We start from the raw sequence: 72,089 nt of genomic DNA on the forward strand, positions 1-72,089 counted from the left end.
CTCTGTCGCTCTGTCTCTGTCTCTCCCTGTCTATGTCTCTTCCTGTCTCTCACTATCTCTGTCTCTCTCTCTCCCTGTCTCTCACTATCTCTGTCTCTCTCTCTCCCTGTCTCTCACTCTCTCTGTTGCACTGTTTCTCTCTCTCTCTCTCTCCCTGTCTCTCACTCTCTCTGTTGCACTGTTTCTCTCTGTCTCTCACTCTCTGTCTCTCACTGTATATCTGTCTCTCCCTGTCTCTTCCTGTCTCTCACTCTCTTTGTCTCTCTGTCACTTTGTCTCTCCCTGTTTCTCACTCTCTCTGTCTCTCTGTCTCTCCCTGTTTCTCACTCTCTCTGTCTCTCTGTTTCCCCCTCTCTCACTCTCTGTCCCACTCTCACTCTCTGTCCCACTCTCACTCTCTGTCGCTCTGTCTCTGTCTCTCCCTGTCTCTGTCTCTCTCTCCCTGTCTCTCACTCTCTGTCGCTCTGTTTCTCCCTGTCTCTCACTCTCTGTCTCTCACTGTATATCTGTCTCTCCCTGTCTCTTCCTGTCTCTCACTCTCTTTGTCTCTCTGTCACTTTGTCTCTCCCTGTTTCTCACTCTCTCTGTCTCTCTGTCTCTCTGTTTCCCCCTCTCTCACTCTCTGTCCCACTCTCACTCTCTGTCCCACTCTCACTCTCTGTCGCTCTGTCTCTGTCTCTCCCTGTCTCTGTTTCTCCCTGTCTCTCACTCTCTGTCTCTCACTGTATATCTGTCTCTCCCTGTCTCTGTCTCTTCCTGTCTCTCACTCTCTGTCTCTCACTGTATATCTGTCTCTCCCTGTCTCTCCCTGTCTCTCACTCTCTGTCTCTCACTGTATATCTGTCTCTCCCTGTTTATCTGTCTCTCCCTGTCTCTTCCTGTCTCTCACTCTCTTTGTCTCTCTGTCACTTTGTCTCTCCCTGTTTCTCACTCTCTCTGTCTCTCACTCTCTGTCTCTCACTCTCTGTCTCTCACTCTCTGTCTCTCACTGTATATCTGTCTCTCCCTGTCTCTCCCTGTCTCTCACTCTCTGTCTCTCACTGTATATCTGTCTCTCCCTGTTTATCTGTCTCTCCCTGTTTATCTGTCTCTCCCTGTCTCTTCCTGTCTCTCACTCTCTTTGTCTCTCTGTCACTTTGTCTCTCCCTGTCTCTCACTCTCTCTTGTGCATGCACACACAGACAGAAAACCAGGCCAGGCTCCTGAGCTCTGCCAAATATTATCTCTGCCAAATGCTGGGGTCCTGAATGGGAGTGTGCCTGACTTTGGCTGCCCTTGTGTGTGCCTGTCTCCAGCTGGGCATCCATTAGAGTTCTCCTCAGCAGACGCTGGCCTCCATTGAGAGGCAGGGGTCAGACAGCACACACATGCACCTTGCCTTACATCAGTCAGTTTGAACTACAGACGTATCGTTCAGAGTCATTCATTTCTTTGTTTCTGTCTCTTTTTCCTTTTCACCATATAATCACTGTGTGCATAAAACCATGATTGACCTTGACCATTGTTTAGAAGCAGCAAATTTATATTTTATTTGCTGAAAAATTAGATTTGGTTTTCTTTCCTTTGCTTAGTTTGATAGTTGCATTAGACTACTTTAAGAAGATGTGTGGGTAGACATGTGGAGAGAAATGCAACTATATACAGTATTTTCTTCACATACAGGGCTTCCACTTAGTCTACAGACAAACCGGCCTCTTTCTTTACTGAGAGATAATGGAAATTGAGAGGGAGGGACGATAGATAGATAGACAGACTGAGGGTGGCAGGGAGGATAGATAGATAGATATATGAATAGATGGAGGGAGGGAGGGAGGGAGGGAGGGAGGGAGGGAGGGAGGGAGGGAGGAGGGAGGGAGGATGGATGGATGGAGGGATGGAGGGAGGGAGGGAGGGAGGGATAGACAGAGGGAGGGAGGGAGGAGGAGGGATAGACAGAGGGGAGGGAGGGAGGATAGATAGACAGAGGGAGGGAGGGAGGAGAGGAGGATAGAAGACAGAGGGAGGGAAGGAGGATAGATAGACAGAGGGAGGGAGGGAGGGATAGATAGACAGAGGGAGGGAGGGAGGATAGATAGACAGAGGGAGGGAGGAGGGATAGATAGACAGAGGGAGGGAGGGAGGATAGATAGACAGAGGGAGGGAGGGTAGATAGACAGAGGGAGGGAGGGAGGATAGATAGACAGAGGGAGGGAGGATAGATAGACAGAGGGAGGGAGGGAGGATAGATAGACAGAGGGAGGGAGGGAGGGAGGGAGGATAGATAGACAGAGGGAGGGAGGGAGGATAGATAGACAGAGTGAGGGAGGGAGGGAGGGAGGATAGATAGACAGAGGGAGGGAGAGAGGATAGATAGACAGAGGGAGGGAGGATAGATAGACAGAGGGAGGAAGGATAGATAGACAGAGGGAGGGAGGGAGGGAGGATAGACAGAGAGGGAGGGAGGGTAGATAGACAGAGGGAGGGAGGGAGGATAGATAGACAGAGGGAGGGAGGGAGGGAGGATAGATAGACAAAGGGAGGGAGGGAAGGAGGATAGATAGACAGAGGGAGGGAGGGAAGGAGAATAGATAGACAGAGGGAGGGAGGATAGATAGACAGAGGGAGGGAGGGAGGATAGATAGATAGACAGAGGGAGGGAGGGAAGGAGGATAGATAGACAGAGGGAGGGAGGGAGGGAAGGAGGATAGATAGACAGAGGGAGGGAGGAGGATAGATAGACAGAGGGAGGGAGGGAGGGAGGATAGATAGATAGAGGGAGGGAGGAGGGAGGATAGATAGACAGAGGGAGGGAGGGAGGGAGGATAGATAGACAGAGGGAGGGAGGGAGGGAGAGGATAGATAGACAGAGGGAGGGGGAGGGAGGGAGGATAGAGGGAGGGAGAGGGAGGGAGGGAGGATAGATAGACAGAGGGAGGGAGGGAGGGAGGATAGATAGACAGAGGGAGGGGGAGGGAGGATAGATAGACAGAGGGAGGGAGGGAGGGAGGATAGATAGACAGAGGGAGGGAGGGAGGATAGATAGACAGAGGGAGGGAAGGAGGGAAGGAGAATAGATAGACAGAGGGAGGGAGGGACGATAGATAGACAGAGTGAGGGAGGGAGGGAGGATAGATAGACAGAGGGAGGGAGGGAATGAGGATAGATAGACAGAGGGAGGGAGGGAGGGAGAATAGATAGAGGGAGGGAGGGAGGGGGAGGATAGATAGACAGAGGGGGAGGGGGAGGGAGGATAGATAGACAGAGGAGGGAGGGGGAGGATAGATAGACAGAGGGAGGGAGGGAGGGAGGGATAGATAGAGGGAGGGAGGGAGGGAGGGAGGATAGACAGACAGAGGGAGGGAGGGAGGATAGATAGACAGAGGGAGGGAGGGAGGGAGGATAGATAGACAGAGGGAGGGAGGGACAGAGGGAGGGAGGGAGGGAGGATAGATAGACAGAGGGAGGGAGGGAGGATAGATAGACAGAGGGAGGAGGAGATAGACAGAGGGAGGGAGGGAGGGAGGATAGATAGACAGAGGGAGGGAGGGAGGGAGGGAGGATAGATAGACAGAGGGAGGGAGGGAGGATAGATAGACAGAGGGAGGGAGGGAGGAAGATAGATAGACAGAGGGAGGGAGGGAAGGAGGATAGATAGACAGAGGGAGGGAGGGAGGATAGATAGACAGAGGGAGGGAGGGAGGGAGGATAGATAGACAGAGGGAGGGAGGGAGGATAGATAGACAGAGGGAGGGAGGGAGGATAGATAGACAGAGGGAGGGAGGGAGGATAGATAGACAGAGGGAGGGAGGGAGGATAGATAGACAGAGGGAGGGAGGGAGGATAGGATAGATAGACAGAGGGAGGGAGGGAGGATAGATAGACAGAGGGAGGGAGGGAGGATAGATAGACAGAGGGAGGGAGAGAGGGAGGGAGGATAGATAGACAGAGGGAGGGAGGGAGGATAGATAGACAGAGGGAGGGAGGGAGGGAGGGAGGATAGACAGAGGAGGGAGGGAGGAGGATAGATAGACAGAGGGAGGGAGGGAGGAGATAGATAGACAGAGGGAGGGAGGGAGGGAGGATAGATAGACAGAGGGAGGGAGGGAGGGAGGATAGATAGACAGAGGGAGGGAGGGAGGGGAGGATAGATAGATAGAGAGGGAGGGAGGGAGGATAGATAGACAGAGGGAGGGAGGGAGGGAGGATAGATAGAGGGAGGGAGGGAGGGAGGATAGATAGACAGAGGGAGGGAGGGAGGATAGATAGACAGAGAGGGAGGGAGGGAGGAGGATAGATAGACAGAGGGAGGGAGGGAGGAGGGAGGGGAGGGAGGGAGGGAGGATAGATAGACAGAGGGAGGGAGGGAGGGAGGATAGATAGACAGAGGGAGGGAGGGAGGGAGGATAGATAGACAGAGGGAGGGAGGGAGGATAGATAGACAGAGGAGGGAGGGAGGGAGGGAGGATAGATAGACAGAGGGAGGGAGGGAGGGAGGATAGATAGACAGAGGGAGGGAGGGAGGGAGGGATAGATAGACAGAGGGAGGGAGGGAGGATAGGATATAGACAGAGGGAGGGGGAGGGAGGGAGGGAGGATAGATAGATAGACAGAGGGAGGGAGGGAGGGAGGATAGATAGACAGAGGGGGAGGGAGGGAGGGAGGGAGGATAGGATAGATAGACAGGGAGGGAGGGAGGGATAGATAGATAGACAGAGGGAGGAGGGAGGAGGATAGATAGACAGAGGGAGGGAGGGAGGATAGATAGACAGAGGGAGGGAGGGAGGGAGGATAGATAGACAGAGGGAGGGAGGGAGGATAGATAGACAGAGGGAGGGAGGGAGGATAGACAGATAGACAGAGGGAGGGAGGGAGGAGGATAGATAGACAGAGGGGGAGGGAGGGATAGATAGACAGAGGGAGGGAGGGAGGGAGATAGATAGAGGAGGGAGGGAGGGAGGATAGATAGACAGAGGGAGGGAGGATAGATAGACAGAGGGAGGGAGGGAGGATAGATAGACAGAGGGAGGGATAGAGATAGGGATAGATAGACAGAGGGAGGGAGGGAGGGAGAATAGATAGACAGAGGGAGGGATAGACAGAGGGATAGATAGACAGAGGCAGGGAGGGATGGGAGGATAGATAGACAGAGGGAGGGAGGGAGGATAGATAGACAGAGGGAGGGAGGGAGGGGAGGAATAGATAGACAGAGGGAGGGAGGAGGATAGATAGACAGAGGGAGGGAGGAGGGAGGATAGATAGACAGAGGGAGGGAGGGAGGATAGATAGACAGAGGGAGGGAGGATAGAGGAGGGAGATAGACAGAGGAGGGAGGGGAGGATAGATAGACAGAGGGAGGGAGGGAGGATAGATAGACAGAGGGGAGGGAGGGAGGGAGGAGATAGACAGAGGGAGGGAGGGGGGGAGGATAGATAGACAGAGGGGAGGGAGGATAGATAGACAGAGGGAGGGAGGATAGATAGACAGAGGGAGGGAGGATAGATAGACAGAGGGAGGGAGGATAGATAGACAGAGGGAGGGAGGATAGATAGACAGAGGGAGGGAGGGAAGGAGGGAGGATAGATAGACAGAGGGAGGGAGGATAGATAGACAGATGGAGGGAGGGAGGGAGGATAGACAGAGGGAGGGAGGAGGATAGATAGACAGAGGAGGGAGGATTGGATAGACAGAGGAGGGAGGGAGGGAGGAGGGATAGACAGAGGGAGGAGGAGGACAGATAGACAGAGGGAGGGAGGGAGGATAGATAGACAGAGGGAGGGAGGGAGGATAGATAGACAGAGGGAGGGAGGGAGATAGACAGAGGGAGGGAGGGAGGAGGATAGATAGACAGAGGAGGGAGGAGGATAGATAGACAGAGGGAGGGAGGGGAGGAGATAGATAGACAGAGGGAGGGGAGGGAGGATAGATAGACAGAGGGAGGGAGGGAGGATAGATAGACAGAGGGAGGGAGGGAGGGAGGATAGATAGACAGAGGGAGGGAGGGAGGGAGGATAGATAGACAGAGGGAGGGAGGATAGATAGACAGAGGGAGGGAGGGAGGATAGATAGACAGAGGGAGGGAGGAGGATAGATAGACAGAGGAGGGAGGGAGGGACAGAGGAGGGAGGAGATAGACAGAGGGAGGGAGGGAGGAGGATAGATAGACAGAGGGAGGGAGGGAGGATAGATAGACAGAGGGAGGGAGGGAGATAGATAGACAGAGGGAGGGAGGGAGATAGACAGAGGGAGGGAGGGAGGATAGAGAGGGAGGGAGGATAGATAGACAGAGGGAGGGAGGGAGGGAGGATAGATAGACAGAGGGAGGGAGGGAGGATATAGATAGACAGAGGGAGGGAGGGAGGGAGGATAGATAGATAGAGGAGGGAGGGAGGGAGGATAGATAGACAGAGGGGGAGGGAGATAGGGAGGGAGGATAGATAGACAGAGGGAGGGAGGGAGGAGGATAGATAGACAGAGGGAGGGAGGGAGGATAGATAGACAGAGGGAGGGAGGGAAGGGAGATAGATAGACAGAGGGAGGGAGGGGAGGATAGATAGACAGAGGGAGGGAGGGAGGATAGATAGACAGAGGGAGGGAGGGAGGGAGGATAGATAGACAGAGGGAGGGAGGGAGGATAGATAGACAGAGGGAGGGAGGGAGGATAGATAGACAGAGGGAGGGAGGGAGGAGGGAGGATAGACAGAGGGAGGGAGGGAGGGAGGATAGACAGACAGAGGGAGGGAGGGAGGATAGATAGACAGAGGGAGGGAGGGAGGGAGGATAGATAGACAGAGGGAGGGAGGGAGGATAGATAGACAGAGGGAGGGAGGGAGGGGAGGGAGGGAGGGGGAGATAGACAGAGAGGGAGGGAGGGAGGGAGGAGATAGACAGAGGGAGGGAGGGAGGGAGGATAGATAGACAGAGGGAGGGAGGGAGGAGGGAGGATAGACAGAGGGAGGGAGGGAGGAGATAGACAGAGGGAGGGAGGGAGGAGGATAGACAGAGGGAGGGAGGGAGGGAGGGAGATAGACAGAGGGAGGGAGGGAGGGGGAGGGAGGATAGATAGACAGAGGGGAGGGGAGGAAGGGAGGATAGATAGACAGAGGGAGGGAGGGAGGGAGGATAGATAGACAGAGGGAGGGAGGAGGGAGGGGAGGAGATAGACAGAGGGAGGGAGGGAGGATAGATAGACAGGGAGGGAGGGAGGGAGGAAGGAGGATAGATAGACAGAGGGAGGGAGGGAGGATAGATAGACAGAGGGATGGAGGGGAGGGAGGATAGATAGACAGAGGGAGGGAGGGATAGGATAGACAGAGGGGGAGGGAGGGGAGGATAGATAGACAGAGGGAGGGAGGGAGGGAGGATAGATAGACAGAGGGAGGGAGGGAGGGAGGATAGATAGACAGAGGGAGGGAGGGAGGGATAGGATAGACAGAGGGAGGGAGGGAGGATAGATAGACAGACAGAGGGGAGGGAGGATAGATAGACAGAGGGAGGGAGGGAGGAGGATAGATAGACAGAGGGAGGGAGGGAGGATAGATAGACAGAGGGAGGGAGGGAGGGAGGGAGGATAGATAGACAGAGGGAGAGAGGGAGGGAGGAGGAGATAGACAGACAGAGGGAGGGAGGGAGGGAGGGAGGGAGATAGACAGAGGGGAGGGAGGGAGGAGGGAGATAGATAGATAGACAGAGGGAGGGAGGGAGGATAGATAGACAGAGGGAGGGAGGGAGGGAGGATAGATAGACAGAGGGAGGGAGGGAGGGAGGAGATAGACAGAGGGAGGGAGGGAGGAGGATAGATAGACAGAGGGAGGGAGGATGGAGATAGATAGACAGAGGGAGGGAGGAGGGAGGGAGGGAGGGATAGATAGACAGAGGGAGGGAGGGAGGGAGGAGAGGGAGGACAGAGGGAGGGAGGGAGGATAGGATAGACAGAGGGAGGGAGGGAGGGAGGGATAGATAGACAGAGGGAGGGAGGGAGGATAGATAGACAGAGGGAGGGAGGGAGGATAGACAGAGGGAGGGAGGGAGGGAGGAGGATAGATAGATAGACAGAGGGAGGGAGGGAGGGAGGATAGATAGACAGAGGGAGGGAGGAGGAGGAGGATAGACAGAGGGAGGGAGGGAGGGGAGGATAGATAGACAGAGGGAGGGAGGGAGGGAGGATAGATAGACAGAGGGAGGGAGGGAGGAGGAGATAGACAGAGGGGAGGGAGGGATAGGATAGATAGACAGAGGGAGGGAGGGAGGATAGATAGACAGACAGAGGGAGGGAGGGAGGATAGATAGACAGAGGGAGGGAGGGAGGAGAGATAGACAGAGGGAGGGAGGAGGATAGATAGACAGAGGGAGGGAGGGAGGAGGATAGATAGACAGAGGGAGGGAGGGAGGATAGATAGACAGAGGGAGGGAGGGAGGGAGGGAGGGAGGGACAGATAGGGAGGAGGGAGACAGAGGGAGGGAGGATAGATAGACAGAGGGAGGGAGGGAGGAGGGAGGATAGATAGACAGAGGGAGGGAGGGAGGGAGGGAGATAGATAGACAGAGGGAGGGAGGGAGGGGAGGATAGATAGACAGAGGGAGGGAGGGAGGGAGGATAGATAGACAGAGGGAGGGAGGGAGGAGATAGATAGACAGAGGGAGGGAGGGAGGATAGATAGACAGAGGGAGGGAGGGAGGGAGGGAGGATAGATAGACAGAGGGAGGGAGGGAGGGAGGGAGGATAGATAGACAGAGGGAGGGAGGGAGGATAGATAGACAGAGGGAGGGAGGGAGGAGGATAGATAGACAGAGGGAGGGAGGGAATGGAGGATAGATAGACAGAGGGAGGGAGGAGGAGGATAGATAGACAGAGGGAGGGAGGATAGATAGACAGAGGGAGGAGGATAGATAGACAGAGGGAGGGAGAAGGAGGATAGATAGACAGAGGAGGGAGAATAGATAGATAGAGGGAGGGAGGGAGGATAGATAGACAGAGGGAGGGAGGGAGGATGATAGACAGAGGAGGGAGGAGGATAGAGAGATAGACAGAGGAGGGGAGGATAGATAGACAGAGGGAGGGAGGGAGGATAGATAGACAGAGGAGGGAGGGGAGAGGATAGATAGACAGAGGAGGGGGGAGGGAGGATAGATAGACAGAGGGAGGGAGGGAGGATAGATAGACAGAGGGAGGGGGAGGGAGGATAGATAGATAGACAGAGGGAGGGAGGGAGGGAGGAGAGGATAGATAGACAGAGGGAGGGAGGGAGGATAGATAGACAGAGGGAGGGAGGGATTAGATAGATAGAGGAGGGAGGGAGGGAAGGAGGATAGATAGACAGAGGAGGGAGGGAGGATAGATAGACAGAGGGAGGGAGGGAGGATAGATAGACAGAGGAGGGAGGGAGGAGGATAGATAGACAGAGGAGGGGGAGGATAGATAGATAGAGGGAGGGAGGGAGGAGGATAGATAGACAGAGGGAGGAGGGAGGGAGGATAGATAGACAGAGGGGAGGGAGGGAGGATAGATAGACAGAGGGAGGAGGATAGATAGATAGACAGAGGAGGGAGGGAGGGAGGATAGATAGACAGAGGGAGGGAGGATAGATAGACAGAGGGAGGAGAGGATAGATAGACAGAGGGAGGGAGGGAGGATAGATAGATAGACAGAGGGAGGGAGGAGGGAGGATAGATAGAAGGAGAGGAGGGAGGATAGATAGACAGAGGGAGGGAGGAGGAGACAGGAGGATAGATAGACAGAGGGAGGGAGGGGGATAGATAGACAGAGGGAGGGAGGATAGATAGACAGAGGGAGGATAGAGGACAGGGGAGGATAGATAGACAGAGGGAGGGAGGAGGAGGATAGATAGACAGAGGGAGGGAGGGAGGGAGGATAGACAGAGGGGGAGGGAGACAGAGGAGGAGGATAGATAGACAGAGGGAGGGACAGAGGATAGATAGACAGAGGGAGGGAGGGAGGATAGATAGACAGAGGGAGGGAGGGAGGAGGGAGGATAGATAGACAGAGGGAGGGAGGAGGATAGATAGATAGACAGAGGGAGGAGGAGGGAGGGAGGATAGATAGACAGAGGAGGAGGGAGGATAGATAGACAGAGGGAGGGAGGAGGAGGGAGGATAGATAGATAGACAGAGGGAGGGAGGGAGGATAGATAGACAGAGGGAGGGAGGGAGGATAGATAGACAGAGGGAGGGAGGGAGATGACAGAGGGAGGATAGATAGACAGACAGGAGGGAGGGAGGAGGAGATAGACAGAGGGAGAGGAGGGAGGAGGGAGGACAGAGGACAGAGGGGAGGGAGATAGATAGATAGATAGACAGAGGGAGAGGGAGGGAGGATAGATAGACAGAGGGAGGGAGGAGAGATAGACAGAGGGAGAGGAGGGAGAGGATAGATAGAGGAGGGAGGGAGGGAGGAGGAGATAGACAGAGGAGGGAGGGAGGGAGGATAGATAGACAGAGGGAGGGAGGAGGATAGATAGACAGAGGGAGGGAGGGAGGGAGGGAGGATAGATAGACAGAGGAGGGAGGGAGGGGGAGGATAGACAGAGGGAGGGGAGGGAGGATATAGATAGACAGAGGAGGGAGGAGGATAGATAGACAGAGGGAGGGAGGAGGAGGATAGATAGACAGAGGGAGGAGGAGGATAGATAGAGATAGATAGGGAGGATAGAGACAGAGGGAGGGAGGAGGAGGAGATAGACAGAGGAGGAGGGAGGGAGGAGGATAGATAGATAGACAGAGGGAGGGAGGGAGGGAGGATAGATAGACAGAGGAGGGAGGGAGGAGGATAGATAGACAGAGGGAGGGAGGAGATAGATAGACAGAGGGAGGGAGGGAGGGAGGATAGATAGACAGAGGGAGGGAGGGAGGATAGATAGACAGAGGGAGGGAGGGAGATAGGAGGAGATAGACAGAGGGAGGGAGGGAGGGAGGATAGATAGATAGACAGAGGGAGGGAGGGAGGATAGATAGATAGACAGAGGGAGGGAGGGAGGGAGGATAGATAGACAGAGGAGGGAGGGAGGATAGATAGACAGAGGGAGAGGGAGGAGGAGGATAGATAGACAGAGGGAGGGAGGAGGAGGGAGGGAGGATAGATAGACAGAGGGAGGGAGGATAGATAGATAGAGGGAGGGAGGGAGGGATAGATAGACAGAGGGAGGGAGGGAGGATAGACAGAGGGAGGGAGGGAAGGAGGATAGATAGACAGAGGGAGGGAGGAGGGGAGGAGATAGACAGAGGGAGGGAGGGAGGATAGAGAGACAGAGGGAGGGAGGGAGGGGGATAGATAGACAGAGGGAGGAGGGAGGAGATAGACAGAGGGAGGGAGGGGAGGATAGATAGACAGGGAGGGAGGGAGGATAGATAGACAGAGGGAGGAGGGAGGATAGACAGAGGGAGGGAGGGAGGATATAGACAGAGGGAGGGAGGGAGGATAGATAGACAGAGGGGGGGGAGGGAGGGAGGAGATAGACAGAGGGAGGGAGGAGGAGATAGATAGACAGAGGAGGGAGGGAGGATAGATAGACAGAGGGGGAGGGAGACAGAGGGAGGATAGATAGACAGAGGGAGAGGAGGGAGGACAGGGAGGGAGGAGGGAGGATAGGGAGGGAGGGAGGAGGATAGACAGAGGGAGGGAGGGAGGGAGGGAGGAGTTAGATAGACAGAGGGAGGGATAGAGGATAGATAGACAGAGGAGGGAGGGAGGGAGGATAGATAGACAGAGGGGAGGATAAATAGACAGAGGAGAGGGAGGAGATAGGGAGGATAGATAGACAGATAGATGAGGAGGAGGAGGGAGGATAGATAGACAGAGGGAGGGAGGATAGATAGACAGAGAGGGAGGGAGGAGGATAGATAGACAGAGGGAGGGAGGACAGAGGAGGGAAGATAGATAGACAGAGGGAGGGAGGAGGAGGATAGATAGACAGAGGGAGGGAGGGAGGGAGGGAGATAGACAGAGGGAGGGAGGATAGATAGACAGAGGGAGGAGGGAGGATAGATAGACAGAGGGAGGGAGGGAGGAGGGAGGATAGATAGACAGAGGGAGGGAGGGAGGATAGATAGGATAGATAGACAGAGGAGGGAGGATGATAGATAGACAGAGGGAGAGGGAGGATAGATAGACAGAGGGAGGGAGGAGATAGATAGACAGAGGGGGAGGACAGATAGACAGGGAGGGAGGATGTAGATAGACAGAGGGAGGGAGGGAGGATAGATAGACAGAGGGAGGGAGGGAGGGAGGAATAGATAGACAGAGGGAGGGAGGGAGGATAGATAGACAGACAGGGAGGGAGGGAGGATAGATAGACAGAGGGAGGGAGGCAGGAGAGGAGGGAGGTAGATAGACAGGATAGGAGGGAGGGATGGAGGGAGGATAGGGATAGACAGAGGAGGGAGGATAGAGGAGAGGAGGATAGATAGACAGGAGGGAGGGAGGCAGATAGACAGAGGGGGAGGGAGGGAGGATAGATACAGACAGAGGGAGGAGGGGCAGGGATAGATAGACAGAGGGAGGGGAGGGAGGATAGATAGACAGAGGAGGAGGATAGATAGACAGAGGGAGGGAGGAGGAGGATAGACAGAGGGAGGGAGGGAGGATAGATAGACAGAGGGGAGGGAGGAGGAGATAGACAGAGGAGGAGGGAGGGATAGATAGACAGAGGGGGAGGAGGGATAGATAAATAGACAGAGGGAGGGAGGGAGGGAGGATAGATAGACAGAGGGAGGAGGGATAGAGATAGACAGAGGGAGGAGGGAGGATAGATAGACAGAGGGAGGGAGGAGGATAGATAGACAGAGGGAGGGAGAGGGAGGAGGATAGATAGACAGAGGGAGGGAGGGAAGGAGATAGACAGAGGGAGGGAAGGAGGATAGATAGACAGAGGGAGAGGGAGGGAGGATAGAAAGACAGAGGGAGGGAGGATAGATAGACAGAGGGAGGGAGGATAGATAGACAGAGGGAGGGAGGATAGATAGACAGAGGGAGGATAGATAGACAGACAGAGGGAGGGAGGATAGATAGACAGAGGGAGGATAGATAGACAGAGGGAGGGAGGATAGATAGACAGAGGGAGGGAGGATAGATAGACAGAGGGAGGGAGGATAGATAGACAGAGGGAGGGAGGATAGATAGACAGAGGGAGGAGGATAGATAGACAGATAGGGATAGACAGATAGACAGAGGGAGGGAGGGAGGGAGGGAGATAGACAGAGGGAGGGAGGGAGGATAGACAGAGAGGGAGATAGACAGAGAGGATAGATAGATAGACAGAGGGAGGGGAGGATAGATAGACAGAGGGAGGAGGGAGGATAGATAGACAGAGGGAGGGAGGGAGGATAGATAGACAGAGGGAGGGAGGAGATAGATAGACAGAGGGAGGAGGGAGGGAATAGATAGATAGACAGAGGGAGGGAGGAGGATAGACAGAGGGAGGGAGGAGGAGGGAGGAGGGGAGATAGACAGAGGGAGGGAGGGAGGAGGATAGACAGGGAGGGAGGGAGGGGAGAGATAGACAGAGGGAGGATAGATAGACAGAGGGAGACAGAGGGAGGAGGATAGATAGACAGAGGGAGGGAGGATAGATAGACAGAGGGAGGGAGGATAGATAGACAGAGGGAGGGAGGATAGACAGATAGAGGGAGGGAGGGAGACAGGAGGGTAGATAGACAGAGGGAGGGAGGATAGAAGATAGATAGACAGATAGACAGGGGAGGATAGATAGATAGATAGACAGAGGAGGGAGGATAGATAGACAGAGGGAGGAGGGAGGGAGATAGATAGACAGAGGGAGGGAGGAGGATAGACAGATGGAGGGAGGGAGGAGGATAGATAGAGGGAGGGAGAGAGAGGGAGAGGGATAGACAGATAGGAGGGATAGATAGAGGGAGGGAGGGAGGATAGATAGATAGAGGAGGGAGGGATAGATAGGATAGATAGGAGGGAGATAGATAGACAGAGGGAGGGAGGATAGATAGACAGAGGAGGAGGATAGGGAGGGAGGATAGATAGACAGAGGGAGGGAGGAGGAGGAGATAGACAGAGGGGGAGGGAGGAGGATAGATAGACAGAGGAGGAGGATAGATAGACAGAGGAGGGAGAGGAGAGGAGGAGACAACAGAGGGAGGAATAGATAGACAGAGGGAGGACAGGGAGGGAGGAGAACAGACAGAGAGGAGGGAGGATAGATAGACAGAGGGAGGGAGGATAGAGGGAGGGAGGAGGAAGACAGAGGGAGGATGACAGATAGACAGACAGATGGATGGATAGATAGATAGATAGATAGATAGGATAGAGATAGATAGATAGATGAGGAGGAGGAGATAGACAGACAGATCAGAGGAACAGAGGAGGATAGACAGGGGAGGAGAGGATAGATAGACAGAGGGAGAGGATAGATAGGAGGATTGGATAGATGACAGAGGGAGGGAGGGAGGATAGATAGACAGAGGGAGGGAGGAGGAAGAGGATAGATAGACAGAGGAGGAGGAGGATAGATAGACAGAGAGGGAGGATAGATAGACAGGAGGGAGGGATGGATAGACAGACAGAGGAGGGAGGATAGATAGACAGAGGAGGGAGGATAGACAGAGGAGGATAGATAGATAGACAGAGGGAGGAGAGGATAGGGGAGATAGACAGAGGAGGGATAGACAGAGGGAGGAGGATAGATAGGGAGATAGACAGACAGAGGGAGGAGGAAGGATAGATAGACAGAGGGAGGGAGGATAGATAGACAGAGGAGGAGGAGGGACAGAGGGAGGGAGGAGATAGACAGAGGGAGGAGAGAGGGACAGAGGGAGGATAGATAGACAGAGGGAGGGAGGAGGAGATAGATAGAGGAGAGGGAGGGAGGAGGGAGGATAGATAGACAGAGGGAGGGATGGAGGATAGATAGACAGAGGGAGGAGAGGGAGGAGGAGGGAGATATAGACAGAGGGGAGGGAGAGGGAGGAGATAGACAGAGGGAGGGAGGATAGATAGACAGAGATAGGATAGATAGACAGAGGATGGAGGGAGGGAGGATAGATAGACAGAGGGAGGAGGGAGAGGATAGACAGAGGGAGGGAGGGTAGGAGGAGGAGATAGATAGACAGAGGAGGAGGGAAGGAGGATAGATAGACAGAGGGAGGGAGGATAGATAGACGGATAGATGAGGAGGGAGAGGGGAGGGAAGGAGGGAGATAGATAGATAGACAGAGGAGGAGGATAGATAGACAGATGGAGGATAGATAGACAGACAGAGGAGGGAGGAGGAGGATAGATAGACAGAGGAGGAGGGAGGATAGATAGAGGAGGGAGATAGAGGGAAGGAGAAGATAGACAGAGGAGGGAGGGACGATAGACAGACAGAGGAGGGAGGATAGATAGACAGAGGAGGATGGAATGATAGACAGAGGGAAGGAGGAGGATATAGACAGAGAGGGAGGAGGGAGGGAGGATAGATGATAGATAGACAGAGGGAGGGAGATAGATAGACAGAGGGAGAGGGAGATGGAGGGAGGAAGGATAGATAGACAGAGAGGAGGGAGGAGGGAGGGAGGAGGAGAGGAGGGAGGATAGATAGAGGAGGAGGGAGGAGGGAGGAAGGATTGATAGACAGAGGGAGGAGGGAGGAGATAGACAGAGGAGGAGGAGATAGAGGATAGATAGACAGAGGGGAGGGAGGGATAGATAGGAGGAGGAAGGAGAGGGAGGAGGGAGGATAGATAGACAGAGGGAGGAGGGAGGATAGATAGACAGGGGGAGGGAGGGTAGGAGGGAGGGAGGTAGATAGATAGACAGAGGAGGAGGGAGGAGATAGATAGACAGAGGGAGGGAGGAGGAGGATAGGGATAGACAGAGGGAGGGAGGATAGATAGACAGAGGGAGAGGGAGGATAGACAGAGGGAGGATAGAGTATAGATAGACAGATAGATGATAGATAGATAGGATAGATAGGATAGATAGACAGAGAGGAGGGATAGACACAGGGAGATAGATAGACAGATAGAGGATAGATAGATAGACAGATGGAGAGATAGACAGAGGGGAGGGAGGATAGATAGACAGGGAGAGGAGAGGAGGATAGATAGACAGATAAAGGGAGGAGAGATAGACAGAATAAGGAGGGATAGATAAGAGGGAGGGAGGGAGGAGGAGGATAGATAGATAGAGGATAGATAGACAGAGGGATGGATGGATGACAGATGGATGGAGGGATAGATAGACAGAGGAGGAGGGAGGAATAGATAGATAGATAGACAGAGGGAGGGAGGGAGGATAGATAGACAGACAGGGAGGAGGGAAGGGAGGAGGGAGGAGATAGACAGATAGACAGATAGATAGACGACAGGAGGGAGGGAGAGGGAGGATAGATAGACAGAGGGAGGGAAGGAGGAGATGACAGAGGGAGGGGTTTAGACAGACAGAGGGAGAGAGGGAGGATAGATAGATAGACAGAGGGAGGGGAGGTGAGGTTAGGAGGATAGATAGACAGAGGGAGGAGGGAGGATAGATAGACAGAGGGACACATGAGGAGGATAGATAGACAGAGGAGACAGAGAGGAGGGAGGGAGGAGGAGGATAGATAGACAGAGGAGGAGGGAGGATTGATAGACAGAGGGAGGAGGGAGGATAGATAGACAGAGGAGGAGGGAGATAGACAAATAAACAAGGAGGGAGAGATAGACAGAGGGAGGAGGAGGATAGATAGACAGAGGAGGGAGGATAGAGATAGACAGAGGAGGGAGGAAGGAAAGGGAGGGAGGATAGATAGATAGACAGAGGAGATAGATAGACGGATGAAGGAGAAGGAGGATAGATAGACAGAGGAGAGGGAAGGATAGATAGACAGAGGAGGGAAGGAGGATAGATAGACAGAGGAGGAGGATAGATAGACAGAGGGAGGAGGACAGATAGATTGATAGACAGAGGGAGGAGGAGGATAGATAGACAGAGGATGGAGGAGAAGGAGATAGATAGACAGAGGGAGGGAGGTAGATAGACAGAGGAGGGAGGGAGGATAGATAGACAGAGGAGGGAGGGAATGAAGGATAGATAGACAGAGGAGGACAGATAAGATAGAATAAATAGATAGACAGAGGATAAGATAATAAGGGATAGGATAAATAGATAAATAGAGGATAAATAAATAAGATAGATAGACAGAAGGGAGGATAGACAGACAGACGGAGGGAAGGATAGATAGACAGATTACCAGAATAAATAAATAAATGGGAGGAGGAAGGAACAGACAGGAGGATGATAGATAGACAGACAAAGATAGAACAGATAGGGACGGAGATGATGACAAACAGAGTGTGGAGGAGATAGACAGAGGGAGGGATGATAGATAGACAGAGGAGGGAGGAGGGTAGATAGACAGAGGGAGGGAGGAGGAGGAGGGAGATAGACAGAGGGAGGAGGAGGATGGATAGATAGACAGACAGACAGACAGACAGACAGATAGATAGATAGACAGATAGATAGATAGACAGAGGAGGAGGAGATAGATAGACAGAGGGAGATAGAGGAGGATAGATAGATAGATAGGAGGAGGATAGATAGATGAGGATGAGATGGATGGATAGACGATGGAGTGATTGATGAGGAGGGGGGAGGAGGAGGATAGATAGACAGAGGGATGGATGGATAGATAGATAGACAGACAGAGGGAGAGGATAACAGAGGGTAGGATAGACAGAGGGAGGGAGGAGGATAGATAGACAGAGGGAGGGATGGAATAGATAGACAGAGGGAGGGATGGAGGAGGAGGATAGATAGACAGAGGGAGGGAGGCATAGACTAGACAAGGGAGGACGGAGGATAGATAGATAGAGGGAAGGAGGGAGGGATAGACAGATAAATAGATAGATAGATGGAGATAGACGGAGGGAGGGAGATGGATAGACAGACAGAACGGACGAATAGATAGACAGACAGAGGGAGGGATGAAGATAGATAGACGGAGGATGGAGGATAGATAGAGAGGAGGGAGGAGGATAGATAGACAGAGGAGGAGATGATAGATAGACAGAGGAGGGAGATGACAGATAGACAGAGGGAGGATAGATAGACAGAGGGACAGAGGGAGGGAGGATAGATAGACAGAGGGGAGGGGAGGGGGAGGGACAGAGGGAGGAGAAGATAGACAGAGGAGGGAGGAAGGATAGATAGATAGACAGAGGAGGGAAGGAAGGAGGATAGATAGGAAAGGAGGAAGGAAGAGGAATGAGGATAGATAGACAAATAAATAAGGAATAAAGGGATAAATAGACAGAGGGAAATAGATAGACAGAGGGGAGGGAAATAGACAGAGGAAAGATAGACAGAGGGAGGGAGGGAGGATAGATAGACAGAGGGGAGGGAGGGATAGAGGAAAGGGAAGGACAGGAGAGGAGATAGACAGAGGAGGATAGATAGATAGAGATAGACAGAGGAGAGGATAGATAGACAGAGGAGGAGACAGATAGACAGACAGACAGAGGAGGGACAGAGGAAGGACAGATAGACAGACAGATGAGGAGGGATGATAGACAGAGGAGGAGGAGGATAGATAGACAGACAGAGGGAGGATAGATAGACAGGGGGAGGAGGAGGACAGACAGAGGGAGGGGAGGATAGGATATGATAGATAGACAGAGGAAGGGAGGGAGGATAGATAGACAGAGGAGGAGGATGATAGGAGGGATAAATAGACAGACAGGGAGGGAGGAATACAGATAGAGAGGAGGAGGAGATAGATGGATGATAGATAGATAGATAGATAGAGGGATGATAGAGGAGGAAAGATGGAGAGGGCAGATAGATAGATAGATAGATAGATAGATAGATAGATAGACAGAGGAGGGAGGATAGATAGACAGAGGAGGGAAGGAGGATAGATAGACAGAGGGAGGAGGGAAGGGAGGAGAGATAGACAGAGGGAGGGAGGAGAATAGATAGACAGAGGGAGGGAGGGAGGATAGATAGACAGAGGAGGGAGGGTAGGATAGATAGACAGAGGGAGGAGGATAGATAGACAGAGGGAGGGAGGATGATGAGGGAGGAAGGAGGAGTAGATAGACAGAGGAGGAGGAAGGAGGATAGATAGACAGAGGGATGGAGGAGGATAGAATGGACAGATAGATAGACAGAGGAAGACAGAGGGAGGATAGAAAGGAGGATAGATGGATAGACAGAGGAGAGGAGGAGGAGAGGATAGACAGAGGAGGGAAAGGAGGAATAGATAGACAGAGGAGGATAGGAGGAGATAGATAGACAGAGGAGGGAGGGGGGAGGATAGATAGACAGAGGGAGGAGGAGATAGATAGACAGAGGAGGGATAGATAGATAGATAGATAGACAGAGGGAGGGAGGAGGATAGATAGACAGAGGGAGGGAGGAGGATAGATAGATAGAGGAGGAGGAGGAGGGAGATAGACAGAGGAGGAGGATGAGGATAGACAGAGGGAGGGAGGATGGGAGGATAGATAGAGACAGAGGGAGGAGGGAGGGAGGATAGATAGACAGAGGAGGGAGGAGAGATGGATAGAGGAGGGAGGGAGGAGAGGATAGACAGAGGAGAGGGAGATAGAAGAGGAGGATAGATAGATAGACAGACAGAGGAAGGAGGATAGATAGACAGAGGAGAGGAGGATGAGATAGACAGAGGGAGGGATGGAGGATAGACAGACAGAGAGGGGAGGAGGATAGATAGACAGAGGAAGGAGAATAGATAGATAGACAGAGGAGGGAGGAGGATAGATAGACAGAGGGAGGGATGGAGGAGGATGGATAGATAGACAGAGAGGAGGAGGAAGATAGATAGACAGAGGAGGGAGGATAGATAGACAGAGGAGGACATGATAGAGACAGAGGATGGATGAGGATAGATAGACAGAGGGAGGAGGATATAGATAGACAGAGGAGGGAGAAGGAGATAGATAGACAGAGGAGGGAGGAGAAGACAGAGGGAGGGAGGGAGGAGGATAGATAGACAGAGGGAGGAGGATAGATAGACAGAGGGAGGAGGGAGGATAGATAGATAGACAGAGGGAGGGAGGGAGGAGGGAGGGAGGGAGGATAGATAGACAGAGGAGGAGGGAGATAGGAGGATAGATAGATAGACAGAGGGAGGGAGGAGATAGACAGAGGGAGGAGGGAGGATAGATAGACAGAGGAGGGAGGATAGAGGGAGGAGGAGGGAGAGATAGACAGAGGGAGGGAGTGAGGGAGACAGAGGAGGGAGGATAGATAGACAGAGGGAGGAGGGAGGATAGATAGACAGAGGAGGGAGGAGGATAGATAGACAGAGGGAGGATAGATAGACAGAGGAAGGAGGAAGGAGATAGATAGATAGAGGGAGGGAGGATAGATAGACAGAGGGAGGGAGGAGGAGATAGACAGAGGGAGGGAGGATAGATAGACAGAGGGAGGAGGATGAGATTAGACAGAGGATAGGAGGAGGACAGAGGAGGATGAGGATAGATAGACAGACAGAGGAATGATGATTAGATGAGAGACGGGAGGGAGGATAGATAGACAGAGGGAGGAGGATGATAGACAGAGGGAGGAGGGGATGATAAATAGACTGAGGAGGGGAACAGATAGACAGACAGAGGAGGAGGATAGATAGACAGACAGAGGAGGATAGATAGACAGAGGAGGGAGGAGGAAGGGAAGGAGGATAGATAGACAGATAGGGAGATAAATAGATAGAGGAGGATAGATAGACAGAGATGATGATAGATAGAGATAGGAGGGAGATAGATAGACAGAGGGAGTGAGGAGATTAGACAGACGGATGATGACAGACAGACAGAGGAGGAGGAGGATAGATAGATAGACAGAGACACAGGGAGGAGGGAGGATTAGAAGACAGATGATACAGAGGGAGGAGGAGGAGGAGACAGATAGACAGAGGAGGAGGATAGGAGGATAGATGAGGAGGATAGATAGACACAGGGATAGGAGAGGGAGGGAGGAGGGGGAGGATAGATGACAGATGGATAGATAGACGATAGATAGACAGAGGAGGATGATATAGATAGACAGGAGGGAGATGAGGACGAGGATAGATAGATAGACAGAGGGAGGAGATAGATAGACAGAGGAGGGAGGATAGATAGACAGACGGAGGAGGGATGATAGATAGATAGACAGAGGAGGAGGGAAGGAGATGATAGATAGACAGAGGAGGGAGGATAGATAGACAGATAGACAGACAGGACGGAGGATGAGGAGGGACAGGAGGAGAGACAGACAGAGGATAGAGGAGATAGATAGACAGACAGAGGAGGAGGATGGAGGAGATAGACAGAGAGAGGGAGGAGGAGGGGAGGGATAGGAGGAGATAGACAGAGGAGGAGGAGGATAGATAGACAGAGGAGGAGGGAGGATAGATAGACAGAGGGAGGGAGGATAGATAGACAGAGGGAGGGAGGATAGATAGACAGAGGAGGGAGGATAGATAGGAGAGGAGGGAGGGAGGGAGACTAGATAGACAGAGGAGGGAGGAGGCAGATAGACAGAGGGAGGAGGATAGATAGACAGAGGAGGGAGGAGGAGAGATAGACAGAAGGGAGGAGGATAGATAGACAGAGGGAGGGAGGGAGGATGGATAGACAGAGGACAGGAGGAGGGAGGAGAGGAGGATAGATAGACAGACAGAGGACAGGAGGATAGATAGATAGACAGAGGGAGGGAGGAGATAGATAGACAGAGGGAGGAGGAGGATAGACAGAGGGAGGGAGGAGAGGAAGATAGAGGAGGAGGATAGATAGACAGAGGGAGGGAAGGATAGATAGACAGAGGAGGAGGGATGGTAGATAGACAGATGGAGGAGGATAGATAGACAGAGGGAGGAGAGGTAGAAGACAGATAGATGGATAGATAGAGGGAGGAGGGATAGATAGATAGATAGACAGAGGATGGAGGGAGGATAGATAGACAGATAGACAGAGGATAGATAGATAGATAGATAGAGAGGAGGGAGGAGGAGGAGGAGGACAGAGGAGGAGGAGGATAGATAGATAGAGGGGAGGGAGGATAGATAGACAGAGGAGGAGGATCAGATAGATAGAGTGGAGGAGGAGGATAGACGAGGGATGGATGACCATGGAGACACGGACGGACGCAGATACGCAGATGAGGGGAATGACAGGAGGAGGGAGGATGAGGATAGATAGATAGATGGATGGGGATGGATGGATGGATAGACAGAGGGAGATAGGAGATAGATAGACAGACAGGGAGGGAGGACAGATGGAGGGATAGATAGATAGACAGAGGGAGGGAGGGGAGGATAGGAGGATAGGGATGAGGGAGGAGGAGGAGGGGAGGGAGGGAGGAGGAGAAAGACATAGGGAGGAGGGAGATGGAGGAGTGAGGAGGGGATAGACAGACGGGAGGATAGATAGACAGGAGGGAGGGAGGAAGGGAGGATGGATAGACAGAGACAGGAGGAGGAGAGAACAGATGACAGGAGGAGATAGACAGATAGGAGGAGGAGGAATGATGATAGACAGATAGACAGAGGGAGGAGGAGAGGATAGAAGAGGAGGAGGAATAGATAGACAGAGGGAGGATGGATAGATGGATAGACAGAGGGGGAGGAGGGAGGAGAGGACAGGAGGGACAGAGGGAGAGGAGGATAGATAGGAGGAGGGGGTAGATAGACAGAGGGAGGGAGATAGACAGAGGAGGGAGGAGGAGGGAGGATAGATAGACAGAGGGAGGGGGGGAAGGAGGATAGATAGACAGAGGGAGGAGGATAGACAGAGGAGGAGGAGGATAGACAGAGGGACGGAGGGTAGAGACAGAGGAGGGAGGGAGGAGGAGATAGACAGAGGGAGGGAGGAGGAGGACAGACAGAGGAGACACAGAGGGAATAGGAGGGAGGAGGAGGAGAGATAGACAGAGGGAGGAGGGACAGAGGGAGGATAGATAGATAGACAGAGGAGGGAGGGAAGGAGGATAGATAGACAGAGGGAGGAGGAAGGAGGATAGATAGACAGAGGAGGAAGGAGGGAGGAGAGGGAGGGAGGGAGGGATAGACAGAGGACAGATAGATAGATAGATAGTAGGATAGATAGATAGAGGACAGGGAGGGAGGATAGATAGATAGACAGAGGGAGGAGGAGGATAGATAGATAGATAGATAGGGAGGGATAGATAGGAGGAGGAGGGAGGATAGATAGACAGAGGGGAGGGAGGGGAGGGTAGAGGGAGGAGGGAGGAGAGATAGACAGAGGAGAGGAGGATAGAAGGAAGATGGAGATAGACAGAGGGGGAAGATGAGGATAGATAGACAGAGGGAGAGGATAGATAGATAGACAGAGGAGGATGGAGGGTAGACAAATAGATAGACAGAGGGAGGAGGAGATAGACAGACAGAGGGAGGAGGGATAGATAGACAGAGGGATAGATAGGATAGATGACAGACAGGAGGGAGGGATGGATAGACAGAGGGAGGGAGATAGATAGACAGAGGAGGGAGGGAGGGAGGAGGGAGGATAGATAGATAGACAGAGGGAGGAAGGAGGGTAGATATAGACAGAGGAGGGAGATGAGGATAGATAGACAGAGGAGATAGATAGATAGATAGATAGAGGGATAGGATGGATAGACAGACAGAGGGGAGGAGGATAGATAGATAGACAGAGGGAGGGATAGGAGAATAGATAGATAGAGGATTTAGGAGATAGATAGACAGAGGAGGAGGATAGATAGACAGAGGGAGGGAGGGAGGGAGGATAGACAGAGGAGGGAGGATAGATAGACAGATGGAGGAGGGAGACAGACAGAGGGAGGGAGGATAGATAGACAGAGGGAGGGAGGGATGATAGATAGACAGAGGGAGGGAGGGATAGACAGATTTTTAGGGAAGGATAGATAGATAGGGAGGGAGAGGATTTTATAGAGGATAGAGGAGGGAGGGAGGATAGATAGATAGACAGGATAGATAGACAGAGGGAGGGAGGATAGATAGACAGAGGAGGAGGGAGGGAGGGGAGGACAGAGGAGGAGGGAGGGAGGAGATGACAGAGGATAGATAGATAGACAGACAGAGGATAGGAGGGAAGAGAGGATAGATAGATAGATAGAGGGAGATAGATAGAAGATAGATAGATAGATAGAGGGATAAGAGGGATAGGAGGATGGATGGATGGATGGATAGACAGAGGGAGGAAGGAGGATAGATAGACAGAGGAGGAGGATAGATAGATGAGAGAGGGGAGGATAGATAGACAGAGGAGGAGGAGGAGGATAGATAGATAGACAGAGAGGAGGATAGATAGATAGACAGAGGGAGGAGGAGGAGGATAGATAGATAGAGGGAGGAGGGAGGATGGGATGAGACAGATAGGAGGATAGATAGATAGACAGAGGAGGAGGGAGGAGGATAGATAAGATAGACAGAGGGGAGGAGGATAGATAGATAGACAGAGGGAGGATAGATAGATAGATATAGATAGACAGGGAGGGAGGAGGGTAGAAAGAGACAGAGGGAGGGAGGAGAGGATAGATGGGGACAGATAGACAGAGGGAGGAGGATAGATAGACAGAGAGGAGGAAGGAGGATAGATAGACAGAGGAGGGAAGGAGGGAGGGAGGAGGATAGATAGACAGACAGGAGGGAGGAATGAGGATAGATAGACAGAGGAGGGAGGGAGGAGGATAGATAGACAGAGGGAGGGAGACAGATAGACAGAGGGAGGAGATAGATAGACAGACAGAGGGAGGAGGAGGATAGATAGACAGAGGGAGGGAGGAGAATAGATAGACAGAGGGAGGGAAGGATAGATAGACAGAGGGAGGGAGGAGGAGGATAGATAGACAGAGGGAGGGAGGAGGAAGATAGACAGAGGGAGGGAGGAGGAGATAGACAGAGGGAGGAGGGAGGGAGGATAGATAGACAGAGGGAGGGAGGAGGGAGGATAGATAGACAGAGGGAGGGAGGACACAGGGAGGAGGGAGATAGACAGAGGGGAGAGAGAGAGGAGAGGAGGGAAGGGAGATAGATAGATAGATAGGGAGGAGGAGATAGATAGACAGAGGGAGGAGATAGGATAGATAGAGGAGGGAGGAGGAGGATAGGTTAGACAGATAGATAGACAGACAGACAGATAGATAGATAGATAGATAGATAGATGGATAGATAGATAGAGGGAGGATAGATAGATAGAGATAGACAGGAGGGAGATAGACAGAGGAGGAGGAGGGAGGATGGATGGAGACGGATCTGGAGGGAGGGAGGGAAGGGATAGATGGAGGATGGATGGATGGATAGATAGACAGAGGACGATGGAGGGAGGGAGGAGGATAGATGGATGGATGGATGGATGGATGGATGGACGGATAGACAGAGGGATGGAGGGAGGAGGGAGGACACAGAGGAGGGAGGATGGAGGATGGATGGACAGAGGAGATGGAGGGTAGATAGACAGGGGAGGAGGATAGATAGATAGACGGATAGATAGACAGGAGGGATAGATAGATAGATAGAGGATAGGGATAGGGAGGATAGGATGGATAGATAGATAGATAGATAGATAGGAGATAGATAGATAGATAGAGGGATAGATAGATAGAGATAGATAGATAGATAGGATGGAGAGGATGATGGAGATAGACAGAGGGAGGGAGGATAGATAGGATGGAGGGAGGATAGACAGAGAGGGAGGGATAGATAGATAGACAGAGGGATGGGGAGGGAGGATAGATAGATGAGGGATGGAGGATAGATAGACAGAGGGAGGGAGGACAGAGGGAGGATAGAGGAGATAGACAGAGGGATGGAGGGAGATGGAGGGAGGATAGATAGACAGGGAGGGAGGAGGAGATAGACAGAGGGAGGATGGAGGATAGATAGACAGAGGGAGGGAGGGAGGAGAGGATAGATAGACAGAGAGGGAGGGAGGGAGGATAGAGGACAGGGAGGGAGGAAGGGAGGATAGATAGACAGAGGGAGGGAGGAGGGAGGATAGATAGACAGAGGAGGAGGGAGGAGGATAGATAGATAGAGAGATAGACAGATAGATAGATAGAGGAGATAGATAGATAGATAGAGAGGGAGGATAGATAGATAGACAGATAGATAGGATAGATAGATAGATGAGGAGGGAGGGAGGGATAGATAGACAGATGGAGGGAAGGAGAGGAGAGGAGGATAGATAGATAGACAGAGGGGAGGGAGGATAGGAGATAGATAGATGATGATAGAGGGATAGATAGATAGATGAGGATAGATAGATAGACAGAGATAGGATGATGAGGAGGAGATGATAGATGAGGAATGGAGGAGATAGATAGACAGAGAGGGGAGGGAGAAGGAGGATAGATAGACAGAGACAGAGGAGATAGATAGACAGATAGATAGGATAGATAGACAGAGGATAGATAGATAGATAGATAGATAGAGGAAGATAGATAGACAGAGGAGGGAGGATAGATAGAGGAGGGAGGAGATAGATAGATAGAGGGAGGATAGATAGATAGAGGGAGGGAGGAGATAGAGGATAGGGATAGATAGACAGAGGAGGGAGGATGATAGATAGACAGAGGAGGAGGGAGACAGACAGAGGATGGAGGAGGATAGATAGATAGACAGAGGGAGGAGGATAGAGATAGGAGGGAGAGATGGGAGGAGGAGGAGGATAGATAGACAGGGAGGGAGGGAGAGGGAGGAAGGGAGGAGGACAGGGAGGAGGAGGATAGACAGACAGAGGGAGGGGATAGATAGATAGACAGAGGGAGGAGGATAGATAGACAGATGGAGGGAGAGGATAGATAGACAGAGGACAGGATGGAGGATGATGATAGACAGAGGAGGATAGATAGACAGGGAGGGAGGAGGAAGGAGATAGATAGATAGAGGGAGGGAGATAGATAGATAGATAGACAGAGGAGGGAGGAGGAATAGATAGACAGAGGAGGGATAGATAGACAGAGGAGGGAGGGAGGATAGATAGACAGAGGGAGGGAGGAGATAGATAGAGGAGAGGGATGGACAGAGGAGGAGGAGGAGGGAGGGAGGATAGACAGGAGGAGGAGGATAGATACAGAGGGAGGATAGGGAGGGGAGGGAGGATAGATAGACAGAGGAGGAGGGAGGATAGATAGACAGAGGGAGGGAGATAGACAGAGGAGGGAGGACAGAGGAGATAAGATGATAGACAGAGGAGGAGGGAGGATAGGATAGATAGACAGAGGGAGGAGGATAGATAGATAGACAGAGGGAGGATAGGATAGATAGACAGAGGGAGGAGGAGGGAGGGTAGAGGAGGGAGGAGATAGATAGATAGATGAGGAGGAGGATAGACAGAGGGAGGGAGGGAGGGAGGATAGATAGACAGAGGAGGGAGGATGATAGATAGGGACAGGATAGAGGGAGGAGAAGGATAGATAGAGGGAGGGAGGAGGGAGGAGGGAGGAGGATAGATAGATAGACAAGGGAGAGGATAGATAGAGGGAGGATAGAAGATAGACAGATAGGAGATAGAGGATAGATAGATAGATAGATAGATGGAGGAGGAGGATAGATAGACAGAGGGAGGGAGGAAGGGATAGATAGACAGAGGAAGAGGGTAGATAGACAGAGGGAGGAGGAAGGAGGAGGATAGATAGACAGAGGGAGGAGGGAATAGATAGACAGGAGGGAGGGAGGGAGGAGGAGGAGGATAGATAGACAGAGGGAGGAGGGAGGATAGATAGACAGAGGAGGGAGGGAGGATAGATAGACACAGGGAGGAGGAGAAGGATAGATAGAGATAGACAGAGGAGGGAGGAGATAGATAGACAGGAGGAGGGAGGAGGATAGATAGGGAGGAGGGAGGAGGGGAGGAGGAGGAGACAGAGGAGGGGAGGGATAGATAGACAGAGGGAGGGAGGAGGAGGATAGATAGACAGAGGGATAGGACAGAGGAGGAAGGAGGATAGATAGACAGAGGGAGAGGGAGGATAGATAGACAGAGATGGAGGAGGATAGATAGAGAGGAGGAGGGATGGGAGGATGGAGACAGAGGAGGGAGGAGGGAGAGACAGAGGGAGGGAGGGGAGGGAGGATAGATAGACAGATAGATAGATGATAGACAGAGGAAGAGGAGGGAGATAGACAGAGGAGGGAGGGATAGAGGATAGATGACAGATAGAGATGATAGATAGATAGATATAGATAGATAGATAGATAGAGGATAGATAGATAGATAGACAGAGATCAGATGGAGGGAGGATAGATAGACAGAGGGAGGAGGGAGGGAGAGGGAGGGAGAGGAGATAGACAGAGGGAGTGGAGGATAGAGGATAGGATAGGAGGGAGAGACAGATAGACAGAGGGAGGGAGGAGGATAGACAGGGGATAGATAGATAGGGAGGATAGATAGATAGACAGAGGGAGGAGGATAGATAGACAGAGGAGGGAGGAGGAGGAGGATAGACAGAGAGGGAGGATAGATAGATAGATAGGATAGACATAGAGGGAGGGGAGAGGATAGATAGATAGACAGATAGAGGATAGATAGACAGATAGAGGAGGATAGATAGACAGAGGAGGGGAGGGAGGATAGATAGATAGACAGAGGGAGGAGGGAGGAGGATAGATAGACAGAGGGAGGAGGATAGATAGAGGGACAGGGAGGATCGAGGAGATAGACAGAGGGAGGGACAGGATAGATAGACAGAGGGAGGGAGATAGGATAGATAGATAGACAGAGGAGACGAGGAGAGGAGAGGAGGATAGATAGACAGAGGGAGGGAGGAGGAGGATAGATAGACAGAGGGAGGAGGAGGAGGGAGGAGGAGATAGACAGAGAGGGAGGAGGATAGATAGAGGAGGAGGGAGGGAGGATAGATAGACAGAGGGAGGGAGGAGGATAGGATAGACAGAGGGAGATAGGATAGATAGACAGAGGGAGGGAGGGAGATAGACAGAGGAGGGGAGGAGGATAGATAGATAGACAGAGGGAGGGGAGGAGGATAGATAGATAGACAGAGGGAGGGAGGATAGATAGATAGACAGAGGAGGGGGAGGAGGATAGATAGATAGACAGAGGAGGAGGGAGGAGATAGATAGACAGAGGAGGAGGGAGAGGATAGATAGACAGAGGAGAGAGGGAGGAGGATAGATAGGAGAGGAGAGGGGAGGAGGGAGGGATAGATAGACAGGAGGGAGGATAGATAGAGAAGGAGGGAGGGAGGATAGATAGACAGAGGGAGGGAGGGAAGGAGGATAGATAGACAGAGGAGGGGGAGGATAGATAGACAGAGGAGGGAGGAGGGAGGATAGATAGACAGAGGGAGGGAGGAAGGAGATAGATAGACAGAGGAGAGGAGGGAGATAGACAGAGGGGAGGAGGGAGGATAGATAGAGACAGAGAGGGAGGGTAAAGAGATAGACAGAGGGAGGGAAGGAGGATAGATAGACAGAGGGAGGAGGGAGGGAGGAAGATAGATAGACAGAGGAGGGAGGAGATAGATAGATAGACAGAGGAGGATAGGGAATAGATAGATAGACAGAGGGAGGAGGAGGATAGATAGACAGAGGGAGGAGGAGGAGGGAGGGAGGAGGGATAGATAGACAGAGGGAGGGAGGGATAGATAGACAGAGGGAGGGGAGGAGATAGATAGACAGAGGGAGGGAGGAGGATAGATAGACAGAGGGAGGGAGGGAAGGAAGGAGGATAGATAGACAGAGGGAGGGAGGAGAGGAGGATAGATAGACAGAGGAGACAGAGGGAGGAGGGATAGATAGACAGACAGGGAGGGAGGGAGGATAGATAGACAGAGGGGGAGGGAGGAGGATAGATAGACAGAGGGAGGAGGGAGGGAGGAGGGAGGAGGATAGATATAGATAGACAGAGGGAGGGAGAGAGGGAGGATAGATAGATAGACAGAGGGAGGGAGATAGATAGACAGACAGGGAGGGAGGGAGGGAGATAGACAGAGGAGAGGAGGATAGGAGGATAGATAGACAGAGGGAGGGAGGAGGATAGATAGACAGAGGGAGGGAGGATAGATAGACAGAGGGAGGGAGGGAGGAGATAGATAGACAGAGGAGGGGAGGGAGGGGAGGAGGAGGATAGATAGACAGACAGGGAGGGGAGGAGGATGATAGATAGATAGACAGAGGGAGGGAGGGAGGAGGATAGATAGACAGAGGGAGGGAGGATAGATAGAGGGGAGGATAGATAGAGAGAGGAGGGAGGATAGATAGATAGACAGATAGAGAGATGAGAATATAGATAGACAGAGGGAGGAGGGATAGGATAGAGGGAGGAGGAGATAGACAGAGGGAGGGAGGGAGGGAGGATAGAGATAGACAGAGGGAGGAGAGGGGATAGATAGACAGAGGGGAGGAAGGGAGGATAGATAGACAGAGGGGGGAGGAAGGAGGATAGATAGACAGAGGGAGGGGAGGAGGATAGATAGACAGAGGGAGGACAGAGGAGGGAGGATAGATAGACATAGAGGAGGGATAGATAGATAGATAGACAGATAGAGGATAGATAGATAGACAGAGGGATAGGAGGATAGATAGACAGAGGGAGGGGGAGGATAGATAGACAGAGGGAGGGAGGGACAGAGGGAGGGAGGGAGGATAGATAGACAGAGGGAGGGGAGGAGGATAGATAGACAGGGAGGGAGGATAGATAGATAGACAGAGGAGAAGGAGAATAGATAGACAGAGGGGAGGGAGGAGGGAGGGAGGGATAGATAGACAGAGGGAGGAAGGGAGACAGAGGAGAGGAGGATAGAGGAGGGAGGGAGGGAGGATAGATAGACAGAGGGAGGGAGAGGATAGATAGACAGAGGAGGGGAGGAGGATAGATAGAGGGAGATAGATAGAGACAGAGGAGGGAGGGAGGATAGATAGATAGACAGAGGGGAGGGGAGGAGGATAGATAGACAGAGGGAGGGAGGAGGGATAGATAGACAGAGGGGGAGGGAGGGAGGATAGATAGACAGAGGGAGGGGGAGGAGAATAGATAGACAGAGGGAGGGAGGAGGAGATAGATAGACAGAGGGAGGGAGGAGGATAGATAGACAGGGAGGGAGGGAGGAGGATAGATAGACAGAGGGAGGGAGGGAGGGAGGGAGGATAGATAGATAGACAGAGGGAGGGAGGGAAGGAGGATAGATAGACAGAGGGAGGGAGGGAGGGAGGATAGAGATAGACAGAGGGAGGGAGGGAGGGATAGATAGACAGAGACAGAGGGAGGGAGGGAGATAGACAGAGGGAGGGAGGGATAGATAGACAGAGGAGGGAGGGAAGGAGGATAGATAGACAGAGGGAGGGAGGGAGAGATAGATAGATAGACAGAGGGAAGGAGAATAGATAGACAGAGGGAGGGAGGAAGATAGACAGAGGGAGGAGGATAGATAGACAGAGGGAGGGAGGGAAGGAGATAGATAGACAGAGGGAGGGAGGAGGGAGATAGACAGAGGGAGGGAGGGAGGGAGGATAGATAGACAGAGGGAGGGAGGGAGGGAGGATAGATAGACAGAGGGAGGGAGGGAGGGAGATAGACAGAGGGAGGGAGGAGGATAGATAGACAGAGGGAGGGAGGAGGAGGGAGGACAGAGGGAGGGAGGATAGATAGATAGACAGATAGATAGATAGATAGATAGATAGAGGGAGGGAGGATAGATAGACAGAGGGAGGGAGGATAGATAGACAGAGGGGAGGAGGAGGGAGATAGATAGAGGGAGGGAGGGAGGGAATAGATAGACAGAGGGAGGAGGGAGGGAGATAGATAGACAGAGGGAGGGAGGGAGGGAGGATAGATAGACAGAGGGAGGGAGGGAGGGAGGATAGATAGACAGAGGGAGGGAGGGAGGATAGATAGACAGAGGGAGGGAGGGAGGATAGGATAGATAGACAGAGGGAGAGGGAGGGATAGATAGAGGATAGATAGATAGAGGGAGATATAGATAGATAGATAGATAGATAGAGGGAGGGATAGATAGATAGACAGATAGATAGATAGATAGATAGATAGAGATATAGACAGAGGGAGGGAGGAGGATAGATAGACAGAGGGAGGGAGGGAGGATAGATAGACAGAGGATAGAGGGATAGGGAGAGGGAGGGAGGGAGGATAGACAGACAGAGGGAGGGAGGGAGGATAGGGAGGGAGATAGAGGGAGGGAGATAGACAGAGGGAGGGAGGAGGATAGACAGAGGGAGGGAGGGAAGGAGATAGATAGACAGAGGGAGGGAGGGAGGGAGGATAGATAGACAGAGGGAGGGAGGAGATAGATAGACAGAGGGAGGGAGGGAGGAGGATAGATAGATAGACAGGAGGGAGGGAGGAGAGATAGACAGAGGGAGGAGGGAGGATAGATAGACAGGGAGGGAGGGAGGATAGATAGACAGAGGGAGGGAGGGATAGGAGGGAGGTTAGATAGACAGAGAGGAGGGAGGGAGGATAGACAGAGGGAGGGAGGGAGGGAGGGAGGGAGATAGACAGAGGGAGGGAGGAGGATAGATAGACAGAGGGAGGGGAGGATAGATAGAGAGGAGGGAGGGGAGGGAGGAGGGAGGATAGATAGATAGACAGAGGAGGGAGGGAGAGGGAGGATAGATAGATAGAGATAGACAGAGGGAGGGAGGGGAGGAGATAGACAGAGGGAGGGAGGAGGGAGGGAGGATAGATAGACAGAGGGAGGGAGGAGAGATAGATAGACATAGGGAGAGGGAGGGAGATAGATAGACAGAGGGAGGGAGGGAGGAGGGATAGATAGATAGATAGATAGAGGGAGGGAGGGATAGACAGAGAGGAGGATAGATAGATAGACAGAGGAGGAGGAGGAGGATAGATAGACAGAGGGAGGGAGGGATAGATAGAGGGAGGGGGAGGGAGGATAGATAGACAGAGGAGGGAGGGAGGAGGATAGATAGACAGAGGGAGGGAGGGAGGGAGGAAGATAGATAGACAGAGGAGGGAGGAGATAGATAGACAGAGGGAGGGAGGATAGATAGACAGAGGGAGGGAGGGAGGATAGATAGACAGAGGGAGGGAGGGGATAGACAGAGGGAGGGAGGGAGGATAGATAGACAGAGGGAGGGAGGGAAGGAGGGATAGATAGACAGAGGGAGGGAGATAGGATAGATAGACAGAGGGGAGGGAGGAGGATAGATAGACAGAGGGAGGGAGGGAGGATAGGAGGGAGGATAGAGACAGAGAGGGAGGGAGGGAGGAGGATAGATAGACAGAGGGAGGGAGGGAGGGAGGGAGGGATAGACGGAGGGAGGGAGGGAGGGTGGAGGGATGAGATAGATAGATAGATAGATAGATAGATAGATGAGGGGGGGATAGATAGACGGAGGGAGGGAGGAGGGAGGGAGGGAGGGATTGGTAGATAGACAGAGGGAAAGAGGGAGGGTAGATAGACAGAGGGATGGAGGGAGGGAGGGTAGATAGACAGAGGGAGGGAGGGAGGGAGGGAGGGAGGGAGGATAGATAGACAGAGGGAGAGGGGAGGGTAGATAGACAGAGGGAGGGAGGGAGGGAGGATAGATAGATAGATAGATAGATAGATAGATAGATAGATAGATAGATAGATAGATAGATAGATAGATAGATAGATAGATAGATAGATAGATAGTCAGAGGGAGGATAGACAGATAGACAGAGGGATGTAGGGTTACTGTACCTTATCTGCAGAGTAATTCAGTGAGCCACAACACCAGTGTTGTGCAGACATCACCTCACAGCACGCTCTCTACCTGTCGACTCAGACCAGTGAAGCGCCCGCCTGGCTGACCCGACCGCCACCATCATTAAACTGTTCTAGCTGATCAGATGCTTTAATTGGACCAGGCTGGAGGAGAGAGATGAGGTAAAATGACGCTTGTTAGAAAGAGACAAACAAACAAACAGCGAGACAAACAGACGGCAGGGAAGCAAACACAAACAATCAGTGAAAGACATTTACCACATCCATTCTTTTCAAAGCTCTGATGTTCCGATTAGAGTTTGTGTAGCATTGTGGTAGTAGAAATGTTGTACTTTTTCTTTGAACAAAATTTTGCCAAATCCTATTTCTGTAGCTACAGACCACTGAAAACATAAAGCTACACCTGTGTTACTACTATTCCTATTTCTGTAGCTACAGGCCACTGAAAACATAAAGCTACACCTGTGTTACTGCTATTCCTATTTCTGTAGCTACAGACCACTGAAAACATAAAGCTACACCTGTGTTACTGCTATTCCTATTTCTGTAGCTACAGACCACTGAAAACATAAAGCTACACCTGTGTTACTACTATTCCTATTTCTGTAGCTACAGGCCACTGAAAACATAAAGCTACACCTGTGTTACTGCTATTCCTATTTCTGTAGCTACAGACCACTGAAAACATAAAGCTACACCTGTGTTACTGCTATTCCTATTTCTGTAGCTACAGACCACTGAAAACATAAAGCTACACCTGTGTTACTGCTATTCCTATTTCTGTAGCTACAGGCCACTGAAAACATAAAGCTACACCTGTGTTACTGCTATTCCTATTTCTGTAGCTACAGACCACTGAAAACATAAAGCTACACCTGTGTTACTGCTATTCCTATTTCTGTAGCTACAGACCACTGAAAACATAAAGCTACACCTGTGTTACTGCTATTCCTATTTCTGTAGCTACAGGCCACTGAAAACATAAAGCTACACCTGTGTTACTGCTATTCCTATTTCTGTAGCTACAGACCACTGAAAACATAAAGCTACACCTGTGTTACTACTATTCCTATTTCTGTAGCTACAGACCACTGAAAACATAAAGCTACACCTGTGTTACTGCTATTCCTATTTCTGTAGCTACAGACCACTGAAAACATAAAGCTACACCTGTGTTACTGCTATTCCTATTTCTGTAGCTACAGACCACTGAAAACATAAAGCTACACCTGTGTTACTGCTATTCCTATTTCTGTAGCTACAGACCACTGAAAACATAAAGCTACACCTGTGTTACTGCTATTCCTATTTCTGTAGCTACAGACCACTGAAAACATAAAGCTACACCTGTGTTACTGCTATTCCTATTTCTGTAGCTACAGGCCACTGAAAACATAAAGCTACACCTGTGTTACTACTATTCCTATTTCTGTAGCTACAGACCACTGAAAACATAAAGCTACACCTGTGTTACTACTATTCCTATTTCTGTAGCTACAGACCACTGAAAACATAAAGCTACACCTGTGTTACTACTATTCCTATTTCTGTAGCTACATACCACTAAAAACATAAAGCTACACCTGTGTTACTGCTATTCCCATTTCTGTAGCTACAGACCACTGAAAACATAAAGCTACACCTGTGTTACTGCTATTCCTATTTCTGTAGCTACATACCACTAAAAACATAAAGCTACACCTGTGTTACTGCTATTCCCATTTCTGTAGCTACAGACCACTGAAAACATAAAGCTACACCTGTGTTACTGCTATTCCTATTTCTGTAGCTACAGACCACTGAAAACATAAAGCTACACCTGTGTTACTGCTATTCCTATTTCTGTAGCTACAGACCACTGAAAACATAAAGCTACACCTGTGTTACTGCTATTCCTATTTCTGTAGCTACAGACCACTGAAAACATAAAGCTACACCTGTGTTACTGCTATTCCTATTTCTGTAGCTACAGACCACTGAAAACATAAAGCTACACCTGTGTTACTGCTATTCCTATTTCTGTAGCTACAGACCACTGAAAACATAAAGCTACACCTGTGTTACTACTATTCCTATTTCTGTAGCTACAGACCACTGAAAACATAAAGCTACACCTGTGTTACTGCTATTCCTATTTCTGTAGCTACAGACCACTGAAAACATAAAGCTACACCTGTGTTACTGCTATTCCTATTTCTGTAGCTACAGACCACTGAAAACATAAAGCTACACCTGTGTTACTGCTATTCCTATTTCTGTAGCTACAGGCCACTGAAAACATAAAGCTACACCTGTGTTACTGCTATTCCTATTTCTGTAGCTACATACCACTGAAAACATAAAGCTACACCTGTGTTACTGCTATTCCTATTTCTGTAGCTACAGACCACTGAAAACATAAAGCTACACCTGTGTTACTGCTATTCCTATTTCTGTAGCTACAGACCACTGAAAACATAAACCTGTGTTACTACACCTGTAAAGCTACACCTGTGTTACTGCTATTCCTATTTCTGTAGCTACAGACCACTGAAAACATAAAGCTACACCTGTGTTACTGCTATTCCTATTTCTGTAGCTACAGACCACTGAAAACATAAAGCTACACCTGTGTTACTGCTATTCCTATTTCTGTAGCTACAGACCACTGAAAACATAAAGCTACACCTGTGTTACTGCTATTCCTATTTCTGTAGCTACAGACCACTGAAAACATAAAGCTACACCTGTAGCTTGAAAACATAAAGCTATTCCTATTCCTATTTCTGTAGCTACAGACCACTGAAAACATAAAGCTACACCTGTGTTACTGCTATTCCTATTTCTGTAGCTACAGACCACTGAAAACATAAAGCTACACCTGTGTTACTGCTATTCCTATTTCTGTAGCTACAGACCACTGAAAACATAAAGCTACACCTGTAGTACTGCTATTCCTATTTCTGTAGCTACAGACCACTGAAAACATAAAGCTACACCTGTGTTACTACTATTCCTATTTCTGTAGCTACAGACCACTGAAAACATAAAGCTACACCTGTGTTACTACTATTCCTATTTCTGTAGCTACAGACCACTGAAAACATAAACTGCATAAAGCACCTGTGTTACTACTATTCCTATTTCTGTAGCTACAGACCACTGAAAACATAAAGCTTTGTTACTGCTATTCCTATTTCTGTAGCTACAGACCACTGAAAACATAAAGCTACACCTGTGTTACTGCTATTCCTATTTCTGTAGCTACAGACCACTGAAAACATAAAGCTACACCTGTGTTACTGCTATTCCCATTTCTGTAGCTACAGACCACTGAAAACATAAAGCTACACCTGTGTTACTGCTATTCCTATTTCTGTAGCTACAGACCACTGAAAACATAAAGCTACACCTGTGTTACTGCTATTCCCATTTCTGTAGCTACAGACCACTGAAAACATAAAGCTACACCTGTGTTACTGCTATTCCTATTTCTGTAGCTACAGACCACTAAAAACATAAAGCTACACCTGTGTTACTGCTATTCCCATTTCTGTAGCTACAGACCACTGAAAACATAAAGCTACACCTGTGTTACTGCTATTCCTATTTCTGTAGCTACAGACCACTGAAAACATAAAGCTACACCTGTGTTACTGCTATTCCCATTTCTGTAGCTACAGACCACTGAAAACATAAAGCTACACCTGTGTTACTGCTATTCCTATTTCTGTAGCTACAGACCACTGAAAACATAAAGCTACACCTGTGTTACTGCTATTCCTATTTCTGTAGCTACAGACCACTGAAAACATAAAGCTACACCTGTGTTACTGCTATTCCTATTTCTGTAGCTACAGACCACTGAAAACATAAAGCTACACCTGTGTTACTGCTATTCCTATTTCTGTAGCTACAGACCACTGAAAACATAAAGCTACACCTGTGTTACTACTATTCCTATTTCTGTAGCTACAGACCACTGAAAACATAAAGCTACACCTGTGTTACTACTATTCCTATTTCTGTAGCTACATACCACTAAAAACATAAAGCTACACCTGTGTTACTGCTATTCCCATTTCTGTAGCTACAGACCACTGAAAACATAAAGCTACACCTGTGTTACTGCTATTCCTATTTCTGTAGCTACAGACCACTGAAAACATAAAGCTACACCTGTGTTACTGCTATTCCTATTTCTGTAGCTACATACCACTGAAAACATAAAGCTACACCTGTGTTACTACTATTCCTATTTCTGTAGCTACATACCACTGAAAACATAAAGCTACACCTGTGTTACTGCTATTCCTATTTCTGTAGCTACATACCACTGAAAACATAAAGCTACACCTGTGTTACTGCTATTCCTATTTCTGTAGCTACATACCACTGAAAACATAAAGCTACACCTGTGTTACTACTATTCCTATTTCTGTAGCTACAGACCACTGAAAACATAAAGCTACACCTGTGTTACTGCTATTCCTATTTCTGTAGCTACATACCACTAAAAACATAAAGCTACACCTGTGTTACTGCTATTCCTATTTCTGTAGCTACATACCACTAAAAACATAAAGCTACACCTGTGTTACTGCTATTCCTATTTCTGTAGCTACATACCACTAAAAACATAAAGCTACACCTGTGTTACTGCTATTCCTATTTCTGTAGCTACAGACCACTGAAAACATAAAGCTACACCTGTGTTACTGCTATTCCCATTTCAGCATTTGCTTTTGCTGCAGGACTGTGTATTTCTCTAGTTTCCATTTAGCATGCGTACTGGGAGAATTCAGCAGGTCGTTTAACTCACTTTCACGCTTTGCTGAACAAAACCAACAGCCATCTGACAATAGCAGCTACAAGTCACCTTGCCGTGGCTTTGTACTGCCTCAACCAGCAGTGCTGCAGACAGGCCTGTGAATTTACATCAGAAACACCCTAGAGAACACAGCACCGTATGCACAGTTACAGATCACCGGTTGTCCTTAACGGACCTACACAGAGGTTATGACACGTAGCACAGGAGAGAGCTGTGTTAACCACCAGTGGGTCGGGCTGACTCCATCAGGACTGTCAGGAGTCTGTTTGTTGTGCTTTCAGAGCTCACACATGTCAGAGCAGGGAGGAGTTTGATTTCTGTCCCTCTCTTCCCTCTCTTCCCAATATGTGAAGAGAGATGAGGAGAAGAGAGAAGACATCCATGGTGTGTCTCTGTGGAGTAGTGAGCTCAAGGTGGAGGGAGCTGGACCCCTGGACCAGCTGGAGCTCATCTGTCTGTCTGTGTGGGGGATGGAGACTGCCTCAAACCCCCCAAGATGGCTCTGCAGGCTTAAACACACACACACACACACACACACACACACACACACACACACACACACACACACACACACACACACACACACACACACACACACACACACACACACACACACACATGAACACACATGAACACACACACACACATGAACACACACACACACATGAACACACACACACACACACATGAACACACACACACACATGAACACACACACACACACACACACACACACACGAACACACACACACACATGAACACACACACACACACACACACACACACACTGCTTGGGGGAAAATAAGGAGGGTGGGGGATCAGAGGGGGTGACGGAAGGGGGACAAGCCTGGGTAAGCTCAACGCACTGAGTTATCAGGGTTTGGTGTCATTGCCAATCATCATGCATACTAATGAATGACATTCTATAATGTAAATGTTATGTCTCGGTGGCAGACTTTATGCTTGATTTCTTATGACCCATTATGTTATATTAATACATCGCCGTTATAAAACAACACACTGTATAATGCAGATGAATTGTTGACTATAGGATATCTACTGTGTGCTGCGGGATGGTTTGCTCTCCCTGCTGAACATAAACTAATAAACTCACCCAACTGGAACTCATGTATTGAGATTATACCGATTGGGTCTGTAACTCTACCGGATATGACTATTCAGTGAATGATGCTGTTCAATACATAACCCAAAAGGTTGTGAGAAGGTGAAAGGGAATAAATGGCCCCAATGATTTCCACAGTGTACCTTAATCTCCCCCTCAGATCTCAGTGAGCAGCCATCAGCAGGACTAATAAGAGAGGTGCTATGCAGCCAGACCGACAGACAGACAGACAGAGTGGTATTGAACCATGCAGACACTTTAATTAATAAACTGTAACTGCCATGTGACTCTCTCCCATTCACCGTCTCTCTCTCTCTCTCTCTCTCTCTCTCTCTCAATCCTTCAAAATCATCCTGCTGGGTTTGACACTTTGAGCATCCCCTAAATCCATAGCCATCACTTGGCTGGAGTGAGAGAAAACAATACTTGCCCCAGACGTGTATGTGAAATCATTACATGGTGAGCGATAATCCATGGTTTACTGGGACCTGTCTGGGTAATGCGTTGTAAGGGTCTGTGATCAGAGCATGGTTTACTGGGGCCTGTCTGGGTAATGCGTTGTAAGGGTCTGTGATCAGAGCATGGTTTACTGGGACCTGTCTGGGTAATGCGTTGTAAGGGTCTGTGATCAGAGCATGGTTTACTGGGGCCTGTCTGGGTAATGCATTGTAAGGGTCTGTGATCAGAGCATGGGAGCTGGGGCCTGTCTGGGTAATGCGTTGTAAGGGTCTGTGATCAGAGCATGGTTTACTGGGACCTGTCTGGGTAATGCGTTGTAAGGGTCTGTGATCAGAGCATGGGAGCTGGGGCCTGTCTGGGTAATGCGTTGTAAGGGTCTGTGATCAGAGCACGGGAGCTGGGGCCTGTCTGGGTAATGCGTTGTAAGGGTCTGTGATCAGAGCATGGGAGCTGGGGCCTGTCTGGGTAATGCGTTGTAAGGGTCTGCGATCAGAGCATGGGAGCTGGGGCCTGTCTGGGTAATGCGTTGTAAGGGTCTGTGATCAGAGCATGGGAGCTGGGGCCTGTCTGGGTAATGCGTTGTAAGGGTCTGTGATCAGAGCATGGGAGCTGGGACATGTCTGGGTAATGCGTTGTAAGGGTCTGTGATCAGAGCATGGGAGCTGGGACCTGTCTGGGTAATGCGTTGTAAGGGTCTGTGATCAGAGCATGGGAGCTGGGGCCTGTCTGGGTAATGCGTTGTAAGGGTCTGTGATCAGAGCATGGGAGCTGGGGCCTGTCTGGGTAATGCGTTGTAAGGGTCTGTGATCAGAGCATGGGAGCTGGGGCCTGTCTGGGTAATGCGTTGTAAGGGTCTGTGATCAGAGCATGGGAGCTGGGACCTGTCTGGGTAATGCGTTGTAAGGGTCTGTGATCAGAGCATGGGAGCTGGGGCCTGTCTGGGTAATGCGTTGTAAGGGTCTGTGATCAGAGCATGGGAGCTGGGGCCTGTCTGGGTAATGCGTTGTAAGGGTCTGTGATCAGAGCATGGGAGCTGGGGCCTGTCTGGGTAATGCGTTGTAAGGGTCTGTGATCAGAGCATGGGAGCTGGGGCCTGTCTGGGTAATGCGTTGTAAGGGTCTGTGATCAGAGCATGGGAGCTGGGACCTGTCTGGGTAATGCGTTGTAAGGGTCTGTGATCAGAGCATGGGAGCTGGGGCCTGTCTGGGTAATGCGTTGTAAGGGTCTGTGATCAGAGCATGGGAGCTGGGGCCTGTCTGGGTAATGCGTTGTAAGGGTCTGTGATCAGAGCATGGGAGCTGGGACCTGTCTGGGTAATGCGTTGTAAGGGTCTGTGATCAGAGCATGGGAGCTGGGGCCTGTCTGGGTAATGCGTTGTAAGGATCTGTGATCAGAGCATGGGAGCTGGGGCCTGTCTGGGTAATGTGTTGTAAGGGTCTGTGATCAGAGCATGGGAGCTGGGGCCTGTCTGGGTAATGCGTTGTAAGGGTCTGTGATCAGAGCATGGGAGCTGGGACCTGTCTGGGTAATGCGTTGTAAGGGTCTGTGATCAGAGCATGGGAGCTGGGGCCTGTCTGGGTAATGCGTTGTAAGGGTCTGTGATCAGAGCATGGGAGCTGGGGCCTGTCTGGGTAATGTGTTGTAAGGGTCTGTGATCAGAGCATGGGAGCTGGGGCCTGTCTGGGTAATGCGTTGTAAGGGTCTGTGATCAGAGCATGGGAGCTGGGACCTGTCTGGGTAATGCGTTGTAAGGGTCTGTGATCAGAGCATGGGAGCTGGGGCCTGTCTGGGTAATGCGTTGTAAGGGTCTGTGATCAGAGCATGGGAGCTGGGGCCTGTCTGGGTAATGCGTTGTAAGGGTCTGTGATCAGAGCATGGGAGCTGGGGCCTGTCTGGGTAATGCGTTGTAAGGGTCTGTGATCAGAGCATGGGAGCTGGGGCCTGTCTGGGTAATGCGTTGTAAGGGTCTGTGATCAGAGCATGGGAGCTGGGGCCTGTCTGGGTAATGCGTTGTAAGGGTCTGTGATCAGAGCATGGGAGCTGGGGCCTGGGGTTACAGCAAAGCTAGATTAGGTGTTTACTCGATCTGTACGAATATCTTTAACCTGGGTTGTTAGCCCTTGACTCTCCGGATCCAGTTGCTACTGCAGTTTGATGTGTGGTTTGGCTGCCCTTCAAGATGTCTGTGCATAGCCATGTCCTGCCTGGCCCGCTTATCTGCCCGGTGTGCATGTATGTGTGTGTGTGCGTGTGTGTGTGTGCAACGTGGTCTAAGGGCAATTCGTATTATTCTGTACGTAAATCTGTGACACTTTAGTTGATATACTACGATACCTTAGGTCACATTATGAATGGAATAGCGGTCATACAATATTATATGAATTAGAGGATATATAGTTTCTTACGTTTTACCCGGTCATATAATAGCATACAAATTGTTTGACGTAATCTGCTCTAATAATCCTGACAGGTCTCACTTCTGCTCACTGGAGATGCATTGTCCCAATCCTCATATCAGTATCAGAGGACTGCTGGATGGCCTGTTTCACACATAGGCTACTCACATGGCCAAAGCCTCACTGCCTAACCTAGTGTCACGTTCGTCATACGAATGAGACCAAGGCGCAGCGTGCTATGCGTATATTCTAATTTATTAAAGGAATGAACACTGAACAAACTAACAAAACAAACCGTGAAGCTAATATGAATAGTGAAAACAGGCAACTAAACATAGAACAAGATCCCACAAACACCAAAGGGAAATGGCTACCTAAATATGATCCCCAATCAGAGACAACGATAAACAGCTGCCTCTGATTGGGAACCATATCAGGCCACCATAAACATACAAATCACCTAGACCTACAAAACCCTAGACATACAAAAACCCTAGACAATACAAAACCCCTAGACAATACCAAAACTAGCGTAACCACCCTAGTCTCACCCTGACCTAACCAAAATATAAAGAAAACAGAGATATCTCAGGTCAGGGCGTGACACCTAGGTATAGAATGTATGAATGGCTCTATGTCCTCTCTGATCCACAACCCCCAGCACCATCATCCGGACAATTCTGGATCACAATGAAAATGAGAGTCTTAAACTTCTTAATAATATAACAATGGTGTTAGACTAAAAATATGTTAATGTTATTTATCTGCAATCGTTTCCCTCCAGAATTTCAGCAGTCTTTAGGAATAAGAAATAGGCCTTTTCTATGTATGTTGTATAATGTGATTATGTTATTTGTTATTGCATTTCCTGGGTAAGCAGAACCAATTAATGACTGTGCATTGTCCCTCAGCGCATTCATATTCTGAACACAGTGTCTGTGTGTGTTATCTGAGCTGCAGCACACCTCAGTGGAGCTCTGTTCTGTTCTGATATGCTCTACTCTGCTCTGCTCTTTTCTGTTCTGCTCTGCTCTGTTCTGTTCTGTTCTGCTCTGCTCTGCTCTGTTCTGCTCTGTTCTGCTAATCTCTGTTCTGTTCTGCTCTGCTTTGTTCTGTTCTGTTCTGTTCTGCTCTGATCTGGTCTATTCTGCTTTGCTCTGCTCTATTTTGTTCTACTCTGTTCTGCTCTGTTCTGCTCTGTTCTTTTCCTCTCTGTTCTGCTCTGTTATGTTCTCTTCTGCGCTGCTTTGTTCTGTTTTGTTCTGTTCTGCGCTGTTCTGCTTTGGTCTGTTCTGTTCTGCTGTGCTCTGTTCTGTTCTGCTCTGTTCTGCTGTGTTCTGCTTTGGTCTGTTCTGTTCTGTTCTGCTGTGCTCTGTTATGTTTTGCTCTGTTCTGTTCTACTCTGATCTATTCTGCTGTGCTCTGTTTTGCTGTGCTCTGTTCTGCTCTGTTCTTATTTGGTCTGTTCTGCTCTGTTCTGTTCTTATTTGGTCTGTTCTGCTCTGTTCTGTTCTTATTTGGTCTGTTCTGCTCTGTTCTTTTCTGCTCTGTTTTGCTCTGTTCTGTTCTACTCTTCTCTGTTCTGTTTTGCTCTGTTCTGCTGTGCTCTATTCTGCTGTGCTCTCTTTTGCTGTGCTCTCTTCTGCTCTGTCTATTCTGATATGTTCTGTTCTGTTCTGCTCTGTTCTGTTCTACTCTTCTCTGTTCTGTTTTGCTCTGTTCTGTTCTACTCTTCTCTGTTCTGTTTTGCTCTGTTCTGCTGTGCTCTATTCTGCTGTGCTCTATTCTGCTGTGCTCTCTTTTGCTGTGCTCTATTCTGCTGTGCTCTCTTTTGCTGTGCTCTGTTCTGCTGTGCTCTGTTCTGCTGTGCTCTGTTCTGCTGTGCTCTATTCTGCTGTGCTCTATTCTGCTGTGCTCTCTTTTGCTGTGCTCTGTTCTGCTGTGCTCTCTTTTGCTGTGCTCTATTCTGCTGTGCTCTCTTTTGCTGTGCTCTATTCTGCTGTGCTCTCTTTTGCTGTGCTCTGTGTGCTCTGTTCTGCTGTGCTCTGTTCTGCTGTGCTCTATTCTGCTGTGCTCTATTCTGCTGTGCTCTCTTTTGCTGTGCTCTGTTCTGCTCTGTCTATTCTGCTGTGCTCTGTTCTGCTCTGTCTATTCTGATATGTTCTGTTCTGCTCTGCTCTGTTCTGCTCTGTTCTGCTTGGTTCTATTCTGTTCTGTGTGTGAGGGATAATCTAGTCCCTGTTTTATGCTGAGGAAGGCAGCTGCAGCCAGCAGTACATCTATCTCGTATGGATGCTGTGGCATTGAGTCCTCCTGCACCCCTCCCTTCCTCACGGGCACCACCTTTGACTCTTGCATGGGGGGTAGAGGAGAGGCCAATATGAAGCTGTCCTGTTCAAATCCAGAGCCAATTCACTCTAAGAGATCTGTGTGTGTGTTTGTGAGTGAGTGTGTGTGTGTGTGTGTGTGTGTGCACATGTGTGTGTGTGCATTTCCTGTATTTCCAAACTCCTTTCCCCTTCCTGTGAGGAGGCTTGTTTTACAATTAGCTGTCCTCTCGTTTAGTGTTGGGGTTTGTTTTGACTAAGAGAGAGGGAGATGGAAAGAAAAACATAGAAAGGAGAGAGACAGACAAGGGTGAGAAGGACAGATAAAGATATAGGGATATAGAGAAAGCTCACGAGCAAAGAAATCCCCAATGTGAATGGTATCTGTCTGTGTGTGCTTGCGTTCATGCCCGTGTGTGTGTGTGGAATAGAAATCCCCAGTGCTGGTGACAGTGTCTCTCTCGTCTGTTGTCTGGCAGCCCTGCCACTGGCCTATGGTTGCCAAGATACAGGGTGTTTCTCCTGACATTTTGTGAACCGTTGAAATAAGACGAGAGGGGATGCTATTCACTCAACTACTGCTTAAATGCCCCATGGTGAACATTCACTATCACCCTACTCCTACTCAAAATGAACATTTCACACATGATTTTCAGAACAATTACAGTTACAAATGTGTACCAAAGTGATGATGTTATTGTTCTAATTTCTTCTATTCTATTTGTTTCTATTCTATTTGTTTCTATTCTATTCTATTTCTTTCTATTCTATTCTATTTATTTCTATTCTTTTCTATTCTATTTTTGCCTGCTGTGGGTCCTTACATAGGAGAGTTATATGAGAAGATAGTTGTAAAGGCTCCACTGGAGGAGACTTAGCAGAGATGCAACTCTGTTGGTGTACTGTACACTGTGTGTCCTGCCTCCACTGTCGACTGGAACGCCAAATTAACCAAGTCAGTTTGCAGTTGGTGAAATCTACATACTGTAACATGTAATAGTTCAGACAACCCAATGGTCTTGAGGTTTCATTGGAATAAGAACCCGTCCAATCCTACTCTCTTTATAAAAATCCCTGCCCTATCATACTCTATTCATAAAAATCCCTGCCCTATCATACTCTATTCATAAACATCCCTGGCCTATCCTACTCTCTTCAAAAACACCCCTGCCCTATCCTACTCTCTTCATAAACACCCCTGCCCTATCCTAATCTCTTCATAAACATCCCTGCCCTATCCTACTCTATTCATAAACATCCCTGCCCTATCCTACTCTCTTCATAAACATCCCTGCTCTATCATAATCTCTTTATAAAAATCCCTGCCCTATCATACTCTCTTCATAAACATCTCTGCCCTATCATACTCTCTTCATAAACATCCCTGCCCTATCCCACCCTCTTTATGAAAATCCCTGCCCTATCCTACTCTCTTCATAAACATCTCTGCCCTATCATACTCTCTTCATAAACATCCCTGCCCTAACCTACTCTCTTCATAAACATATCTGCCCTATCCTACTCTATTCATAAACATCCCTGCCCTATCCTACTCTCTTCATAAACATCTCTGCCCTATCATACTCTCTTCATAAACATCCCTGCCCTATCCTACTCTCTTCATAAACATCCCTGCCCTATCTGATCCTCTTTATGAAAATTCCTGCCCTATCCTACTCTCTTCATAAACATCCCTGCCCTATCCTGCTCTCTTCATAAACATCCCTGCCCTATCCAACGCTCTTCATAAACATCTCTGGCCTATCCTACTCTCTTCACAAACACCCCTCCCCTATCCTACTCTCTTCATACACATCCCTGCCCTATCCGATCCTCTTTATGAAAATCTCTGCCCTATCCTACTCTCTTCATAAACATCCCTGCCCTATCCTACTCTCTTCATAAACATCCATGCCCTATCCTACTCTCTTCATAAACATCACTGCACTATCCTACTCTCTTCACAAACATCTCTGCCCTATCCTACTCTCTTCACAAACATCCCTGCCCTATCCTACTCTCTTCATAAACATCTCTGCCCTATCCTACTCTCTTCATAAACATCTCTGCCCTATCCTACTCTCTTCATAAACATCCCTGCCCTATCCTACTCTCTTCATAAACATCCCTGCCATATCCTACTCTCTTCACAAACATCCCTGCCCTATCATACTCTCTTCATAAACATCTCTGCCCTATCCTACTCTCTTCATAAACATCTCTGCCCTATCCTACTCTCTTCATAAACATCCCTGCCCTATCCTATCCTCTTTATGAAAATCCCTGCCCTATCCTACTCTCTTCATAAACATCCCTGCCCTATCCTACTCTCTTCATAAACATCTCTGCCCTATCCTACTCTCTTCATAAACATCCCTGCCCTATCCTACTCTCTTCATAAACATCTCTGCCCTATCCTACTCTCTTCATAAACATCTCTGCCCTATCCTACTCTCTTCATAAACATCCCTGCCCTATCCTATCCTCTTTATGAAAATCCCTGCCATATCCTACTCTCTTCACAAACATCCCTGCCCTATCATACTCTCTTCATAAACATCTCTGCCCTATCCTACTCTCTTCATAAACATCCCTGCCCTATCCTACTCTCTTCATAAACACCCCTGCCCTATCCTACTCTCTTCATAAACATCTCTGCCCTATACTACTCTCTACACAAACATCCCTGCCCTAACCTGCTCTGTTCATGAACATCCCTGCCCTATCCTACTCTCTTAATAAACATCCCTGCCCTATCCTACTCTCTTCATAAACAACCCTGCCCTACCCAACCCTCTTCATAAACATCCCTGCCCTATCATACTCTCTTCATAAACATCCCTATCCTACTCTCTTCATAAACATCCCTTCCCTAACCTACTCTCTTTATGAAAATCCCTGCCCTATCCTACTCTCTTCATAAACATCCCTGCCCTATTCTACTCTCTTCATAAACATCTCTGCCCTATCCTACTCTCGTCACATACATCCCTGCCCTATCCTGCTCTCTTCATAAATATCCCTTCCCTATCCTACTCTCTTCATAAACATCCCTGCCCTATCCTACTCTCTCCATAAACATCCCTGCCCTATCCTACTCTCTTCACAAACATCCCTGCCCTATCCTACTCTCTTCATAAACATCCATGCCCTATCCTACTCTCTTCATGAACATCCCTGCCCTATCCTATCCTCTTTATGAAAATCCCTGCCCTATCCTACTCTCTTCATAAACATCCCTGCCCTATCATACTCTCTTCATAAACATCCCTATCCTACTCTCTTCATAAACATCCCTTCCCTAACCTACTCTCTTTATGAAAATCCCTGACCTATCCTACTCTCTTCATAAACATCCCTGACCTATCCTACTCTCTTCATAAACATCCCTGCCCTATCCTACTCTCTTCATAAACATCCCTGCCCTATCCTACTCTCTTCATAAACATCTCTGCCCTATCCTACTCTCTTCACATACATCCCTGCCCTATCCTGCTCTCTTCATAAACATCCCTGCCCTATCCTACTCTCTTCATAAACATCCCTGCCCTATCCTACTCTCTTCATAAACATCCCTGCCCTATCCTACTCTCTTCATAAACATCTCTGCCCTATCCTACTCTCTTCATAAACATCCCTGCCCTATCCTACTCTCTTCATAAACATCCCTGCCCTATCCTACTTCTTCATAAACATCTCTCCCTATCCTACTCTCTTCATAAACATCCCTGCCCTATCCTATCTTTCATAAACATCCCTGCCCTATCCTACTTCTTCATAAACATCCCTGCCCTATCCTACTCTCTTCATAAACATCCATGCCCTATCCTACTCTCTTCATAAACATCCCTGCCCTATCCTACTCTCTTCATAAACATCTCTGCCCTATCCTACTCTCTTCATAAACACCCCTGCCCTATCCTACACTCTTCATAAACATCTCTGCCCTATACTACTCTCTACACAAACATCCCTGCCCTAACCTGCTCTCTTCATGAACATCCCTGCCCTATCCTACTCTCTTCATAAACATCCATGCCCTATCCTACTCTCTTCATAAACATCCCTGTCCTATCCTATCCTCTTTATGAAAATCCCTGCCCAATCCTACTCTCTTCATAAACATCTCTGCCCTATCCTACTCTCTTCATAAACATCACTGCACTATCATACTCTCTTCACAAACATCTCTGCCCTATCCTACTCTCTTCACAAACATCCCTGCCCTATCCGACTCTCTTCATAAACATCTCTGCCCTATCCTACTCTCTTCATAAACATCCCTGCCCTATCCTACTCTCTTCATAAACATCCCTGCCCTATCCTACTCTCTTCACAAACATCCCTGCCCTATCCTACTCTCTTCATAAACATCTCTGCCCTATCCTACCTTCTTCATAAACATCCCTGCCCTATCCTACTCTCTTCATAAACATCCCTGCCCTATCCTATCCTCTTTTCATAAAATCCCTGCCCTATCCTACTTCTTCATAAACATCCCTGCCCTATCCTACTCTCTTCATAAACATCCCTGCCCTATCCTACCCTCTTCATAAACATCCCTGCCCTATACTACTCTCTTCATAAACATCCCTTCCCTATCCTACTCTCTTCATAAACATCTCTGCCCTATCCTACTCTCTTCATAAACATCCCTGCCCTATCCTACTCTCTTCATAAACATCCCTATCCTACTCTCTTCATAAACATCCCTTCCCTAACCTACTCTCTTTATGAACATCCCTGCCCTATCCTATCCTTCATAAACATCCCCTCTTCATAAACATCCCTGCCCTATCCTACTCTCTTCATAAACATCCCTGCCCTATCCTACTCTCTTCATAAACATCCCTGCCCTATCCTACTCTCTTTATAAACATCCCTGCCCTATCCTACTCTCTTCATAAACATCCCTGCCCTATCCTACTCTCTTCATAAACATCCTGCCCTATCCTACTCTCTTCATAAACATCCCTGCCCTATCCTACTCTCTTCATAAACATCCCTGCCCTATCCTACTCTCTTCATAAACATCCCTGCCCTATCCTACTCTCTTCATAAACATCCCTGCCCTATCCTACTCTCTTCATAAACATCCCTGCCCTATCCTACTCTCTTCATAAACATCCCTGCCCTATCCTACTACTCTTCATAAACATCCCTGCCCTATCCTATCCTCTTTCATGAACATCCCTGCCCTATCCTACTCTTTCATAAACATCCCTGCCCTATCCTACTCTCTTCATAAACATCCCTGCCCTATCCTACTCTCTTCATAAACATCCCTGCCCTATCCTACTCTCTTCATAAACATCCCTGCCCTATCCTACTCTCTTCATAAACATCCCTGCCCTATCCTATCTATCCTACTCTTCTTCATAAACATCCCTGCATCCCTATCCTACTCTCTTCATAAACATCCTGCCCTATCCTACTTCTTTCATAAACATCCTGCCCTATCCTACCCTATCCTACTCTTTCATAAACATCCCTGCCCTATCCTACTCTCTTCATAAACATCCTGCCCTATCCTACTCTCTTCATAAACATCCCTGCCCTATCCTACTCTCTTCATAAACATCCCTGCCCTATCCTACTCTCTTCATAAACATCCCTGCCCTATCCTACTCTCTTCATAAACATCCATGCCCTATCCTACTCTCTTCATAAACATCCCTGCCCTATCCTACTCTCTTCATAAACATCCCTGCCCTATCCTACTCTCTTCATAAACATCTCTGCCCTATCCTACTCTCTTCATAAACATCCCTGCCCTATCCTACTCTCTTCATAAACATCCCTATCCTACTCTCTTCATAAACATCCCTTCCCTAACCTACTCTCTTCATAAACATCCCTGCCCTATCCTACTCTCTTCATAAACATCCCTGCCCTATCCTATCTCTTCATAAACATCCCTGCCCTATCCTACTCTCTTCATAAACATCCCTGCCCTATCCTATCTCTCTTTATAAAATCCCTGCCCTATCCTACTCTCTTCATAAACATCCCTTCCCTATCCTACTCTCTTCATAAACATCTCTGCCCTATCCTACTCTCTTCATAAACATCCCTGCCCTATCCTACTCTCTTCATAAACATCCCTGCCCTATCCTATCCTCTTTCAAAACATCCCTGCCCTATCCTACTCTCTTCATAAACATCCCTGCCCTATCCTACTCTCTTCATAAACATCCCTGCCCTATCCTATATAAACATCCCTGCCCTATCCTACTCTCTTAAACATCCCTGCCCTATCCTATCCTCTTTATAAAATCCCTGCCCTATCCTACTCTCTTCATAAACATCCCTTCCCTATCCTACTCTCTTCATAAACATCTCTGCCCTATCCTACTCTCTTCACAAACATCCCTGCCCTATCCTACTCTCTTCATAAACATCCAAGCCCTATCCTACTCTCTTCATAAACATCCATGCCCTATCCTACTCTCTTCATAAACATCTCTGCCCTATCCTACTCTCTTCATAAACATCCCTGCCCTATCCTACTCTCTTCATAAACATCCCTGCCCTATCCTACTTTTCATAAACATCCCTGCCCTATCCTACTCTTTTCATAAACATCCCTGCCCTATCCTACTCTTCATAAACATCCCTGCCCTATCCTACTCTCTTTCATAAACATCCCTGCCCTATCCTACTCTCTTCATAAACATCTCTGCCCTATCCTACTCTTTCATAAACATCCACTGCCTTATCCTACTATCTTCATAAACATCCTGCCCTATCCTACTCTCTTCATAAACATCCCCTGCCCTAAACCTATCTTTTATGAAAATCCCTGCCCTATCCTACTCTCTTCATAAACATCCCTGCCCTATCCTACTCTCTTCATAAACATCTCTGCCCTATCCTACTCTCTTCACAAACATCCCTGCCCTATCCTACTCTCTTCATAAACATCCCTGCCCTATCCTATCCTCTTTATGAAAATCCCTGCCCTATCCTACTCTCTTCATAAACATCCCTTCCCTATCCTACTCTCTTCATAAACATCTCTGCCCTATCCTACTCTCTTCACAAACATCCCTGCCCTATCCTACTCTCTTCATAAACATCCAAGCCCTATCCTACTCTCTTCATAAACATCCATGCCCTATCCTACTCTCTTCATGAACATCCCTGCCCTATCCTATCCTCTTTATGAAAATCCCTGCCCTATCCTACTCTCTTCATAAACATCTCTGCCCTATCCTACTCTCTTCATAAACATCACTGCACTATCCTACTCTCTTCACAAACATCTCTGCCCTATCCTACTCTCTTCACAAACATCCCTGCCCTATCCTACTCTATTCATAAACATCTCTGCCCTATCCTAGTCTCTTCACATACATCCCTGCCCTATCCTGCTCTCTTCATAAACTCCCTAAACATCCTGCCCTATCCTAAACATCCCTGCCCTATCCTACTGTCTTCATAAACATCCTGCCCTATCCTACTCTCTTTCATAAACATCCCTGCCTTATCCTACTATCTTCATAAACATCCCTGCCCTATCCTACTCTCTTCATAAACATCCATGCCCTATCCTACTCTTTCATAAACATCCCTGCCCTATCCTACTCTCTTCATAAACATCCCTTCCCTATCCTACTTTTCATAAACATCTCTGCCCTATCCTACTCTCTTCATAAACATCCCTTCCCTATCCTACTCTCTTCATAAACATCTCTGCCCTATCCTACTCTCTTCATAAACATCCCTGCCCTATCCTACTCTCTTCATAAACATCCCTATCCTACTCTCTTCATAAACATCCCTTCCCTAACCTACTCTCTTTATGAAAATCCCTGACCTATCCTACTCTCTTCATAAACATCCATGCCCTATCATACTCTCTTCATAAACATCACTGCACTATCCTACTCTCTTCACAAACATCCCTGCCCTATCCTACTCTATTCATAAACATCTCTGCCCTATCCTAGTCTCTTCACATACATCCCTGCCCTATCCTACTCTCTTCATAAACATCCCTGCCCTATCCTACTGTCTTCATAAACATCTCTCTCCTATCCTACTCCCTTCATAAACACCACTGCCTTATCCTACTATCTTCATAAACATCTCTGCCCTATCCTACTCTCTTCATAAACATCCCTGCCCTATCCTACTCTCTTCATAAACATCCATGCCCTATCCTATTCTCTTCATGAAAATCCCTGCCCTATCCTACCCTCTTTATGAAAATCACTGCCCTATCCTATTCTCTTCATAAACATCCCTGCCCTATCCTACTCTCTTCATAAACACCCCTGCCCTATCCTACTCTCTTCATTAACATCCCTGCCCTATCCTACTCTCTTAATAAACATCCCTGCCCTATCCTACTCTCTTCATAAACAACCCTGCCCTACCCAACCCTCTTCATAAACATCCCTGCCCTATAATACTCTCTTCATAAACATCCCTATCCTACTCTCTTCATAAACATCCCTTCCCTATCCTACTCTCTTCATAAACATCCCTGCCCTATCCTACTCTCTTCATAAACATCCATGCCCTATCATACTCTCTTCATAAACATCACTGCACTATCCTACTCTCTTCACAAACATCCCTGCCCTATCCTACTCTATTCATAAACATCTCTGCCCTATCCTAGTCTCTTCACATACATCCCTGCCTTATCCTACTATCTTCATAAACATCTCTGCCCTATCCTACTCTCTTCATAAACATCCCTGGCCTATCCTACTCTCTTCATAAACATCCATGCCCTATCCTATTCTCTTCATGAAAATCCCTGCCCTATCCTACCCTCTTTATGAAAATCACTGCCCTATCCTATTCTCTTCATAAACATCCCTGCCCTATCCTACTCTCTTCATAAACATCCCTGCCCTATCCTACTTCTCTTCATAAACATCTGCCCTATCCTACTATCCTACTCCTCATAAACATCCCTGCCCTATCCTACTTCTCTTCATAAACATCCCTTCCCTATCCTACTCTCTTCATAAACATCCCTGCCCTATCCTACTCTCTTCATAAACATCCCTGCCCTATCCTACTCTCTTCATAAACATCCTGCCCTATCCTACTCTCTTCATAAACATCCCTGCCCTATCCTGCTCTCTTCATAAACATCCCTGCTATATCCTACTCTCTTCATAAACATCTCTCCCCTATCCTACTCCCTTCATAAACACCCCTGCCCTATCCTAATATCTTCATAAACATCCCTGCCCTATCCTACTCTCTTCATAAACATCCCTGCCCTATCCTACTCTCTTCATAAACACCCCTGCCCTATCCTACACTCTTTATAAACATCTCTGCCCTATACTACTCTCTACACAAACATCCCTGCCCTAACCTGTTCTCTTCACGAACATCCCTGCCCTATCCTACTCTCTTCATAAACATCCCTTGCCCTATCCTAAACATCTCTTCATAAACATCCCTGCCCTATCCTACTCTCTTCATAAACATCCCTGCCCTATCCTACCTTTTCATAAACATCCCTGCCCTATCCTACTCTCTTCATAAACATCCCTGCCCTATCCTACTCTCTTTCATAAACATCCCTGCCCTATCCTACTCTCTTCATAAACATCCTGCCCTATCCTACTCTTTCATAAAATCCCTGCCTATCCTACTTTCTTCATAAACATCCCTGCCCTATCCTACTCTCTTCATAAACATCCCTGCCCTATCCTACTCTCTTCATAAACATCCCTGCCCTATCCTACTCTCTTCATAAACATCTCTGCCCTATCCTACTCTCTTCATAAACATCCCTGCCCTATCCTACTTCTCTTCATAAACATCCCTGCCCTATCCTACTCTCTTCATAAACATCCCTGCCCTATCCTACTCTCTTCATAAACATCCCTGCCCTATCCTACTATCTCATAAACATCCCTGCCCTATCCTACTCTCTTCTTCATAAACATCCCTGCCCTATCCTACTTCTTCATAAACATCCCTGCCCTATCCTACTTTCATAAACATCCCTGCCCTATCCTACTCTCTTCATAAACATCTCTGCCCTATCCTACTCTCTTCATAAACACCCCTGCCCTATCCTACTCTCTTCATAAACATCCCTGCCCTATCCTACTCTCTTCATAAACATCCCTGCCCTATCCTACTCTCTTCATAAACATCCCTGCCCTATCCTACTCTCTTCATAAACATCCCTGCCCTATCCTACTCTCTTCATAAACATCTCTGCCCTATCCTACTCTCTTCATAAACATCCCTGCCCTATCCTACTCTCTTCATAAACATCCCTGCCCTATCCTACTCTCTTCACAAACATCCCTGCCCTAACCTACTCTCTTCATAAACATCCCTGCCCTATCCTACTCTCTTCATAAACATCCCTATCCTACTCTCTTCATAAACATCCATGCCCTATCCTACTCTCTTCATGAACATCCCTGCCCTATCCTATCCTCTTTATGAAAATCCCTGCCCTATCCTACTCTCTTCATAAACATCCCTGCCCTATCATACTCTCTTCATAAACATCCCTATCCTACTCTTCTTCATAAACATCCCTGCCCTATCCTACTACTTTTAAAAATCCCTGACCTATCCTACTCTCTTCATAAACATCCCTGACCCTATCCTACTTCTTCATAAACATCCCTGCCCTATCCTACTCTCTTCATAAACATCCCTGCCCTATCCTACTCTCTTCATAAACATCCCTGCCCTATCCTACTCTCTTCATAAACATCCCTGCCCTATCCTACTCCTATCTTCATAAACATCCCTGCCCTATCCTACTTTCATAAACATCCCTGCCCTATCCTACTCTCTTCATAAACATCTCTGCCCTATCCTACTCTCTTCATAAACATCCCTGCCCTATCCTACTCTTCTTCATAAACATCCCTGCTCTATCCTACTCTCTTCATAAACATCTCTGCCCTATCCTACTCTTTCATAAACATCCCTGCCCTATCCTACTATCTTCATAAACATCCCTGCCCTATCCTACTTCTTCATAAACATCCCTGCCCTATCCTAAACTCCCTCTTCATAAACATCCATGCCCTATCCTACTCTCTTCATAAACATCCCTGCCCTATCCCACTCTCTTCATAAACATCTCTGCCCTATCCTACTCTCTTCATAAACATCCCTGCCCTATCCTACACTCTTCATAAACATCCTGCCCTATCCTACTCTTCTTCATAAACATCCCTGCCCTATCCTACTCTCTTCATAAACATCTCTGCCCTATCCTACTCTCTTCATAAACATCCCTGCCCTATCCTACTCTCTTCATAAACATCCCTGCCCTATCCTACTTCTTCATAAACATCCCTGCCCTATCCTACTCTCTTCATAAACATCCCTGCCCTATCCTACTCCTCTTCATAAACATCCCTGCCCTATCCTACTTCTTCATAAACATCCCTGCCCTATCCTACCTCTCTTCATAAACATCCATGCCCTATCCTACTCTCTTCATAAACATCCCTGCCCTATCCTATCCTGTTTATGAAACATCCCTGCCCTATCCTACTCTCTTCATAAACATCCCTGCCCTATCCTACTCTCTTCATAAACATCCCTGCCCTATCCTACTCTTTCATAAACATCCCTGCCCTATCCTACTCTTTTATAAACATCCCTGCCCTATCCTACTCTCTTTCATAAACATCCCTGACTATCCTACTCCTCTTCATAAACATCCCTGCCCTATCCTACTCTCTTCATAAACATCCCTGCCCTATCCTACTCTCTTCATAAACATCTCTGCCCTATCCTACTCTCTTCATAAACATCCCTGCCCTATCCTACTCTCTTCATAAACATCCCTGCCCTATCCTACTCTCTTCATAAACATCCCTGCCCTATCCTACTCTCTTCATAAACATCCCTGCCCTATCCTACTCTCTTCATAAACATCCCTGCCCTATCCTACTCTCTTCATAAACATCCCTGCCCTATCCTACTCTCTTCATAAACATCCATGCCCTATCCTACTCTCTTCATAAACATCCCTGCCCTATCCTACTCTCTTCATAAACATCCTGCCCTATCCTACTCTCTTTCATAAACATCCCTGCCCTATCCTACTCTTTCATAAACATCCCTGCCCTATCCTACTCTCTTCATAAACATCCCTGCCCTATCCTACCTCTTTTCATAAACATCCCTGCCCTATCCTACTCTCTTCATAAACATCCCTGCCCTATCCTACTCTCTTCATAAACATCTCTGCCCTATCCTACTCTCTTTCATAAACATCCCTGCCCTATCCTACTCTCTTCATAAACATCCTGCCCTATCCTACTCTCTTCATAAACATCCCTGCCCTATCCTACCTGCCCTCCTTCATAAACATCCCTGCCCTATCCTACTCTCTTCTAAACATCCCTGCCCTATCCTACTCTCTTCATAAACATCCATGCCCTATCCTACTCTCTTCATGAACATCCCTGCCCTATCCTATCCTCTTTATGAAAATCCCTGCCCTATCCTACTCTCTTCATAAACATCCCTGCCCTATCATCTCTTTCATAAACATCCTATCCTACTCTTTCATAAACATCCCTTCCCCTATCCTACTCTCTTTATAAACATCCCTGACCCTATCCTACTCTCTTCATAAACATCCCTGACCTATCCTACTCTCTTCATAAACATCCCTGCCCTATCCTACTCTTTCATAAACATCCCTGCCCTATCCTACTCTCTTCATAAACATCCCTGCCCTATCCTACTTCTTTCATAAAACATCCCTTCCCTATCCTACTCTCTTCATAAACATCCCTGCCCTATCCTACTCTCTCCATAAACATCCCTGCCCTATCCTACTCTCTTCATAAACATCTCTGCCCTATCCTACTCTCTTCACAAACATCCCTGCCCTATCCTGCTCTCTTCATAAACATCCCTGCTCTATCCTACTCTCTTCATAAACATCTCTCCCCTATCCTACTCCCTTCATAAACACCCCTGCCCTATCCTAATATCTTCATAAACATCCCTGCCCTATCCTACTCTCTTCATAAACATCCCTGCCCTATCCTACTCTCTTCATAAACATCCATGCCCTATCCTACCCTCTTCATAAACATCCCTGCCCTATCCCACTCTCTTCATAAACATCTCTGCCCTATCCTACTCTCTTCATAAACACCCCTGCCCTATCCTACACTCTTCATAAACATCTCTGCCCTATACTACTCTCTACACAAACATCCCTGCCCTAACCTGCTCTCTTCATGAACATCCCTGCCCTATCCTACCCTCTTCATAAACATCCCTTCCCATTCCTACTCTCTTCATAAACATCCCTGCCCTATCCTACTCTCTTCATAAACATCCCTGCCCTATCCTACTCTCTTCATAAACATCCCTGCCCTATCCTGCTCTCTTCATAAACATCCCTGCCCTATCCTACTGTCTTCATAAACATCCCTTCCCTATCCTACTCTCTTCATAAACATCTCTGCCCTATCCTACTCTCTTCATAAACATCCCTGCCCTATCCTAAACATCCCTTCATAAACATCCCTGCCTATCCTACTCTCTTCATAAACATCCCTGCCCTATCCTACTCTCTTCATAAACATCCATGCCCTATCCTACTACTCTTCATAAACATCCTGCCCTATCCTACTCTCCTGCCCTCTTCATAAACATCCCTGCCCTATCCTACTCTCTTCATAAACATCCCTGCCCTATCCTACTCTCTTCATAAACATCCATGCCCTATCCTACTCTCTTCATAAACATCTCTGCCCTATCCTACTCTCTTCACCAACATCCCTGCCCTATCCTACTCTCTTCATAAACATCCCTGCCCTACCCTATCCTCTTTATGAAAATCCCTGCCCTATCCTAATCTCTTCATAAACATCCCTGCCCTATCCTACTCTCTTCATAAACACCCCTGCCCTATCCTACACTCTTCATAAACATCTCTGCCCTATACTACTCTCTACACAAACATCCCTGCCCTAACCTGTTCTCTTCATGAACATCCCTGCCCTATCCTACTCTCTTAATAAACATCCCTGCCCTATCCTACTCTCTTCATAAACATCTCTGCCCTATCCTACTCTCTTCATAAACACCCCTGCCCTATCCTACACTCTTCATAAACATATCTGCCCTATACTACTCTCTACACAAACATCCCCGCCCTAACCTGCTCTCTTCATAAACATCCCTGCCCTATCCTACTCTCTTCATAAACAACCTTGCCCTACCCAACCCTCTTCATAAACATCCCTGCCCTATCCTACTCTCTTCATAAACATCCCTATCCTACTCTCTTCATAAACATCCCTTCCCTATCCTACTCTCTTTATGAAAATCCCTGCCCTATCCTACTCTCTTCATAAACATCTCTGCCCTATCCTACTCTCTTCATAAACATCCCTGCCCTATTCTACTCTCTTCATAAACATCCATGCCCCATCCTACTCTCTTCATAAACATCCCTGCCCTATCCTATTCTCTTCATCAACATCCATGCCCTATTCTACTCTCTTCATAAACATCTCTGCCCTATCCTACTCTCTTCATAAACATCCATGACCTATCATACTCTATTCATAAACATCCATGCCCTATCATACTCTCTTCATAAACATCTCTGCCCTATCCTACTCTCTTCATAAACATCCATGCCCTATCCTACTCTCTTCATAAACATCCCTGCCATATCCTACTCTCTTCATAAACATCCCTGCCCTATCCTACTCTCTTCATAAACATCTCTGCCCTATCCTACTCTCTTCATAAACATCCATGCCCTATCATACTCTCTTCATAAACATCCCTGCCCTATCCTACTCTCTTCATAAACATCCCTGCCCTATCCTACTATCTTCATAAAGATCCCTGCCCTATCCTGCCCTCTTCATAAAAATCCCTGCCCTATCATACTCTCTTCATAAACATCCCTGCCCTATCCTACCCTCTCCATAAACATCCCTGCCCTATCCTACTCTCTTTATGAACACACAGTTACACTCCTATGTATTAGCCTGACTGAACAAGTCCTCATTACTGTATTGTTGTGAGTCACTATGGTGTAGCACTATACTCTCTCCTATATCTCTGTGTAATACCCCTCTACTCTCTCCTATATCTCTGTGTAATACCCCTCTACTCTCTCCTATATCTCTGTGTAATACCCCTCTACGCTCTCCTATATCTCTGTGTAATACCCCTCTACGCTCTCCTATATCTCTGTGTAATACCCCTCTACTCTCTCCTATATCTCTGTGTAATACCCCTCTACTCTCTCCTATATCTCTGTGTAATACCCCTCTACTCTCTCCTATATCTCTGTGTAATACCCCTCTACTCTCTCCTATATCTCTGTGTAATACCCCTCTACGCTCTCCTATATCTCTGTGTAATACCGCTCTACTCTCTCCTTTATCTCTGTGTAATACCACTCTACTCTCTCCTTTATCTCTGTGTAATACCACTCTACTCTCTCCTTTATCTCTGTGTAATACCACTATACTCTCTCCTTTATCTCTGTGTAATACCACTATACTCTATCCTTTATCTCTGTGTAATACCCCTCTACTCTCTCCTTTATTTCTGTGTAATACCACTATACTCTCTCCTATATCTCTGTGTAATAACACTATACTCTCTCCTTTATCTCTGTGTAATACCACTCTACTCTCTCCTTTATCTCTGTGTAATACCACTCTACTCTCTCCTATATCTCTGTGTAATACCACTATACTCTCTCCTTTATCTCTGTGTAATACCACTCTACTCTCTCCTTTATCTCTGTGTAATACCACTCTACTCTCTCCTATATCTCTGTGTAATACCACTATACTCTCTCCTTTATCTCTGTGTAATACCACTCTACTCTCTCCTTTATCTCTGTGTAATACCACTATACTTTCTCCTTTATCTCTGTGTAATACCACTATACTCTCTCCTTTATCTCTGTGTAATACCACTCTACTCTCTCCTTTATCTCTGTGTAATACCACTATACTCTCTCCTTTATCTCTGTGTAATACCACTCTACTCTCTCCTTTATCTCTGTGTAATACCAATATACTCTCCTTTATCTCTGTGTAATACCACTATACTCTCTCCTTTATCTCTGTGTAATACCCCTCTACCCTCTCCTATATATCTGTGTAATACCACTCTACTCTCTCCTTTATCTCTGTGTAATACCACTCTACTCTCTCCTATATCTCTGTCTAATACCACTCTACTGTCTCCTGTATTTCTGTTTAATACCACTCTACTCTCTCCTTTATCTCTGTGTAATACCCCTCTACTCTCTCCTTTATCTCTGTGTAATACCCCTCTACTCCCTCTATATCTCTGTGTAATACCACTCTACTCTCTCCTATATCTCTGTGTAATACCCCTCTACTCTCTCCTTTATCTCTGTGTAATAACCCTCTACTCTCTCCTATATCTCTGTGTTATTTCCATTTTAAAGCAGAAAGCAGAGGTCCTGGCAGAAACCCAGCTCTATCGTAACTGCAGCTGTGAGCCCTTGGGGATCATTCACTACTAGCCCTCAGGCTCTCCTGCTCTCAAACACGCTATTTAAACAGGGATGGGTGAATGCTTCTACTGAACACCAGGGTATTCCAATCACTCCAGTTGTACTCTGCAATGTTGCCCTGCCTCCATCCTTCCCACTAACCTTAGACTCTAGAGGATTTTAATTCAGGAGTAAACAAGAGGAACACCAAAAGGTCCCCAAATAGACTAAAATTGTCTATTTGTTTGACAGACTGAATATCAAAGTATACATAGTCTGTAAGTAACTACTGTCATGTGTGAAACACCATTCTGATCAACTGTCGATGTCAGTCAGCTGTACTGTTATGCTGTTATGACATTCACAATAACAGAGCATATATAATGCTCACGTTGTGTATAGTATAGACTCTGACAGTAATGTATGTGTGTGTATGCATGTTTAAATGTACGTACATGTGTCTATGTGTGTGTGTTTGTGCATGATTGTGTATCTAGTTTGAAATGGATAGCTAGTTAGCAGTGCAAGTTGCTAGTGTTTTAAATGGTGGCGTATCTCACTCTGTGACCTTGAAGTACACTGCAAGACCAAAAGTATGTGGACACCTGCTCGTCAAACATCTCAATCCAAAATCATGGGCATTAATATGGAGTTGGTCCCACCTTTGCTGCTATAGCCTCCACTCTTCTAGGAAGTCTTTCCACTAGATGTTGGAATATTGCTGCGAGGACTTGCTTCCATTCAGCCACAACAGCATTAGTGAGGTCGGGCACTGATGTTGGGTGCTTAGGTCTGGCTCTCAGTCGGCGTTCCAATTCATCCCAAAGGTGTTCAATGGAGTTGAGGTCAGGGCTCTGTGTTCAGGCGAGTCAGGTTCTTCCACACTGATCTCGACAAAACATTTTTTATGGACCTCGCTTTGTGCACGGGGGCATTGTCATACTGAAACAGGAAAGGTTATTCCCCAAACTGTTGCCACAACTTTGGAAGTACAGAATTGTCTAGAATGTCCACATACTTTTGGTCATGTAGTGCGTACTTCCTTGTTTTGACAAGGCCAAACAATTAGAACCAAGGAATGACGGAGCAATTTCTGCATTGCACATCTTTAAAAACTATATAAAAGGAACAATATATATCGGTATTGATCGATATTGCAAAGAGAGTATTAGATATACTGCAGGTATTGGCTAACAATTTACACATCATGAATCCCTAACTTGAAAGAGTAAAAACAGATAGAATATCTATATAAATGATAATGGACCTATTTTAAAACTACATCGCTTATTCTGGCCAGCAAATTGCTTTTGAGGAAAAATCGGTCCTGGAAAATATATGTGCGGCCCTCTGTTGAATTTGGCCTTCAAACCATAATGATGGCCCACCCCTGTTCTATGTGGTAATGCAAATGCCTTTACAAGTGAAGAGCATTTCAAGTATTTTCAGTTAGACTTTTCATTCTGCTCGTTCACCTAAAGATTTTTTGTATAGTAGCCATTATTGTGTTAAATAGACATGGGTGGGGGCCTCAGACTGCCCTCTGCCTAGGGCCCCCAAATCACTATGTCTGCTCTTGCACACACATTCCCAGACATGGTGACTCACACATTCTTTGCTGAGTCAAGATGCTCAGATATAAGCAACCATTTTTTGCACCTCCCTCTCTGCCTCAGTATCTTTCTCCATATCCCTTCCTCCCTTTCCTCTTTCCTCCAGAGTGGCGCAGAAATCCAGGGCACTCATAAATCCATCCCTCCCTATCTCTCTCCTCTTCTCCTCTCCCCCTCCTTCAGAAGCACAGTCTCTCCTCTCTTCCCCTTCTAGGGGGTTTTTCCTAGCCACAGTGCTTCTATACCTGCATTGCTTGCTGTTTGGGGTTTTAGGCTGGGTTTCTGTACAGCACTTTGTGACATCGGCTGATATAAAAATGACTTTTATAAATTCATTTGATTGATTGATTGATTTGATTGATCTCAGTGCAAGAGGCGTCACTACAGTCCCTGGTTCAAATCCAGGATGTATCACATCCGGCCGTGATTGGGAGTCTCAGGGTGGCGCACAATTGGCCCAGCTTCGTCTGAGTTTGGCCGGGGTAAATAAGAATTTGTTCTTAACTGGCTTGACTAGTTAAATAAAGGTTAAAATAAATAAATAAAAATCCCTCCCTATCTCTCTCTCCTTCTCTCTACCTCCTTCAGCAGCACAGTCTCTCCTCTCTCCCTCCCTCAGCTGAACAGTCTCTCTCCTCTTTCCCTCCCTCAGCTGAACAGTCTCTCTCCTCTCTCCCTCCCTCAGCTGAACAGTCTCTCTCCTCTTTCCCTCCCTCAGCTGAACAGTCTCTCTCCCTCCCTCAGCTGAACAGTCTCTCTCCTCTTTCCTCCCTCAGCTGAACAGTCTCTCTCCTCTCTCCTTCCATCAGCTATACAGTCTCTCCTCTCTCTCCCTCCCTCAGCTGAACAGTCTCTCTTCTCTCTCCTTCCATCAGCTATACAGTCTCTCCTCTCTTCCTCCCTCAGCTGAACAGTCTCTCCTCTCTTCCTCCCTCAGCTGAACAGTCTCTCCTCTCTTCCTCCCTCAGCTGAACAGTCTCCCCTCTCTCCCTCCCTCAGCTGAACAGTCTCTCTCCTCTCTCCCTCCCTCAGCTGAACAGTCTCTCTCCTCTCTCCCTCCATCAGCTGAACACTCTCTTCTCCTCCCTCCCTCAGCTGAACAGTCTCTCTCCTCTCTCCCTCCATCAGCTGAACAGTCTCTCTCCTCTCTCCTCCATCAGCTGAACAGTCTCTCTCCTCTCTCCCTCCCTCAGCTGAACAGTCTCTCCTCTCTCCCTCCCTCAGCTGAACACTCTCTTCTCTCTCCCTCCCTCAGCTGAACAGTCTCTCTCTCTCCCCTCCCTCAGCTGAACAGTCTCTCTCCTCTCTTCCTCCCTCAGCTGAACAGTCTCCCCTCTCTCCCTCCCTCAGCTGAACAGTCTCTCCCTCTCTCCCTCCCTCAGCTGAACAGTCTCTCTCCTCTCTCCGTCCCTCAGCTGAACAGTCTCTCTTCTCTCTCCCTCCCTCAGCTGAACAGTCTCTCTCCTCTCCCTCCCTCAGCTGAACAGTCTCTCCCTCTCTCCCTCCCTCAGCTGAACAGTCTCTCTCCTCTCTCCCTCCCTCAGCTGAACAGTCTCTCCTCTCTTCCTCCCTCAGCTGAACAGTCTCCCTCTCTCCTCCCTCAGCTGAACAGTCTCTCTCCTCTCTCCCTCCATCAGCTGAACAGTCTCTCTTCTCTCTCCCTCCCTCAGCTGAACAGTCTCTCTCCTCTCTCCCCTCCCTCAGCTGAACAGTCTCTCTTCTCTCTCCCTCCCTCAGCTGAACAGTCTCTCTTCTCTCTCCCTCAGCTGAACAGTCTCTCTCAGCTGAACAGTCAGTCTCTCTTCTCTCTCCCTCCCTCAGCTGAACAGCTGCTGAACAGTCTCTCTTCTCTCTCCCTCAGCTGAACAGTCTCTCTTCTCTCTCCTCAGCTGAACAGTCTCTCTCCTCTCTCCCTCCCTCAGCTGAACACTCTCCCCTCTCTCCCTCCCTCAGCTGAACAGTCTCTCTCCTCTTTCCCTCCCTCAGCTGAACAGTCTCTTCTCTCTCCCTCCCTCAGCTGAACAGTCTCTCTCCTCTTTCCCTCCCTCAGCTGAACAGTCTCTCTCCTCTTTCCCTCCCTCAGCTGAACAGTCTCTCTTCTCTCTCCCTCCCTCAGCTGAACAGTCTCTCTCCTCTTTCCCTCCCTCAGCTGAACAGTCTCTCTCCTCTCTCCCTCCCTCAGCTGAACAGTCTCTCCTCTCTCCCTCCCTCAGCTGAACAGTCTCTTCTCTCTCCCTCCCTCAGCTGAACAGTCTCTCTCCTCTCTCCCTCCCTCAGCTGAACAGTCTCTCTTCTCTCTCCCTCCCTCAGCTGAACAGTCTCTCTTCTCTCTCCCTCAGCTGAACAGTCTCTCCTCCCTCCCTCAGCTGAACACTCTCTTCTCTCTCCCTCCCTCAGCTGAACAGTCTCTCTTCTCTCTCCCTCCCTCAGCTGAACAGTCTCTCTTCTCTCTCCCTCCCTCAGCTGAACAGTCTCTCTTCTCTCTCCCTCCCTCAGCTGAACAGTCTCTCTTCTCTCTTGGTCGGCTGAACATCCGATGCCGGGTCCAATAGTGAGGGAGGCAGTGCAGACGTCATTAGCTTCTCTCTCTCTCTCTCTCTCTCTCTCTCTCTCTCTCTCTCTCTCTCTCTCTCTGTCTCTGTCTCTCTCTCTCTCTCTCTCTCTCTCGCTCTCTCTCTCTCTCTCTCTCAGTCTCTCTCTCTCTCAGTCTCTCTCTCTCTCTCTCTCTCTCTCTCTCTCTCTCTCGCTCTCTCTCTCGCTCTCTCTCACTCTCTCTCTCGCTCTCTTTTTCTCGCTCTCTTTTTAATTCAAGGGGCTTTATTTGCATGGGAAACATATGTTTACATTGCCAAAGCAAGTGAAATATATAATAAACAAAAGTGAAATAAACAATAAAAAGGAACAGTAAACACTACACTCACAAATGTTCAAAAGGAATAGAGGCATTTCAAATGTCATATTATGGTTATATACAGTGTTGTAATGATGTGCAAAGTACAAAAGGGAACATAAAAAAAACATAAATATAGGTTGTATTTACGATGGTGTTTGTTCTTGACTGGTTGTCCTTTTGTTGTGGCAACAGGTCTCACATCTTGCTGCTGTGATTGTACACTGTGGTATTTCACCCAAATTATATTGGAGTTTATCAAAATGTGTAACCTCTGTAATCTGAGTGAAATATGTGTTTCTAATATGGAGTTCCCGTTTCCACCACATTTTGTGGACTGTGTGCACATAGCCTGTCTTTTCTTGAGAGCCAGGTCTGCCTACGGCGGCCTCACTCGATAGCAAGGCTATGCCCACTGAGTCTGTATGGAAGGTTTGGAAATCACTTCCTTTTAGGTGGTCACCTAAATCAACATCACTTTTCTGGATTTGGATCATTTGCCGGTATAGGCCGAATTCTGCTTTGCATGCATTATTTGGTGTTTTACGCTGTACTCTGAGGATGTTTTTGCAGAGTTTTGCGTGCAGAGTCTGAATTTGATGTTTGTCTGATTTTGTGAATTATTGGTGGGTGAGCGGACCCCAGACCTCACAACCATATTGGGCAATGGGTTCTATAACTGATACAAGTATTTTTAGCCAGATTCTAATTGGTAGGATGCATTTATTATTCCTTTTGATGGCGTAGAAGTGTCAGATCTCCCAAGGAGACGTGGGTGTGGAGTCAGGCGCAGGAGAAACAAGTTCTGAAGAAAATGGCATTTATTTAAACAAGTTCAAAATAACAGGACACCGGACTACAATAGTAGCCACAAAACCCCACTCACACAGTCCAGTAAAAAAACACCTGTTAAAAATGAACTAAAAACGCAACCCAAAAGTCACTGACAGTCAAATGAAAAGAATGAAAACAATCCGGCACAAAAACCCAAAGGAAACCCTAATTAACCAAAATGAAACCAGGTGAAACACAAAACATAAAGAAATGAAAAGGAAAAGGGATCGATGGCAGCTAGTAGACCGGCGACGACGACCGCCGAGTGCCGCCCGAACAGGGAGAGGAGCCACCTTCGGTAGAAGTCGTGACAAGAAGGACCTTCTGGCCTTGTCTCTCAGATCATTCACAGCGTTGTGGAAGGTATCTGTGGTGCTGACATTTAGGCCGAGGTATGTATAGTTTTTTGTGTGCTCTAGGGAAACGTGTCTAGATGGAATTTGTATTTGCGGTCTTGGCAACTGAAACATTTTTGGAACACCATTATTTTGTCTTACTGAGATTCACTGTCCTGGCCTATGTCTGACAGAATCTGTGCAGAATATCTAGGTACTGCTGTAGGCCCTCCTTGGTTGGGGACAGAAGCACCAGATCATCAGCCAACAGTAGATATTTGACTTCAGATTCTAGCAGGGTGAGGCTGGGTGCTGCAGACTGTTCTAGTGCCTTCGTCAATTCAATGATATACAGTATACAGTGTATTTTGTTACGTTACAGCCTTATTCTAAAACTAGTTAAATATATTTTTCCTCATCAATCGACACACAATACCCTATAATGACAAAGCAAAACCAGGTTTTTATACATTTTGCAAATGTATTAAAAACCTTATTTACATAAGTATTCAGTCCCTTTGCTATGAGACTCAACATTGAGCTCAGCTGCATCCTGTTTCCATTCCATCCTTGAGATGTTTCTAGAACTTGAATGGTGTCCACCTATGGCAAATTCAATTGATTGGACATGATTTGGAAAGGCACACACCTGTCTATATAAAGTTCCCACAATTGACAGTGCATGTCAGTGAAAATCAAGCCATGAGGTCGAAGGAATTGTCCATAGAGCTCTGAGACAGGATTGTGTCGAGGCACAGATCAGGGGAAGGTTACCAAAACATTTCTGCAGCATTGAAGGTCCCCAAGAACACAGTTGACTCCGTCATTCTTAAATGGAAGAAGTTTGAAACCACAAAGACTCTTCCTAGAGCTGGCCGTCCGGCCAAACTGAGCAATCAGAGTTCCAGAGTTCCTATTTGGAGATGGCAGAAACTTCCAGAAGGACAACCATCTCTGCAGCACTCCACCAATCAGGCCTTTATGGTAGAGCGGCCAGACGGAAGCCACTCCTCAGTAGAAGGCACATGACAGCCAAATTGGAGTTTGCCAAAAGGCACCTAAAGGACTCTCAGACCATGAGAAACAAGATTCTCAGGTCTGATGAAACCAAGACTGAACTCTTTGGCTTAATTTAAATGCCAGGCATCACGCCTGGAGGAAACCTGGCACCATCCCTACGGTGAAGTATGGTGGTGGCAGCATCATGCTGTGGGGATGTTTTTAAGCGGCAGGGAGACTAGTCAGCATCAAGGGACATATGAATTGAACAAAGTACAGTGAGATCCTTGAAATCCTGCTCCAGAACTCTCAGGACCTTCGACTGGGGCGAAGGTTCACCTTCCAACAGGACAATGGACCTAAGCACACAGCCAAGACAACGCAGAAGTGGCTTCAGGACAAGTCTCTGAATGTCCTTGAGTGGCCCAGCCAGAGCCTGGACTTGAACCTGATCAAGCATATCTGGAAAGACCTGAAAATAGCTGTGCAGCGACGATCCCCATCCAATCTGACAGAGTATGAGAGGATCTGCAGAGAAGAATGGGAGAAACTCCCCAAATACAAGCTTGTAGCGTCCTACCCAAGAAGACTTGAGGCTGTTATTGCTCCCAAAGATGCTTCGACAAAGTACTGAGTAAAGGGTCTGAATACCTATGTAAATGTGATAATTACTTATTTTTTGTTATATATATATATACACTAACGTTCAAAAGTTTGGGGTCACTTAGAAATGTTCTTGTTTTTTAAAGAAAAACACATTTTTGTCCATTAAAATAACATCACATATAATTACTATTATAGCTGGAAATGGCAGATTTTTAATAGAATATCTACATAGGTGTACAGACCCATTATCAGCAACCATCTGTGTTCCAATGGCATGGGGTGTTAGCTAATCCAAGTTTATAATTTGAAAAGGCTAATTGATCATTAGAAAACCCTTTTGCAAATATGTTAGCACAGCTGAAAACTGTGGTTCTGGTTAAAGAAGCAATAAAACTGGCATTCTTTAGACTAGTTGAGTATCTGGAGCATCAGCATTTGTAGGTTCGATTGCAGGCTCAAAATGGCAAGAAACAAAGAGCTTTCTTCTGAAACTCATCAGTCTATTCTTGTTCTGAGAAATGAAGGCTCTCATAAAACGCTGTGTACTACTCCCTTCACAGAACAGTGCAAACTGGCTCTAATCAAAATTGAAAGAGGAGCTGGAGGCCCCGGTGCACAACTGAGCAAGAGGACAGGTACATTAGAGTGTCTAGTTTGAGAAACAGACGCCTCACAAGTCCTCAACTGGCAGCTTCATTAATTGTGGGTTCCAGTGTGTTCTGGTAGTCTTTAATAGCTGATTCTAAGATTTGTATTTGACCATGTATATGTTTTTGCTGTTTGATCTTTGTTATAAATCCAAGAAGATTGGAGGTGGTTGATCCATTCATCTCCATTTTAGATAGATAACTGTGTGTTGTTGTTTGTTTAGTATCTTCCAATTTTCCCAGAAGTGGATTATTTAATTACACTGAGCTGATTTCTTACGTGCTTTTCCTTCTTTTTCCCGTAGTGTATTTCTGTATTGTTTTAGTGATTCGCCATAGTGAAGGCGTAGACTCAGGTTTTCTGGATCTCTAATGTTTTTGGTTGGACAGGTTTTTCAGTTTCTTTTTTAAGTTTTCTTCTGCCAAGTTCACACCTTACACTACATGGAAACGTTTTGTCCAGGAAGTTGTCTAAAAGGGTTGAATTTCTTGTTTCCACACTACTTTCCATCCATCTATAGCTTCTCTTAATAGTATTCAGTTCCCTTTGTTTTGATGCCTCATGATTGAGTATTGCTCTGTGCAAGTAGACTGTAATTTTTGCTGTGATCTGATAGGGTTGTCAATGGGCTGACTGTGAACTCTCTGAGAGACTCTGGGTTGAGGTCAGTGATAAAGTAATCTACAGTACTAGTGCCAAGGAATGAGCTATAGGTGTACCCAGTGTAAGAGTCAGAGCTGCAGAAGCTGTGACTGATTTTTGTTGGTTGTTTTGTCATAGTTGTGTGTGTGTGTGTGTGTGTGTGTGTGTGTGTGTGTGTGTGTGTGTGTGTGTGTGTGTGTGTGTGTGTGTGTGTGTGTGTGTGTGTGTGTGTGTGTGTGTGTGTGTGTGTGTGTGTGTGTGTGTGTGTGTGTCAGGTATTCTCAGCAGCTGCTGATGCGTTATTTACATGAGTGGTTAAAGTAGGACTACCTTTAAAGCCACCTCACTGAAAATCTCTCTCTCTCTCTTACTTCAGCTGCCTGGTGAGCTACAGCCACAACATCTACACAACACAACACACAGCCCTGTCTGTGTAACTCTGCCTGTCTGGAGCTGGAGAGAGGGAGGGATGGGAGAGAGTGAAGCAGAGAGTCAGAAGGGGAGGAAGAAAGGGAGGTGAGATGAGGGAGGCGAGAGAGAGTGGAGAGGGAGAAGAGGAAGGGAGACAGGGAAAGAGGAAATGGAGGGAGAGAAGAAGAGACATGGACAGAGGAGAGAGACGGTATGGAGAGAGGAGATAGCATAGAGAATGCTAGCCAGGCAGCAGCTAGTAATTAGAACTGTTGTGCTGTACTCTCTGTCCCCCTCTCATTCTGTCCCCCTCTCTCTCTCTGTCTTTCACATCTAGTCTTACATGACTAGATGTCCAAGGTTAATGATGGCCCAGTGAAGACACACACAACGGCCAAATAGTGACAGCTACCGTAATGCCTCTTTAACCTCAGGAGGCTGAAGAAATGTGGCTTTTCACCTAAAGACCTCACAAACTTTTCCAGATACGCAATTGAGAGCATCCTGTCAGGCTGTGTCATCGCCTGGTACGGCAACTGCACCACCCACGACCGCAAGGCTCTCCAGAGGGTGGTGCGGTCTGCACAACGCATCACCGGGGGCAAACTACCTACCCTCCAGGACACCTAGAGCATCCGATGTCACAGGAAGGCCAAAAAGATCATCAAGGACAACAACCACCCGAGCCACTGCCTGTTCACACCGCTACCATCCAGAAGGCGAGGTCAGTACAGGTCCTTCAAAGCTGGTACCGAGAGACTGAAAAACACCTTTTATCTCAAGGCCACTGTTAAAAGCCATCACTAACATAGAGAGGCTGCTGCCTACATACAGACTTGAAATCATTTGCAACTTTAATAAATAGATCACTAGTCACTTTATTAACACCACATGAACATCTTGCGTTACTCATCTCATTTGTATATACAGTATTTTATACCATCTATTGCATCTTGCCTATGCCGCTCTGTCATTGCTCATCCATATATTGATATGTATATATTCTTATTCCATCCCTTTAGATTTGTGTGTATTAGGTAGTTGTTGTGGAATTTTTAGATTACATGTTAGATATTACTGCACTGTCAGGACTAGAATCACAAGCATTTCACCACACTCGCAATAACATCTGCTAACCATTTGAATGTGACCAATAAAATTTGATTTGATTTGAAATGTGATACCATTACAGAACAACACTGACCTCAAGGTCTGTGACCTGCTAATGCTGTGTCCCCCCCATAACCACCAAAACACATTCCATATCAGGTGTGATATACTTTACCAGCATCACCTTAGTAGGCTGTGGATACAGACCTATTATTCTGATCGTCCCACTAAACATTGAACAGCAACCGTTAACATTCTGAGTCTCCAGCTATGGATTTCAGTCACAATAAGCAGTTTTTGCAATTGCAATGCTTGTACATCTTTATGAAAACGAATGTGAATCGGACTCTGTGAATTGTGTGTTGTGTGTAAGTGGCAACCCATTGTATTCCTCAAGGCTCTGCATCGGATTCAAGCCACTGTGTGTGTCTGTTTTTTAGTTTTATTATCAGGATAAGGTAAGACCCAGATGCAGACCGTGTCGAAGAAACAATGTTTATTACAGCAACAGAGGAAAATGTGCAGGACGGCAGGCAGGCTCAGGGTCAGGTCAGGTAGAGGTCGGAAATCCAGATAGAGGCAAAGGTACAGGACGGCAGGCAGGGTCAGGGTCAGGGGCATGCAGAGTGGTCAAGCGGGCGGGATCAGGGTCAGGACAGGAAAGGGTCAAAAACCAGGAGGGTGAGAAAAAGAGAGGCTGGGAAAAGATAGGATCTGACAGGGAAAACGCTGGTAAGCTTGACAAACAAGAAACTCGAAACGGACAAACAGAGAACATAGGTATAAA

This window comes from Oncorhynchus tshawytscha, linkage group LG11, assembly GCF_018296145.1.
Source record: "Oncorhynchus tshawytscha isolate Ot180627B linkage group LG11, Otsh_v2.0, whole genome shotgun sequence".
NCBI classification, from domain to species: domain Eukaryota; kingdom Metazoa; phylum Chordata; class Actinopteri; order Salmoniformes; family Salmonidae; genus Oncorhynchus; species Oncorhynchus tshawytscha.